The 72089-nt window shown below is 33.3% G+C and overlaps 8 protein-coding genes and 1 pseudogene across 10 annotated transcripts in view; 6 read left to right on the top strand and 3 right to left on the bottom strand.

Moving 5' to 3' along the window:
* Positions 1 to 3308, top strand: part of LOC114714441 (fruit protein pKIWI501) — a 5266-nt gene extending 1958 nt beyond the window's left edge. The window contains exons 2-3 of the mRNA XM_028899187.1: positions 1410 to 1526; positions 2501 to 3308. Of these exons, the coding sequence (XP_028755020.1) occupies positions 1512 to 1526; positions 2501 to 2998 (513 nt within the window). The 5' untranslated portion in view covers positions 1410 to 1511 and the 3' untranslated portion in view covers positions 2999 to 3308. The remainder of the gene's footprint in view (positions 1 to 1409; positions 1527 to 2500) is intronic.
* Positions 3309 to 8930: 5622 nt separating this feature from the next.
* LOC114714450 (F-box protein CPR1-like) lies at positions 8931 to 11528 on the bottom strand. Of its 3 annotated transcripts, none has more exons than XR_003737450.1 (3): positions 10291 to 11528; positions 9801 to 9891; positions 8931 to 9659 (listed from the first exon to the last, which is right to left on the bottom strand). XR_003737450.1 is itself a non-coding variant. In XM_028899195.1 (2 exons), the coding sequence occupies exons 1-2, from the start codon at positions 11412 to 11414 to the stop codon at positions 9852 to 9854; spliced, it is 1164 nt and encodes a 387-aa protein (XP_028755028.1). In that variant the 5' UTR covers positions 11415 to 11528; the 3' UTR covers positions 8956 to 9851. The 3 variants fall into 3 exon arrangements, 1 of the variants encoding a protein (XP_028755028.1); XR_003737449.1 differs by having other exon boundaries at positions 8934 to 9659; positions 9729 to 9891; XM_028899195.1 differs by having other exon boundaries at positions 8956 to 9891.
* A 12629-nt stretch (positions 11529 to 24157) lies between these two features.
* On the top strand, positions 24158 to 28085 carry LOC114714442 (tonoplast dicarboxylate transporter-like). Its single transcript, XM_028899188.1, is given in 8 exon segments — positions 24158 to 24671; positions 25199 to 25676; positions 26136 to 26179; positions 26320 to 26415; positions 27125 to 27140; positions 27143 to 27322; positions 27325 to 27636; positions 27733 to 28085. Coding segments are annotated over 8 exon segments (1641 nt in total). The 5' UTR covers positions 24158 to 24233; the 3' UTR covers positions 27810 to 28085.
* A 5698-nt stretch (positions 28086 to 33783) lies between these two features.
* On the top strand, positions 33784 to 34468 carry LOC114714445 (cysteine proteinase inhibitor 1-like). The gene has a single exon (XM_028899189.1). The coding sequence runs from the start codon at positions 33827 to 33829 to the stop codon at positions 34187 to 34189; it is 363 nt and encodes a 120-aa protein (XP_028755022.1). The 5' UTR covers positions 33784 to 33826; the 3' UTR covers positions 34190 to 34468.
* Positions 34469 to 37656: 3188 nt separating this feature from the next.
* LOC114714446 (cysteine proteinase inhibitor 5-like) lies at positions 37657 to 38104 on the top strand (the record flags this gene model as incomplete). The annotated part of the gene is made up of 1 exon (XM_028899190.1): positions 37657 to 38104. A coding segment is annotated over one exon (342 nt), but the record flags the coding sequence as incomplete, so codon positions are not given.
* Positions 38105 to 43477: 5373 nt separating this feature from the next.
* On the top strand, positions 43478 to 47527 carry LOC114714443 (putative MO25-like protein At5g47540; annotated as a pseudogene).
* Positions 47528 to 49222: 1695 nt separating this feature from the next.
* Positions 49223 to 54748, top strand: LOC114714451 (inositol-phosphate phosphatase). The gene is made up of 12 exons (XM_028899196.1): positions 49223 to 49361; positions 49473 to 49528; positions 49628 to 49678; positions 50572 to 50652; positions 50759 to 50862; positions 50939 to 51023; positions 51462 to 51516; positions 51599 to 51642; positions 53406 to 53474; positions 53561 to 53661; positions 53926 to 53982; positions 54267 to 54748. Exons 1-12 carry the CDS (start codon positions 49349 to 49351, stop codon positions 54361 to 54363), a joined length of 813 nt encoding a protein of 270 aa, XP_028755029.1. The 5' UTR covers positions 49223 to 49348; the 3' UTR covers positions 54364 to 54748.
* Positions 54749 to 55534: 786 nt separating this feature from the next.
* On the bottom strand, positions 55535 to 57721 carry LOC114714448 (cytochrome b561 and DOMON domain-containing protein At4g17280). Its single transcript, XM_028899193.1, has 3 exons — positions 56845 to 57721; positions 56326 to 56580; positions 55535 to 56219 (listed from the first exon to the last, which is right to left on the bottom strand). The coding sequence occupies exons 1-3, from the start codon at positions 57484 to 57486 to the stop codon at positions 55893 to 55895; spliced, it is 1224 nt and encodes a 407-aa protein (XP_028755026.1). The 5' UTR covers positions 57487 to 57721; the 3' UTR covers positions 55535 to 55892.
* An 8230-nt stretch (positions 57722 to 65951) lies between these two features.
* Positions 65952 to 66786, bottom strand: LOC114714449 (cytochrome b561 and DOMON domain-containing protein At4g17280-like). The gene has a single exon (XM_028899194.1). The coding sequence runs from the start codon at positions 66751 to 66753 to the stop codon at positions 66184 to 66186; it is 570 nt and encodes a 189-aa protein (XP_028755027.1). The 5' UTR covers positions 66754 to 66786; the 3' UTR covers positions 65952 to 66183.
* Between the last annotated feature and the right edge of the window lie 5303 nt (positions 66787 to 72089).

Raw genomic sequence — 72089 nt, 5'->3', positions numbered from 1 at the left:
ACTATCATTATTACCAGAACTACTCTAAAAAAAAGAATAAATATGAGAGAAAGAGAGAATTAGGGTCTTATAACTATAACCAAAATAAAAATCAAATGAGCTCTATATTAAGAATCGGAGGTAGTATTTAACTAATTTGATTGGATTAAAAAATTCAGGTAAGTTAATTAGTTATAAAAAATATGATTTTTTTTAAGAAATCATAATCATCTTCTTTAATAACTTACCTCTTTTTCTTACTTGATTATGGTTAAGAAAATATCAAGAGAGGTAATTTAAAAAAAATTAATAAATATGATAACTAAATTTTATATTTATGATCAAAATTAACTTAATAATTAAATCCTTATAGTAGTATTAGCTAGATACACGAAAGAGTACACCATATAGCCACTTACATTATTACTAGCTAGATTAGAGGGCTTGTGTGTGTAAGCAAAGAAAAGTGGTTACAGATTTTACTTCAAAGTAAGTATAATTACATAAAGAAGGATCCAATTGACATTTTCAGGTGCCCAGCTGGCTAACTCTGTTGGTCGGTTCAAGCAGAGCAAGTATGGTAACCAAAATCCAAAGAACATGAACCCATCATCATCAATCACATTACGTTCCATGTTGCCCTCTCTAAAAGTTGGATTAGTATGAGAAAAAATTTTAATAAGCTCGATTTAAAAAATTTTAAAAAATTAGGGTAAAAACTTTTAACTAATTTTTATTACTCTTTTATATTACTTATTCTCTTTATTAAAATTTAAAACCCCACTTTTCTAATTTTTTAAATATAACTCATTAAAATTTTTCTTCTTCTTCTTTTCTTTCCATTTCCCTCGTACCAAACAATACCTAAAACTGTGATCCCCACTGATTCTCCTTGAAACATCCTACTCATTTCATCATCTGCCCCTCCATTGATTGCCTCTCTTTTCTTCCCAACTTTTATCAAAGATTTCAACTTTTTTATATACCGAACCAAGCTTAAACAATAGCTTGATGATCTGGTTACTGTACATAGTGCGATTTAGAGTGTGTTTTATATTAATAGAATGATGGTTATTTATGTTGTTTTGTGTTTTAATCTAAAGTGTATCGTGAATTAGTCCTAGGGTTAAAAGAACAGTTGCCTTATATCAGTCGTACGATTTCAAGTGATAATTAGCGTCAGCCCATTTTTCGATCTCGTAGATTACAATGGACATTTACAACTGGACAAGGCAGCCAATGTCTTTTAATTTGTGTCAGTGATGTGAGGTGTCTGCTTGAAAAAGATTCGTCCAAGTGGCGACTCTCTCTCTCTCTTCTCTCTCTCTCTCTCTCTCTCTCTCTCTCTCTTGTGTAGTCGTTATTCAATTATAATTCTACATTCCTAAGCCCTCTATATATACCGCTCTCACTTTGATCATCTCACTCACAACTCACAAACCCATTTCCTCTCTGCCGCCTTCACGCACACACCGCTCACAAACTTTCTTCCTTTCTGCTCTCAGTTGTCACTCTCTCCTTTTGCTTTCAAAATGGCCAGTGTTGAGGTAATAATATAACTCAAACACACTGTTCATTTCGATCTTTAATTTTTTTCTGGTTTTTGTTTTGTACATTGCGTTACAGTTTAATCCTCCATGCAGATCATGGTGGAAATATATGAAAACCTACTTATATACTGCACAAAATCTGTGTTTCCGCTTATCCCCTTGGTTTTTTACTTTGGTTCACTAAAATTTCCATAGATCAACAAGATCGCGACGCGTAAATTTGATGTTTTCTCATGATCCATCTGCAAATTACTACTCACTGCGTCCTGAGATGACCGATCACGATATAAATAAATCTCTAAACTACATATCGCTACGTGTATTCACTTATCAACTTTATATATCTTCTTGATCTCTCTCTGTTTGTCATCAAGAACTATAAGCAGTTTATATATGTGTGTGTACTGTATGGATCGACGATTCCTCTTTCTATAGCTCGATCTCCAGGCTTATGCGATTCAGAGAGATCACCTTGATCACTAAGTCTAATTGCTTTCTTGATCATAAACAGGATGCTTCAACAGGTAACTTCTTTTTTTCCATTTAACGTTCTTATGAGTATGGATCGAACTTCAAAAATCAAATCGATCACCTGAAATATATTTGGTGCCAGAGTGAACTATTATCAACGATCTCATTCGATCTTCCTTCTGCTCTTCTAGATTCATAATCACACGTAGCATCCAATGGACAGATCGTCGATCAATCTCTTACTTCAACCCTTGTTTCCTTTTTCTGTTCTTGATATGTGAACAACGATCATATATTTGTATATTTAGCCTCAACACACAAGTTCTCTGTCAAAAATATGCCAATCTAACAAGGATCGGCTCAATGATCAACAAGATCTGGTGCTCTTAGTTCACTGTTTTTTGTAGTTAGAACAACCTTTTTGCGTGCTAAAGTTTTATCGGACTCATCAAAAAGAATATATGCTAGAATACTCTGTGAAATGAAGATGGATCTTGCAGGTAGCCCAGGCTCCAGCAGTGACAGAGAATGAAGCAACCGAGGTAACCAAGGTGGAGGAGACAACCCCAGAAAAAGCTCCAGCAGCCACCGAAGCTGCTGTCCCGGCAGAACCAGAGAAGACAGAACAACCAAAGGACGAGGAAATCACAGAAGCACCAAAAGAAGCAGAAGCAAAAACAGAAGAGTCTGCAGAAACCAAGGTGCCAGTTGAAGCTGAGACCAAGGAAGTTACACAAGAAGAAGTAAAGGAGGAAGCCAAGCCCACAGAAGCTGCACAAGAGGAAGCCAAGCCAGCTGAGAAAACAGAGGAAGTGAAGAAGGAAGAGACCGAAAAAGCCGAGGAAGTTAAGGAAACTCCTAAAACAGAGGAATCAGCAGCAGCAGCAGAACCAGAAGCACCAAAGGAAGAAGTGAAGGCCGAAGCTACTGTGGAGAAGAAAGAAGAAGAAAAGGAGGAAGCAGCCAAAGAAGTCACTGTTGAGAAGACTGAAGCTTGAAGAGCCAAACAAGTCACTTTCTTTTTGTTTTTGCATGTCAATGTTGAAAAGCCTTTCTGCTTAATTTGCTAGTTTATTATTTTACTACTATTTTGCTATTCAGGTGGCTGGTGGTGAAGGTTAAGTATTCTAGATGGGGCTTAAATTTTATTATATTTTTAAAAAAATGGAGGAACAGTATGCCTACGTGTAAGCACATGGCTCCACGTCAGCAGATATATACGGTTGCCATGTGTTAGGGTATGACTACGTGATTCTAAGGGTTTTGTATTGAAGTGAGGTGGCTATTACTACTACTAGAGTTTGTGGATGATGGTGTGTTTATCTGGCATTTGAATAAATCAGAATTTTATTATTTTTATTTTTGCACATTATGAATCTTTCTTTAATTACCCCGCTTGATTTGCTTGCTCCAGCTGCTCTCCAAAGAAACTTTTTTTTAGGTTGGAAAGTCATTACATATCAACTTTAGTCCTGAAAAGGCTACAAATAGTGTTCGTAACCAACAATTTAAGGTGGACATTGATGGAAATGGAAGAATTTTCAATGACATGGACCGTCTTGGTTCCCATAAATTCTAAGGCTCAACAACCATAGTTCATAATAAAAGTCTACTAATTAGTGGGTGTTTGGGTAATTAATATTGCATTTTTAAAGGGTTGATGCCATCTTTGAAACCGTGTTTAAAGGGCCAAAACACCATTTTAAGGATAAGTAGATCAATGAAGTCAAATTTTATAAACAAAAATCAATGATTTCAAATTTCAGAGATTAAAATTAAAATAAAATCAAATTTCAGATACTAAAGATATTATTAGTTCTTTTTTAGAATAATTATTTAAAAATGTTCATTTTTTCTTCAAGTAGATTTGATATACAAGTGAAGAGGAAGAAAAAAAAACAGAGAATAGAACTAACAAGCTGATGGTTGAGTTAATAAGCAGTCTTATCCTTATAAGGAAGAAAATATAAATTCAAACCCCCGAAAAGCATACTTGGTGAGAGAACTTTGACTTTAAACGCTCTCAATCTGATTGGGATTAATCTCAAATTTAAAACAACTTTAAAATATTTTGAATTATAATAGGAAAAAGAGAATAGAACGGTGGACAAATGAGACCCACCAAAACCTTTAATCTCTTTCTCTTATACATTGCAATGCACCTGAAAAGAATCATCTGCTACAACATTTTGCTCATTTAGATAAACATACATTTAGGCTTTTGTAAGCGGTTGTACAAACATATTAGAGTGTGGGCATAATGAGTCGAAGTGGTCCATTAATTCAAATTGCCTTGAGATTTGCTTTTTGAACATGCGTGTACTATATATCCAAACTCCCATAACAAGGTATAATATTTATATTATGTACTTGGTACGCATTTTATGTAATTTTTAATTGAAATTATTATTTTAATTTCAATTATTTTAAAATGTAAAAGAAATTAATCTATTGAAATCAAATGCGAACAATCCCTCCTTACCAAAAAAATACGAACAATTCATAATTTTATTTTTTGATCTGAAACGAACAATTCATAATTCATTGTCTATAAACACTGAAAATTGCACATGCATGTTGCTGGGTTATATTCGAGTGCGGTATGTGTTGATGATGTTGACATAAGACTTTGTTTCATTTTGACTCCCGTATTTTTGTTTCCCTAGGTTATTTTATCTAATTTATAATTAAATTAATATATAATTTAATTTTATATAAATATATTTTAGAGGGATTATATCATACTACTTCCGGTCCTAATTATAAGAGTTAGTTGACTAATTTAAAAAGATTAAGAAAATAAGTTAAGTTAGTTATTTGTAATAAATAGGTGTTGTCTTTCCTAAAATATCCTACTAATCAAGTGTGTTGGCTAAAACTACAATTATTATAAGGATTATTTTAGAAAAAATTGAATAAATATAAGAAACAAAATGGATTGGGGTCTTATATTTAGGATCAAAATAAAAATCAGACGAGGTCTTATATTAAAGAGCGAAGGTAGTATTTGTTATGATTGACTAACTTAATTATTTAACTTTCTTACCCAACTTAGATTAATTAAGTACTCCTCAGATCATGAATGTAAGACCCTGTGTGGATCTTACATTTAATACCAGAGGGAGTAACAGTTATATTTAGGATAAGAAAAAATTTTCTTTGTTTTTTTTTATAAGAGACAATTACCTAAATTATATTGTTCAAAATGTTAGTTAAAATTAGCCCAGAAAAATAAGTGTGTAAAAAATGCAACTTTTTGGCTAAAAAAAAAGCTCATTTATGTGAAAGAGAGATAATGTGTGGGAATTAAATACAATGATAAAAGTAATATGAGTAATTAAATAGGAGTAAAATGAAAAATCAACAACTAAAATTTGAGACAACCTCTAAGCCTATTTTATAAAACATGATATACTTCACAATTGTTTGTTATGTAATAAGAAACGGAAGCAGTAACTTATTAATAATCAAAAAGTTGGCAAGGCTTGGTTCAGTGGGTAGATTAGTTATAGTTAGTGAGTGAGCTTTAAAGTATAATACGGTAACATAAAATAATTATATCATTTTTGCTTATAAATGGCAAAAAATTTAAATCAAAACGTAATAAACTAAATCGATCAGTTTTGCTATTGAAAACCAAACTCACCCTAATCGATCTTGTTTGATTCAGATTGGCGTTCGGTATAATTGATTTAATTCGGTTTTGAACAATTTACTGTTATGGTAGTAAAGGTAATCTATGATAAAAACAAGCAACTAAAAATAAATAAATAAGTAAGTAAACGAAAGCAACTTATTCAGAAGAACTCGACTCCATCTCCATCTAATAATGTAGGATCACTATCCTCTTCCTTGTCATTATTGAATTATGGACTGAGAAACTGTCAGATGATAAAGATATACTCTCTGTGAACTTGTCTTTTTTTCATTTTTTATTAAAGATATAAGGTTATAAGTAGTAATAAAATTATGAAAAAAAATTTCATGTCACTAGCTTACAGGATTATTAATAAATTTTTTACACTCTTCCTCCGTGGATTCATAATTAAAAGCACTAGGCTTATTACATATTTCTCACCAACTTCTTTTAATATGCTCTCGGTGGATTCACAATTAAAGGCACTAGTATAATTTATATTATAAAATAAATCTTATATTAAGGATCTAATGAGTAATTTTATTTGACGTAACACGAATTCTTACCTTTTTGCTCATTTGTCTTAAAATTATGTTGTCATTTGCTTTCCGGGTGTAGTAATTTTTTTTAAGAATATAGTAATCAATACTAATTTAAAATTTTGAAATTTAACAGTTATTTTTTTTAGGGATTTTCCTTTTAATATACTCTTAGTAGATTCATAATTAAAGACACTTATATAATTTATATTATAAAATAAGTTTTATATTAAGAATAGAATAAGTAATTTCATTCTATGCAACACGTATTCTTACGTTTTTTTTTTTTTTTGCTCACTTGCCTTAAAATTATGTTGGTTGTTTAATTTTGTGCCGAGACATGCTCGGGCCTGCATGAACCCCACAGTTGGAATTGACACATAATTAATGGCCAATTCTTCTCCTGCTTGAATGAAAGTGCAAGCCATCTTGTCTTCTTTTTTCCGTTCCAAGATTTCTTTCTCTTTGTTGAACGCAGAATCAAGCCTTGGAATTCGCTCCTTCTTTCGATCTGTGAACCCTCTGGTGGGAGTAAATTAGGACGATAATTTTAAGCTGTTTTTTTTTTTCAATGTATTTTTATTGGCAAAAACAAAAGAGAGATCTTTCACGTCTTTTAAAGCGAAACGAGCTGATGATGACCATCCTTTCAACGACATATATAACAAATTTACTGTGTTTATTATAAAATCTATTTAATTAATTTGATTAGATTAAAAAAATTAAGTAAGTTAATTAATTATAAGAAATATAATTTATTTATTTTTAAATATCATAATCATTTTTTTTAATATTCTCTCTCCGTCTTCTACTTGATTATAGTTGACAAAATATTCATAGGGTAATTTTAAAAAATTGATAAATATGAAAAATAAGTTTTATATTTAGAACTAAAATCAACTCAATAATTAAGTCTCATATTAAGACTAAGAAGAGTAGATGATCTCAGACTACTAGTTAATCGGAATTGGCAAATCAAGTTTTAATAGAGAACTTAATTCCTGAGCTCCTTAGTTGATCATTTAGTGAAATTTTCTTATAAGCCTGATGTTAACTTTTATATTTTTGATCTCCCTCTACTTTCTACGCAAGAGGCGGATGGTGATGAAAGATGGTAGAATTTAACGTGTTTGATTTGTATTTTTGACTTGTTTTTTGCCTTTATCAGCTCTTCATTCGAAAAGAAAAAAACGAAACGAGCATTCCTAGTCCTAATTAATTGTCATTTCAACTTTTTCTTCGATAAGACTGAGGAAGGGACTCGTGTATATATAGTTACTTTATTTTCTTCCGTCCTGATATATGATTCAAGAAACACAAAGTGACTCTGGTCAAAAAAAAAGAAACACAAAGTGACAAATGAAAGATACTGGTAAAGTAAAGTGTAAAAAAAAAAAAAAAAAGAGGGTATTAATTAGCGGCGCTTCTTGGTTGGGTGAGAAGAAAGCCGTGGCCTAATAATCTTATATACTCCGTGATTCAAAGAAACTTTAATGATTTGATTTTCGACCGAAACAATTCATTAACACTTTTATCCTATCAACGCTATTTCTGCCTCCCTTCTCCGATACATGTCACTTTGTGAAGGGGTTCGATGTTTTGAAAAAATTGTAGACCTAATAGTCTGGGACACCTTCATTATAGAAAATAAGTAAATTTAGCAACCTTCCTTGACATACATGTACGTAGTCATGACTTATATTTAAAATAAAAAAAATTAATATTACCCCTTCTGTGCTTAAAATTATAAGAGCTATATAATTAATATGCAGGAATTAAGAAAAAAACCGTTTAGTTATTTATAATAAATATATATATATTTCTAAAATAATCTTTTTAATCATTTGCATTAACAACACTCATTCATGAAAATCCCTTGATATGTACAATAAATAGGATAGTTTGGGGGAAAGTCATAAATTTAAAAAATAAAGTGAAGAGTTAATATAATCTTTACTCCTTTAAATTTATCTTCATTTTAGTTTTGATCTTTCAAATTTCAAACCGTAAATTTTGGTCCCTTAAGAAGCAAAATAGTCCAGATTTTCACATTTAATTTTTAAACTAAATATGAAACTATTATTTTTTTTTAAAAAGGACAATACTTACATCAAGCTCATTATATCTATTATGTCAAATTCTCCTACCACACATGATTATTTGCCCTATTTTTCAAATATTAATATTTAATATGATTTAATTATAGATTCACATGAAATAAAAAGGGACAAATGGCTATAATTATTAAAAAAACTTAACATAACGGATATAAAATTCAAGTGTTTTTCTTTTTAAGAAAATTATTTTAGTTTCATTCGAGCTTCCCCATGATTCCATGGAACTACAGTAAACACCAACATGATTCACAAGACTTCAGATGATTAATGTGTCCTTAAATAAATTTCTTGTTAATCATTTTAAGTAAAACGGCTTCCGACACACACACACATATTCATTAAAAGAGCTAGTTAGACAATGTCAATCAAGCAAATATTTAAGGCAGGCTTGGATTAACATTTGCAATGCATGCACCACATCCATAGACTTTATAAACATATTTGTCTTGGCTTGGGCAATCAATTTATCTTAAACTCCCACCTTTTGCTGCCATCATCTTCAAATGTTTGCGCATTGTCTCGGTCAAGAGTCATATTTTCTTTAAATTCCCCCTCGTACACGTTAAAATATTTATTCCAAAACGACCTCCAAAATGATCATCACACATCCAACGCTCTACAAGAATTACAACAAACAACATTGCCAGAGTAATAAATAAGTATAATAGCCAAAGACCCTTAAATTTATACCAGCCCTTGGAGGCTTGCGTATTAATTTGTGTTGATCCCTATCAAACAAATAGTAAATAATAACTGAATTCATTTTGAATTCCGTGCAAACATTGCATAAAATCCAACCCTGTTGTAGTGTTTAGCGTATCGGGCAGATGAAAGACATGTTGTGCTGCCACATCATGCATGCTTCAATAGACAAAATTCAAAATGAGATCAAGCTGCTTGAATAAACTTGAACTTCGACTTGGCCTGCTTAAGATGAAAACTTGGAACTCAGTAGATAGGCCAGGCTCAGCACCCAGAATGCAGGCTCATACAACCTGTTATGAAGCATATAAAATAAATCACTCTTTTCTCGGGTTGTTCATTAGTATCTCCTCTCGCATGTCGAATCATCTCACGATCGTCATTTCACACGAAAGCAAGGAGTGATTATTACATATGGAGCTTTGTCAAAGTTTATCCATAACTCAGCCGGTTGTTTGCAAGAAAACAAACAAATTTACATGGTCAGCAACAGAATCTTAACTGTATTACAATAGAAATATACGTCTTATATTTCTGTCGAGGTCAGCAGTTTTTGTTTTTGAGGGTCATTAAGCAAAGCATCCCCTGGCTGCTATATGGACTCCAGCAGAGTCAGTAAAACACCATATCATCTGGTATCTTGTCCCCTCTTCAGCCTTCATTCCTGTGAAGACAGGAACGGATAAAATGTAGGCAATGCAAGCAAAAAAGGAATCCTAAGAAGAGTACTCACCAGTCTGTTGCTAATCGGTTTCACTCTTTCCCGGTTAGCAACCAAGTCTAATTTCAAAACAGAAGAAGCTACCTATTGAAAGGGCAAAGAGATATCGGAGCTACCGTTCGTTCCGCTGTTGACCTACAGTACCAATTTAAATCCCTCGGACAGGAAGGCATCCCTATAAAATACAAGCCACGATTAAGCAAAAGCAAGTCAGTATTACAGATGGATGAGAAAGTTGAAAGATCAAACTGGCCCCACTAATATAAACTGGAAGCAGATTTCTATTTAGATGGGGGATTATAATACATTGACTCCAAGTCAACGCAAGTCATCCAAAGACCAAGACAAAATGCAAGATCTGACAGCCCCACTTTTTTTTTCTTTTTCTATTCTGTGTAGGATTCAGTGTACACTGCACAGCATGACTTGCTCGAGTCTAGGTCAAGGTCAATTCGCAATTACTCACGCTAAATACATGTACATATAAGTTTATGAGTGGAGTCAATAGTTAGGGGTCAATAACAAAGAGTTATACACCAGGTGGATTTTAAATTACAAAAATTTCACTAGATACCTTTCTTTCTTTGCCTCCAACTCTTGCTGCTGTTTATCAATTCTACTTTCTAGAGCTGGTGGGACAAGGCTTCCGAGACAAATTGTTCCGTCAATTAACGGGGGCATTCTAGGGATTTGAATAGAACTGATTCCATTATTTTTCAAGTCAAACCAGCAGAGCCTCTTATGGTCCAGTTCCAAGAAAACCTTGTTTCCATCTCTCGAGTAGGCTAAGGGCCTCACAAATTTTAGAGATCCTAACTCATGTGATTCATTCAATGTGAACAAGTTACACCAGGTCTCTTTGTGTCCATATTCTTTCATAACCCAAATATCCACTCGCGTGTTTTGGTAATTTGCAAGCATGCATAGGGATCGCCCCAGCAGAGCCACTTCCATCTGAAAATTCTGATTTCCCAGGTCAGGCAGAGGCACCTCCCTAAAATTTTCGTATTTCAGATCAAACGCAATGATCAGATCGGGCGCATCGGGCTCAAGCTTCCGAGTGACGACCCAGTGTAAAGCCCCGCCAACAAAAACACCCATCGTGCGTGCACAACATAGGGCGTAAGGCATATGCTGAATGGTTTTCCAACTATTGGTTCTCAGGCTATAAAGCTTGACTTGAGAATCGAAAGTACGACTGTGTAAGTCAATATAATACGAAATCCTGAGCAATTTATAATCATCGGAGAAGGAATCATACCCAAACCCATAAACTCTGGCAGCGAATAAGCTAGTATCGGATTCAGGTCGTCGCTCCACAGGCAGCAAAGCAAGAATTTTATGTTTACGAATAGAAGGGTTCCATAAAGCTATATCCTCAGCGACGTTGCAGATGCAGAGCAATCCATTGCAAGAACCTAAGACCTTAAGGCGATTACCATAGCACATGAGAGGATGGACGACCTCGACGGCTGCATCGAGAGTATCGAAATCAACTATCTGAAGATCAGAATTCTGCCTGAAAATGACGAGATTGTTGCGGTTGGTTTCGAGTGATTTGTGGAGATGGAAGGAGATGAAGTGGGAGCCGTCAATCAGGGAACGCCACGACTTGCAGGTACAGCGGAAGCGGAGGACGGACTTGACGGGCAAACGAGAGAGAATATCGATGATGACTTCCAGCGGAAGATCCGCCATGGATGGGTTGAGGAGGAGGAACGCGGCTGCGCCAGTGCATCTAAGGGAGGCTACACTTTCGAGGACATTCGAAATTTAGGGTTTCCAAGCTTTCAGCCTGAGCAGAGGAGGCAAAGGGAAGTGGACGAAATGAATTGTGAGTAAAGTCAGTGAATTTTTTATTGGAAGATAAAGCGCGAAGTGGAGTGGTTGCGACGCTACCGCGTTTGGTACATGTGTGGTTCACAGTTACGGCTCTGTAAGGGTGTGTTTGGTTGGAGGGGAGGGGAGGGGAGGGGAAATGAGCCCCTCCCCTCATTTGGTTAAAAATTTTGGAGGGGAGAGGGGAAATGTCCCCTCCCCTCCCCTCCCTTCTCCCATTTTGGCTCCCCTCCAAATTGGGAGTTTTTGGAGGGGAGCCAAAATTTTGGACCATTATGCCCTTATGACTTTTTTAATATTCTACTTCTACCCATAAAATATATTATTATAATATTTATTTCAAATAAAAAAATATATTATCCTAAGTAAAAAAAAAAAAAAATATATACATTATTATAATTAAAAATATTATAAAAATTATTTAAAAATAAAAAATATTTAAATAAAAAATTATAATATTATAAAATTAATTGTTTTTTATAAATATATTATTTATTAAATATATTTTAAAGCTGGAAAAAAAGATAGCCTAAAGAAATAAAATTTCATTTTTCTTATAGCATATAAAATTTGTTAATTTAATTATTTTAAATATATTATTATATTAATTAGAATAAAAAATTACTATACCAATTTTTTAATACACATATTAACATGATAAGACTGAATTTTATTAAATTATATAATTTAAATTAAGATGTAAATTAATTTATATAATATATCAATAAAAAACATAAACTAATATGTAAGGGTAAAATGGTAAATTGATTATTACTATCCCTCCCTTCCCTCCTTGAACCAAACAATGGATCATTAAATGCCCTCCCCTCCCCTCCTTTTTAATCAAATCAAACAAGGGGAGGATGAAACCTCCCCTACCCCTCCCTCCCTTCCCCTCCCCTCAAACCAAACAGGCCCTAAAGCGCGTGCGCCGCGAGCCGTAGGACTCGGATTCGGCCGGCTTTTTTCTACCGTGCTGAAGAAACAAAACACAAATGCGAAAAAAAATATATGAAATTTTTTATTTTAACAACTGTTATTAAGCATGGTATAAAAGGCGCTACGAGAGATCTAAACCTTGGACTGGAAAGTTGGTCATTGTGTAAGTAATTAAAAGTGATTAAAGTCAACTAATGTCTTTAATCTTGATTTTATAAAAATTATTAAAACATTACAAAAGTGCTATGCGTAAAAGACTTCAATCTTGCCATTAGTTCTAGTAAAAGCCATTTTTGCCACTTAAAGATGAGGCAAGAATATAAGTTTGAGTGAACGTCCAAAAAACACATATGAGAAAATTATTTTCAATTGAGTTTGATAATGCTTGAACTCAACAAACAAATAATCTAATAAAAAAAAGCTTTAATTTTAATCCCAAAATAACATATACATGTTCAATAAAAAGATATAATTATGATAATCAAAGACATGTTTACAAAGATTCGCAAGTCCTATGAAAATTCATGTATTAAAGATTATTACAAAAGCTTTAAAAAAATGTCTTATCAATAATGATAGGGTTGTTAAGATGTAAGACCGTTGCTGACTTCATGATTTAGATGTAATTTAAACAATCTAGATTTTGTTATTTTTGGAACTTTATGGTTAAATACTGAACATCGTATTTCTTGGAAATCAAGAAAACTTGGATTAATGATTCAAATTATATTTAATTGAAATAAGGCTGTGATCTTGTGACCGAGGAAAATGACAGGCTTGGCAGCAACACCATGTGAGTGGCGGTGCACCGACATGGCAATATGGCGGCAAAGAATATCTCGAAGACCTCCAAATTGCCGCTACCAAAATATGTTTATTTTCTCAAGCAGAGCGCTGCTTCGTGTCAAAATAACAATGAGACAATAAAAAATTGCTTCCGCCTTTAATTAAAAAAAAAAAAAAAGTACCTATGCGTAAGGAAACACGAAACAAGGACACAATATGAAATAAAGATGAGAATAAATCAACACATCATCAAAGAGGCTGGGGCTCAGAAAAGGCGCGGTTGGATACCGGATGGTTTGTATCAAAAAATAAATCAACACATCATATAAAAAAATTAAAATAAAAAAGAAATAATGCATAACGTTCCTTCATAGGATGGTCGTCAGGATGATAGGAGCATCATCTCTGGGCGCAAGATCCATGTGAATTGTGAATTCTGTTCTGTGACAAGGAAAGATCCACGTGAAGTTTATTTTTCTCAAAAACAAAAGGCTTATAAGTTCAAAATCCCTGTCTAGCTCCACCAGGCCGAAAGCCATTACATTATATAAGAAATTAGCTTTCTCGCTGATGACTTTGTAACCTATGAACTCTTTTATAAGGGTTCCCAAGTTGATCCCTAAGTATTGAGATTAAGATTAAGATTGAGAAAAATCATCAAAAGAATACGTGGTTTGAAGAATTTGTTGTTACGTGGGATTCAACAAATTTTTTTTTTTTTGGATTACTCCATCCGGTATCCCAGGGAAATAGACGTCTTTCAACCGTGACAACATCCCCAAACTAATCCGGATTCGGGGGCTTGCAATGATCCATACGGACGGCGCCCCCTGACCCCTTGGAGTGCTGCGTTCCCACGTCTCGAACCCGAGATCCGTGGTTAAGCTAGGACGACCCCAGCCAGTCGACCTAACCCCGCGGGGTTGGATTCAGCAAATATTCATAGAAGTGGGATTGGAGAATACCATATCTCCCCGTGCTATTTTTTAATCCCATCTACATCGGTTTGTTCAATCCTATGTAATAAGCTATTTTTCATATTAAAAACGTTTTTTTATATATTTTTTTAATGACAATCGTAGTTGTTACTTTCCATTTTTAGCGTTCGTATCGAATGGTACTCCTCCGGTCCTAATTATAAGACCCAATTGACTTATTTGAGGAGATTAAGGAAGTAAGTTAAGTTGGTTATTTATAATAAATAAGTGTTGTCATTCCTAAAAATCCTTGCTAATTAAGTATATTGACTAAAACTATCATTATTAAAAGGATCATCTTGGAAAAAAATGCATAAATATAAGAGACAAAATGGATTGGGTCTTATAATTAGGACCAAATAAAAAATCAAATTGGGTCTTACAATAAGGACCGGAGGAGTATTTAGAAGTGTTTGTTCCTTGGATTAAAAAACAAAAAATAAAAGAACTAGCATTGCCCAAGTTGATCGATGACGGAAAACATTGCCTCTTAACAACGGAACATGCTGGCCTAGGTGGTCTAAATCTTGCCCGCCAATCAAGGCATAACTTCTGGGAATGTTCAAAAGGCTCTCTTTCACAAATATTCCTAAACCCAAAAGTTTTTATTTTATTCATTTATTTATTCGTCTTTGGGCTTACTTTCTACGTGATCTCCGCATATTCCTCCCGCGCGTAAAATGCGAATAAATATGAACGGAACCCACCATGAGAATAAATGCGAACGGAACCCACAATCAGCCCATGAGCCTTGCCCGTCCCCACACTCATTCTGGGCCTTCTTCGTCTCCCTCATTGACCAATTTTGGGCCTCTAAAAGGCCCAATTCTTCATGCCCATATTGGACTGAACTAACGTCGTCCCCCAAAAAACACAATAGCCAGCCAGGGGTACAGAAAAACTTATTTAATAAAGAGAGAATTGCAATCACAGTCCCACAGAAAAAATACATAATTATTAAAAACTCTCAATAATAATCTAAACAATCTGTAATGACAGGTTTCAGAATAACAAATGACAACTTCTGGCTTGTTATTGGAACTTGTTGCCTTGTTGGTAGTTATTTTTCTTACTTGAAATCTCATTGTTTTTCTTCCTTTGATAAAGATAAGTTGTACCAACTTTAAAACAGAACATTTAACAGGAATTGGGTCTGGCAAAAAGACTAGTTACTCACAACATAACGAACTAATATTCGAATCTCCCCTAGAAAATGTGCCCATATTTAGTGCCCAATAAACCTCAAATAAAATTATCTTCAATAGGAGGATATCTACACATAATAAAAAAAACAAAAAACAAAAAATCAAAACAGAAAACACGACATTTAGATGATGTCTACTAATAAAAAGATACTCCTCCGATCTTTAAAAGACCCATTTAATTATTTGATTATATTATTGAAGTTAGGTAAGTTAGTTAATTATAAGAAATGTGACACGTTTTTCCTAAAACACCATAATCATATTTCTTAAGACCCCCTCTCCCTCTTCTACTTGATTATGGTTGAGGGAGTATCTATAAGGGTAATTTAGAGAAAAATGATAAATATGAAAAATGGATCTTATATTTAAAACCAAAATCAACTCAAGAATTAGGTCATATATTAAGAACCGAAGGAGTAATTTGATATAAGAACTGACTTGGACGCCACTTTTTTTGGAAAAGAAAATATTGAAAACTAAAAGAGGAGAGGAAGACATATATATTTTTAATTGACATATATTAAGCGTTAATTATTTATTATGATGATTGCCGCCGAAAAACACATTATCATGATTAACTTATTTGCATTTGTGACAGCATCAGCACTGATAGGGAAGGATCATTGAAACACTTGAATTAGGCTGCTAGACAATGTTTAGAAAGTTGCTTATGTGATTTCAGTTAACATTAAGGAACAAGTGTCGCCTATTACCAATATTTCAGGACCACCCTCTTAATAAAGAAAAATATACACGAGTGGGCTGCATTTAAGAAATTAAATTCATGTGATAGTGTTTCGTAACGGTGGAATGGTAGATATGTAGTGCTGCTGGGTAATCACGTGCAGTCCTGCACCCATTCAATCTTATCCCAAGTCCCCGAAGCAGGGACCCTTTCCAAGCCCATTCAATTTTGATTTTCCATTATATTTTTTTAATTTTTGATGCGTAAAATATGAAATACTACTTTCAATCCTAAAATATAAGAACTACTCCTTAAATCATAATCAAATAAGAGAAAAAAAGGATATTAAGAAAAAAATTATGATATTTCAGAAAAAACATGTCATATTTCTTATAATTAACTAACTTACTTAATTTTTTAATCTGATCAAATTAGTTATATTGGTTTTATATTAAGATTAAAAGAGTAGTTGAATATTCAAATTAATTTTTTTCTAAATATAAGACCTTAATTCATATTATCTCTATATTTATTTATTTATTTTCAAAATAACCCTATAGTGATTATACACGTTAAAAGATTTTTACTCTAATGCATATTATTAATAAAGATATTTTAAAAAATACAATATATTATTTATTACAAATAGTTAACTCAATTAATTTTTTAAACACTTATAAAATAATTATCTAACTTTTATATTAAGAGCAAAAGTAGTAGTATATGGGGAAGTAAAACTAAAAAACAAACATAAAATAGGTTCGTAATTTATATATATTATTAGTTTTTTTGCCAGCTATATATAAATTATCAAAGATATGTATGGCCTTTTCATTTAGCTCAAATTTATCTCTTCCCTTCCACGAAAAGGAAAACGGAAGATGAGTCGAGTTATTGGTTTGATTTGACCGCCGGTTCCAACTTTTTATCTTTAACGTTGGTGCAAACAATAGCATCAGGTTTAGGATCAGTTATCCTCTGATGTCATTATCCATCTCTATTCTGTATAATTTTTAATAATCATTGACTTAGTTAATACTACAATGATGGATTATTAAATTGATTATTTTCAGCTCAACATGGCATTATGGGGTACCACTAACTTTTTAGATTTAAATACCATGTTATGAAATTATCTGTAATAATTTCTTTAATTTCATGTATAATATTTTAATATAAAAATTACTAATTTAATAACTGCCCGACAATTGCATGAGAATAAATGAAGCTTGTACGTGTCTCTTAACTAATGTAATCCTTTGCTTGCTTTTTAAGGTATAACTAATTGGGGAACTAAATTTTGTCATAAATATAATATTTTAACTTACTTCATTTTTTCATTTTTTTCAAAATAGTTTATCTAATTTATAAACTAATATCTTAATGAACTTGTATATGAATTTTTGAAAAAAAACTCACATCATAATTAATTACACTTAACTAATTTATAAATGAGAAATGCAACTTGATATTGCAAAGTAATAGGAAGATGGATAGCTGGTGATTGCATAATCATCATGTAGATAAAGACACTGTATATAATTATATTTTTGAGACCCCAGCGTGAAACAAATAATTAAACAAATTAACGCAGGGATAGAGACATACACATGGAGCAATTACAAGGTTCTATGAGGAGAAAAGAGCAATTATGCGCACACCACACACACACACACACACACACACACAATAAAGAAAAATATGTCTTAAAGCGTACAAGCAATGAAATGGAGGATAACAATAAAAATTTAGACACTGCACTGACAATTTTTTTTTTAAAAAAATCAACAGAAAATAACAGGTGAGTTATATATAATAAGTGGAGTCCGTTGTAAAAAATAAATAAATACACACATACAGGCTCTATGATATGCACAAGGCATAGGAAACGAGGGAGTAAAAAAACAGACTCAACCTTATCGCATATGACGCCAACTGGGTCCAAATATGTTCTACATTAATCAAACAAAGATCACACACGAAACGGTGACATTTCATCTTAATCCCTTACATGATCATACTCCCTCCTATTCTAGATATAAAAATTAGCTCGTGAGATTTGTTTTACTTTTAAATATATCATCTTAATACATTTTATTTCTAAAATTTATTTTAAAAAAAATTCTAATTATTCATGCTGGCTACGTACATACGAAAGGACAATTCCAATCAATATAGGTAATTTCTAATATAAATAATTAAGCTGGTATTTTAGAGAAATTAACATATATATTTACAAGTAATTAATTTAACTAATTTTTTCAATTTTTATAAAATTATTATTAAAATCATGCATTTAGGATCCGAGAAAATAATACTTTCAGGATAAGTATAAATTATTTTTATGAAAAAAGAAAAGTCTAGGTCTAGAATATGAGTCAAATATATACTAGCTTAGAGAAACGTATTATCAATAACTTTTTCAATTAAGAAAATATTTAATAAGAAAAACCAACTTTGACAAATTAACTTATTGTGTGTGAGATGGGTAATTATAATATATTTTTAAGGTTGGCAAAAAAATTATTTTAAGTTTTGAGAAGGTACTATATTATAGGATAAATGCCTGAAAAACAGATAAGACTCATTGACAAAGTCAGCAGGAATGGAGACCTTTTCTCGACGACGTGCTGCTCTTTCTTCTAACTGAAACTTGTTCAATGCATGTTTAGCAGGTCTGTTTATTTTTTCGCTCCTGATTTTGTCTTCAAGTGTATCAAGTTGTGTGTTGTAGATAAACATTTGTTATTTAAAATTTCTTTCGTGGAAAAGTTATGATAGGTGCTTAAGTGATTTATAATTAAAAAATGCGACGAAAAAAAGAACACGAGTGAACAGATAATCTTCTAAAAAGCCGTCGGGCCATTTTTTTTATTATTATTATACGAATTGTATACTTAATTAGATAATAAAACACATGTTCATGAAAATAGTTTTCCAATTTTATTTTAAGCGACCTTTTAATTAATTCACCCGAAACAAGAGAAATTAAAGCCTTATACTACCTTCTGTGTTTAATATCAAAGTTAATTTGAGATTGAATTTAGTTTTAGATATAAGATTTTAATCCATTTCGTCTCTTATCTTTTCATGAAATATTCTTATTGCCTGTAAGGGGTTCCCATCAAATTATATTTCAATCATCCAATGCACAACTAATCATATGTATTGACTAAAACTATTATTAGATAAAACTTTTGATATACACGACTACTACAGGGATTACTTTGAAAAAAATAAATAAATATAAGAAACAAAATGAATTAAAATTTTATATTTAGAATTTAATTAAAAATAAAACTAAAAATTTTATTAAAGATTGTAGATAGTATCTCATCAACAAAAAAAAAGATTGCAGATAGTAATTAAACAAAGATCTTGTGTTTATTATCCACTCCTATGCCACGGACTGATTCGATTGGCTTGTTTCTATTTATTTATTGACGCCGGCTATATATGAAAAATTTAATACATTTTTTCAAATTGATTCATTTATTTGAACCATATAAATGAATTTATTCTGTGATACTCACTGTGGAACGTAGGGACTACAAAATTTTAAGGAAAAAAGAAATTTAAGCTCATAATGCCGAAAAATTTATATTTATAACTCAGATTTGCATTTTTACAAGCCATATTTAATAATTTAAATTTCCAAGTCAAATTTTATATTTGTAAGTTTTGATTCACAATTCAAACTTGTAAAAAAAAAAAAAAATATTTTTTAGTCCTTCTAGCTAATTAGTTATTTTATTTAGGACATGTGAACATTTTTTTGGAAAAAACTTAATTGAGTGAAAGAGTAAAGGAAGATTCAGAATGTGGCGATGGTCCTGTTTGGTACGAAGCATTGAAAATGAGGGATTGAAATTGTGATTGCAATTAAAAAAATTATAAAATTATTTAGCATGAGTAATTGTTTGTTATATGGGATTAGGCAAACCCATAAAGGTGGGATTGGGGAATTCCACTTCCCCCATGGTATTCTCCAATCCCACATACATGGTTTTAGCTAATCCCATATATCAAACAATCTCTTATACTAAATACTTTCTTAATAGATTTTCTCAATTGTAATCCCAATCCCAATTCATCATTTTCAATACTTCTTACCAAACGCAACCTAAGATCTTGGAGAGGGCTATCCCTACTTCTTTCTCCTCCATTTTTATCAATTTTTCATCTCAATCATTAAAATTAAAATTTAAATGGTTCAAATTTTATAGTTTATAAAATATTTTTTAGTATTGTTTCAAATATCATAGCTAAAAATTAGTAGTTTAATTTTATTTTTTAAAAAAATTAACATTTCACTTATAATTTTATAAACTAGGAAACTTGGACACTTCAAATTTTAACATCATGATTAAAATGAGAAGTGATTAGACATGAAAGCAACATGGAGAGAATCCAAACCTGGGAAATTCTTCTCGTGGCCGTGGGCCGTGCTGGGCCCACCCGGTTCACAATAAATAGCCGGGCCCCACTTCGCCTCCTAGGAGCTTCCTCACCTCACATTTTCTCCGCTCACTTATATTTGTCTCATTCTATAATTTTTAGAGGTGGCAATGCCCTCTACTCCAGTCCACATGATACAGATCATCCCATTTTACTATTATAGCATAGGTTGGCAAACCTGTTTTCACAAAATACGGGTTTGCACTTTTTCCGACTCACTCAAATTATGTGAATTATGAATTAATTTGGAACCGTTTATAAACAGCTTTTCAATAGTGATTTTTAAAATATAAAACAAATAAGTGAAATAAATATTATCTCGGTTTACTCGACACACGGTTATAAAGAATTTTTTAAGTCCTTCTAAACAGGCCCTATATCAATATAGGCCATTCTATCAACTCACACTATTTTATCATAAATTTTAATAATTCACACAATATTTTGAAAAAAAGAGAGAAGAAGGTGAAGAGGTCCTGATCACGAATTTATTGGTTAAGAAAACCTAAATTTGACCACCGATATTTTCTGTTAAAAACATATAGTGTTTAAAAAGTTCAAATACTGATTAGGGTGGGTCTTTAGATGCTTCCATAAATTATAACAATTCATATTACTCGTAAGGTGTAACTAACTGTTCTGGTCAAAAAAAGGCGTAACTAACTGAATAATCCGATTTTATACGCTTTTTATATTTTAGGTGTGATGCTGCTTTTTTTTTTTTTTTTTTACTAAAGAGAGTTATTTTGATACTTTTCTTTTATCTTTAATATAAGAGCATGATAAGTAACATACCACTATTAAAAAATTAAGTTAATTATTTATAATAAACTAAAATATTCTTTCGGATAATATAAATTATAACAATTCGTTGATGGACCCTTACATGTCTATCTAATAACAGTGTTTTTAAGAAAAAAAATTATATTTGAGAAATAAAAAATATCTTGTATTTGAAATCAAAATGAATGCTTAATCTAGCTTCATATCTGGAGCAGGATGTATTATCATATTCTATAAACAATAAAAAATGAAGAGCTGCAGAATTTACATGGTAAATAATCAGACTGGAGATTTTAAATATTTAAAGATTTGAAGAAAATCTGAAATTAAATTAAAAAAATACAAAGTTTAAACCACGTGGGTGTCAATGTGAGAGACCCACGTTAATCATGAGCAGCAATATATATATATATATATATTTTAATATTTTACCCGTGTGGGGTTAATTATTTAGATTTTAGTCTGTAAAACAGATCATGCTCAACATTTTTTAAAAAGTTGAATCTTTCTCATGAAAAAAAAAAGAAAGAGTTGAATCTTTCAACGCAGAGTTATATTCACGCACACACGTATATGGGAGGCAAGTGTCAAAATTTAAAGTTCAGAAGGCAACCAATTATTATTAGATCACGTGCTGACTGCAAACATCCACGGTAATTAAAATATTGCCCACACATAAAATAATTCCGTGCTGAGCAAGACTTCTCTAATTTTTTTATGCTTATTAAAATTTTTCTCCTCCTTTCTTCTATTTTTCCATACCAAATGATTAAAAATAAATTGTCCAACCCCGCTCTAAAACCACTCAACTAAGCTGGGGTTCAAAAATAAGTTTCTTTTATTTTGTTTCATTTTCATTTTCCTTGATATTGTTTCCTATATATATAAGCATTTTTTATTATAACTGACACGTTCATTATACTCCCCACAAACATTCAAATTCACAGCTTTATTCTTGAAAAAAATAACAATAAATATTTAATTTCAGTTAAACTATGAAACCCCGACAATATATATATATATATATATATATATTTATTGGCATTTGAACTCACAAGGCCAAAACACTTGAGTTTCGAATATTAAAAGAGTTTGTGGGGGAAGGCGGCTTTGCCCCGCACACCACCTTCGAGTCGATCCAGATATTAATATACTCATATTGGTCACTGTCCTTGTTACAATTTCCTCTTTTTTTTTCTCTTAGAATTGCCAAAATCAAATTAATCCTAAATTCCGAACAATGATCTTACGGTTTTGGGCTTTGGCTACATATTGAAGGTTAAATTATCCAGTTAAGATAGGCACATGCATATTTTATAAGCGTCTGGTTGGTTGGTTTTATGTGTTTATCTGGTTGAGAAAATTTGTTTTGAAAAATACTACCTTCGGTCCTTAATTTAATATAAGACCTTATTTGATTTTTGTTTTGGTCATAAATATAAGACTCCAATCAATTTTGTTTCTCATATTTTTATATTTTTTCCAACATAATCCTTCTAATAATAATAGTTTTAGCTAATACACTTGATTAGTAAGGATATTTTAGAAAATATAATACTTATTTATTACAAATAACTAACTTAATTTTTTTAATCTTCTCAAATTAGTCAACTAGTTTTTATAAATAAGAGGGGAGGTAGTACAATAATTGAGAAAGTAATATATTTACTTGCGTGCATATCTTCATCATCCTCACTTTTGGGATTCAGTGAGAAATGGCGGCCAATGGATGGGGAGATGTTGATTGAAAGTTTAATTTGTTCACGACATTAATTTCTTTCCCAAATTAAATGCAAAACTTTGAAGAGCTGACAAAACCAAAAATTTTAATCATAATCATGTGGCATGCTTTTTCATAACTGGAATAGAAATAAACCAAAATTTTAATTGACAATACATAATCATTATTGAATAAATTAGGAGCAAATAAACCTAATGTTAATTACAGCCAAGTGGCTTGATGATGGCCATGAAACGGGAAAGGATGAAAAAAACAGAAACGGAGTTGGAAACTAATTGTCCGGTCAATATTATGTGGTGAGCGATTGTTCCTCGATTGGCCCAGTCAAAATGATTGTCTGAAAATCCACGTGTCTCTCCTTTATTTCTTGTCTGCACATGTACAATTAATTAAGGTTTTTTAGTTATGTCCAACGAAATAAAACAATAACATTCCAGTGTTACTCCTTAAACTTAATCTAACAGAAAAAACTCGTCTCTCACAAAATACAAACTAATTAGGATAAATATTTATATTTAGTACTTGATAAGATCTTGTATACGGTTATTCTAATAAGAAAATATCTGTAAACATCTGAATTCTGAACACTTGTGGAAGAAAGTTTAAATTCTTATAAATAACTAATAATATGAACAATGAAAAATAATAATTATAAAAGAAGAGGAGAGTGAAAGTTATATGAAGAAAATGAGAAAACAAGGACGTTTTTTCCTCTAAATATTTTGTATTTATTTATATGTATGAATTTACAATTTTAATCTAATCAAAATCGATAAATTTAATGATAATAAGAGATATTATGAAATAATACAAATACAAAAATATACAATGGGATAATAACACAGTATTTATGTTCATGACATAAATAATGTTTATCTTTTCAATATAATGTAACTAACGCAGACGGGTGCAAGCGTAATTCATTAAAAAAAAAAAATTGTAGAGAAATCGTGACTGTACAATATTTAAAAAATGGCCCCAACTGACAATCGTGATGATATATAAAAAGCAAATTTGCTCACCCCTTCTTCCCCCTTGTCAGAAAATTTCTGAAACAAATAAACCAAACTCAACCTCCGCCATTTTCCCCTCCAGCTTTCCAATATGACCGGAGAACACAGTCCGCCGCCGCCGCCGCCAGGTCCCGATGATCTGAAATCCCCGCTTCTCCCACTTCACGAACCGATCCGACGAACACAGTGCAGGGTGAATTCCATATTCACGCCGCAAAATTTCTATGTTGTACTGGGTCCCCTACTGGCTCTGCTCGTCAGCTTGTTCGTGAAGTTTGACGGAGCTAAGGCTAACAGCGGGAAGATGCTGGGCGTGATCGCGTGGGTGTTCGCGTGGTGGTTGACGGAGGCGGTGCCGCTTCCGGTGACCTCCATGTGCCCACTCTTTCTCTTCCCTCTCTTCGGGATAGCTTCGGCCGATAGTGTGGCCCACTCGTACATGGGCGACGTGATTACTCTCGTTCTCGGAAGCTTCATTCTTGCTCTCGCCGTCGAACGCTACAACGTACACAGAAGACTGGCCTTGAAGGTGACCTATCTTTCTCCAGTTTCCGTCTTTGTTTCAGCTTTAATTCATCAACTTCTCTGGAATTTACTCATAAAAAAATGAGAATTTCGTATCCTCAACTTCAAATTTCTTCAGAGACCGATAACTTTCCGGCGAGTTTAATCGTTAGGGGATCATGATTTTTTTCTCTATTGTCAAACTGGAATAATCTTTTTGAAAAATATTTGAATTCGGATATGACCGGAACAGAACATTTTCCCCTGAATGTAAATTAAAACGTGCTCAATGATGGAGAATGTTGGGGGGTTGGGTTGTGGACTGATTGGTTTTGCCTCATTCTTATCCTGGGATTTCATTGGACACTAAATTACTAGCTTGTGCCTTGTATAGCAAATTAACTAATGGAAGAGGAAAGTTAAAATATATTTAATGAAAAGGAGGCTAGAGATAAATTTTGCCATGGTGGAACATGATGATGAGTGGGGTGATTGGGCTAGTGATAGAGATGGCAATAATAATTGGATTGGGCTAATGACGTGGCGGTGCAGGTGACGATGGTGTTCTGCGGCGAACCTCTGAATCCGCCACTACTGTTATTTGGACTGTGCGCGACGACATTCTTTGTCAGCATGTGGATGCACAACGTGGCGTCGGCGGTGATGATGATGCCGGTGGCCACGGGGATCCTGCAGAGGATGCCGCCGAAGGAGGAGCAGTCGGCCGCCGTCAACAAGTTCTGCAGGGCGGTGGTGCTGGCGGTGGTGTACGCGACGCCGATCGGAGGGACCAGCACGCTGACGGGGACAGGTGTCAACCTCATACTGGTGGGTATGTGGAAGAGCCTCGCCCCGGGGGCTAAGCCAATCAGCTTCAACAACTGGTTCTTCTTCGGATTCCCTGTAGCCATTCTCATCCTGTTCTGCTTCTGGTCAATCCTATGCCTGCTCTATGTCCAAAGGGGCTCGGGTCGGGCGTTGGCTCCGTACTTGGATAGAACCCAGCTGAAGAGGGACCTAGAAGCCCTGGGTAAGTTCCTTGTATGAAGTATGAACATCCATTCTCTCTCTCTATTCCTGTTCCTTTTCTGGTGGCCACGGAAAGAAGGAAAATATGCTTTTAAAAAAGGTGTAGAAAGCTTGGCCCCTTTCTTTCACCCAAAAAAAAAAAAAAGAAGGGGAGAAAGTCTTGTCTGGACAAGCAAGTATTGTTGGTATGCATTTTTTTTGGTCTTTAAAGTATTAATCAACTCCAAATCCCTATCTGCTTTGAATCTCAATCTGATGGCCGCGTAGAATCTTGGCTTCATTGATGAAGAACTCTGCCACGGCGGTGTTGACCCGACCGAATCAGTGTTATAATCCCTTAAGTTTTAATTATTTTTTTAAAAATAAGAAATTTTGTGGATTGCATTATTTTTGGGTGAAGTGTTAAGAAATGGCCATAAGTTAAAAGCTTACGTGGAATATATGTGTTTGCAAATTGCAGGGCCGATGAATTTTGCTGAGAAGATGGTGCTGAGCATCTTTGGGGTGGGTTTTGAAATTAGAATTTATTGTTTTGCTTTAATTTAATAAACTTGTGGTATGGAATAATAAGAATAAAAAATTATATTACTGTGGAGGAGTTAATTTTAGTGATGGGTAAATAATGAAGAGAATAATAAATGCAGTTGCTGATAGTCCTGTGGATGACGAGGAGGATCACAGATGACATTCCTGGATGGGGAGCTCTCTTCGATGGTCTCGTCGGAGATGGCAGCGTCAGTGTGAGTATTCTTTCTATATATGTTTTTGTCTCATTTTTGAAGTACTTAGGTAATTTGATTAGATTTATTTAACTAATTTAATTAGATTAAGAAAGTTAAGTAAATTAGTTAATTATAAGAAAAGTGAAACATTTTTTTCTAAAATATCATAATTATCTTTCTTAATAACCTTTTTCTTTTTTCTACTTGATTATGGCGGAGAGAATATCCATAAAAATAATTTAGAGAAAATTAATAAATATAAAAAATTGGTCTTATATTTAGGATCAAAACCAACTTAAAAATTGGATCTTATATTAAGAATCGGAAGAGTATTAATTTTGTTCTAAATTCTCCTTTGATGAGTTCCTGAGCCTTTAAAACTACGTCACACAATATTTCCAGATCCAATATTCCATTTTGAGGCGTAACGTAACTATACTCTCTCAACCATGAAATTATATAAAATTTCTCCAATTATCAAATTTTTTTATTAAAAATCGCCATCAATCTTTTTCGCCCTCAAAAATAATACCTTCGTCTCGGTTTCTCTTTCAGCCTTATCACTCTTTTGAGACCATGATAAAGCTCATAATTAATTTGTCCTACGCAGTGTAGTTTCTATCTGGTTCAGGTTGTTCCCAGATCCAATTGGAGAAATCAAAATAAAATTAAACCCCTTTCGTTTTTTTTTTTTCCTTTTTTTTTTTGGGGGGGTGGTCCGATGCAGGTTTTGGTGGCAGTGTTATGTTCATAATACCAAACAAGAAGGGAGAAGGAGAGAAGCTGATGGACTGGAACGAATGCAAGAAGCTGCCATGGAAGCTGATCTTACTTCTGGGAGCCGGCTTCGCCTTAGCCGACGGCGTACAATCCAGCGGCTTAGCCGACGTGCTGTCCGGCGCTCTGAGTTTCTTGGAAGACGCGCCGTATGGGCCATAGCTCCGCTGGTGAGCCTGATGAGCAGCATCATAACGGAGTTCATAACGTCCAACGACGCCACGGCGACGTTGCTGGTCCCATTGCTTTACCACATCGCACGCACCATGCACGTGCACCCGCTCCTGATGATGGTTCCCGGCGCCATGGCCACCGAGTTCGCCTACTGGCTCCCGACATCCACCCCCTCCAACGTCGTAGGTTTCGCCACCGGTTACATTGACATCCAAGACATGCTCAAGATCGGTGTCCCTCTTAAGGTTGCCGGCATCGCTGTCCTCTCCTTGCTCATGCCCACTTTAGGTACTTCTGTCTTCCGTCCTTCTCTGTCCCCCACCCCCCTTCGCGATCTTTTTGAGAATCTCAACAACCTGATTCCTCTGTTTTTGGGTTTTGCAGGAGCACTTGTTTTCGGAACATCTGATGGCAGTCAGTGGAACGACGTCATAGAATCTCGTTGGTTGTCGCGAACTTGATTACGCCTCTTTTTCCTTCCTGATGCTCCCAGAATGGTCTTCGGTGAATAAATTTTGAGGGCGTTGATCATTTCCACCGAAGATTCTTTATCCAAGAGATGAAGAGAAGCTCAGAGTGTGGAGTGGCATTATAGTGCCAGATTATATTCAGGCAAGTACAAATACCATCTTGTAATATATGCCATATCAGCCGGAGATGTTCATCCGTTATCTGTTGTGTTGTATTTTCCTCCACAAATATTAATGAATGAGAAGTGTTTTATAGTTTAAGAGTTATTCAATGGATTTTGTTCTGTTGATTCAAACATAGCTTCCACTTTTTTGTTATTGGAACGCTGTACATAATTGAATTTACGTTTGATCGACATAGGATGACCATATTTATTACGAGAATAGCTCCAATACTTATCATCTTGATGACGATTCTAAACTCATGAGGTCTAAACTATCCATATCTAATTTCAACAATCAAAGTGTTTTCGAAAATCACTTTTCCACAAAACGAAACTCCTTCACATATTTATTTTATATATCATAAAAGCATTTATAAAACTATGGTTTGGTTTTTATCTAAATACCTCCTAGTTCAGATATGGATGGTCCAGATTTTAACAGGTGATTACTCATTACAAATTATATGTTGTTGAGATAAATGAGACAAAGACACGAGCTTATCCGGCTCACATGGCATGGCCAGAAGTGAAAATGTCTCTCTCTGTACATCTCTAACTTGTGAGCCGCTTCATCCAAAGTATCTAAAACACTACTAGTACACACGGGGAGGTTGTTGTAGATGTATAAACCCTAAATGAGCTTTATTGATGTGAAGTCAATTATTGGTTGGAGCTTGGGGGATGGATGAAGACCACCAATAATGGAAGTGGTTGGGGGATTAAAAAGCAGGGAGAGCAGGGACCATATGGGGTTCCATCACCAAACTGTGAAGAATATATATATGCCCATTTATCTCCTCAAATACTTGAGTCTGATCCGCCGTTATCATCCTTAAGCTAGCGTTTCGCTCAACAGATACAAAATAAAATCTTCAGTCCCTCAAGTGGCATATCTTAATTGTTGTGTTGGTATTTAAAACTTAGTTTTTTTTAATCAAGTTCTTAGAAGTTCCATAACCACCTGCGGTTAGTTCTTGTGGTTAAAAGAGAGAGAACACTGCGAGGATTATGCTGACACGGGTAACGAGATGATGAGTTGGGAGACACAAGAATCTAGAGTCAAAACTTTTCCGCGAGGGCATCATAATTGCCTCCAGTCCTCACTGGTTGCTCCATCATCATCACGCATTCTCTCTTTCGTTGTTTCTTTGTCTCGGAAGTTAAAAGACGAATTTGAGGGGGCCAAAGTCGAATTTAGGGAGTAAAAATTAAACTTTAATCTAATTTAAAATATAAGTTAAATTTTATTCATTATATTTATCAAGAAACTAATTAAAATCAATTTAAAATAATAAATGTGTAGGGTATATATTTGTTTTTCCTAATATACTCTTATTAATGAAGAGAATAAATAAAAGATATAATAAATGAATTAAAGAAGAAAAAAATATATGTAGGTAAAATTAGAAAAAAAACCTATTAAATGCTCAGATAAAAATTAATGTTATCTTATAAAAAAATAGCCTTTTTAAAAAAGTTTAGCTTATATTTTGAACCAAACGAAGTAAAAACTAAATCGCTGACTAAAACGAACTTGAAGAAGGACTAAAGAGGTATTTAGATGGAAATCAGACCATGGCTTTAAAAGTATTTTTACGATTTATAAAGTAAATATATAGAGGAATTTAATTTGTTTAGTAGAAACATGTTTTTCAAGAATTGTCAAACACCCCTTCTTTATCTCGTTGTACAAGTCTCGCCGTGATTCCACACTCGTGGTATCCCTACGTACTCCGTTTGATTTGCTCATTATTAGGCTGATCCAGATTTATTTAAAAAAAAATTAATTATATTCCGGTTGGATAAAATTTCAATTATTATCTCATATTTTTAATATAAGAACTAGTTTGCATTCAATCTGATTCTAAATATAATGTTTTAATTTATTTTATCTTTCATATTTATCTATTTTTTTTCAAAGAAATCATTGTAGTAATTGTACGTGTTAAGTTTTAGTTAATACACATAATTAGTAAGTATTACTCTATTTCCTATTATAAGTCATTTGTATCCTAAACCCGTAAATCAAGAAATACATTAAATTAACCAGTTTTTTTTTTCCACATTTACTTTTATTAAAAGCTGAGAGAGAGGAGGGGGAGGGAGGAGATGGACTGCATAAGAAATGAAAAGTTGAAAGAGAGAGATGGAGAGGAAGAGGAAGAGGAACGTGTTTCAAGGAGCCATTATTTCACACTTAAATTAATTAATTTTTATTAAATTAATAGGGGTAAAATTGAAAAAATATCATTAATTATATTACAAGTGATTTATATTTTTAAACAAACTTTTGGAGTATAAGTGGCCTGTAATAAGGAATAGAGTGGTATATTTTAGGAAAGACAATACATATTTATTATAAATAACTAACCTAATAATTTTTTTAATTCACTCAAATTAATCAACTAATTCTTATATTCTCTCTTTGCCGTATAGATAAGACTAAAGGAGTAGTGCACAAAATAAAAAAAATTAAAAAAAAAAAGAAGAAATCATTCATAGGTCCCAAATAAAAAATTAAATACAAATCGCTTTTGTGAAATTTAATTTAATAAAACTATCCATGTTTAATTTTCCCACTTGACGAGTTTTTCAAAGAAAAGGAAACGCCTCCATAGCCAAAAGCTTTTTATTCTAAAAATTTTATTGGCTTGGATCATTCTTCTGGTAACGCTTCCGTCTTTTCAAAAGCCCATGGACTATTAACCAGGCTCATTCTCTTTTTTTATTTTCTTTTTCTTTATTTGGGGTGTGGGCTGTCAGTATTGCAAAATATTGGACTAATTATGAACTTGGATCAGTCTTGAGAATCTTAAGGTCCCTTGATCCATTAACTTGGTCCATTATCCTTTTAAATTTTGTTTTTCATTGTTTCCTTATGAATGGAGTGGGGTTGTGGGCCACCACCACGGCATATGGGGAGCTGCATGGCAATAAAATTTTAAAGTGAAATATGTATCAACTTCTATAAATACATTTTTAAAATGAAAATATTAAATGTGAGAAAAATAAAAAATAAATTGAATAAGACTGGTGAAAACCAATACTCCTCCGGTCCTTATTATAAGACCTAATTTGACTTTTTATTTGGTCCTAATTATAAGACCCAATCCATTTTCTCTTTTATATTTATACATTTTTTTCCAAGATAATCCTTTTAATAATGATAGTTTTAGCCAATATACTTAATTAGCAAGGATATTTTAGGAATAACAACATTTATTTATTATAAATAACCAACTTAACTTACTTCCTTAATCTCCTCAAATAAGTCAATTGGGTCTTATAATTAGAACCGGAGGAGTATTTAGCATTTATGATAAAAAAATCATATCTACTACTTATTGGGTCCTGTTTATAGAGCATCTGTAAGATGGATTAAAAAAATCTTAAATTTTATTAATTTTATATTAAGATATAAAATTTTTCAATTTTAGCTTTGTTTAATATATATTTTTTAAAGAAGAGCACAAGAATTGTTAAAAATTTGATGATGTGAGTTAAGGGGGAAAAAAAAGCTTTTTCTCATTACCTTATAAACATGATTGGAAGAATAATATTTCATCTGATTCATTTTATAAGAGCTTAAAATTTCAATTATTTTGATTTTTTTATAAGATCTTGAGTGTGATTATCTGAAATTTAATATGTTTTGTCGTTTTTTACATTTAATTAATTTTATATATTACGTTAATTAAAAAGCTGATAACTTGATTTTTTAAAAATACTTTCTCTTTCTCTCTCTTTCCTCTTATAAATGAGGATATATTTAGAAAAAGAATTCATTAATGGCGTAATTTGATTATTAGGTGAAGGAGGACCATGGGAGTAAAAGCAGAATTCGAGAGGTATTCATCAAATAATAAATGACAATGACAGACAAGTCAGCAAGCAAACCGCGGATGGCATGATTACAACGCAGTCTTAGCTGGCACGGAAAGAGAATAATGTATTTACAAGAATCTAAATTCAGAGACACGTATTTTCTCACAAGTAAAGCAACGAGGTGACAATGCGACGCGTATTGTGTCATTGGATTGGAATTTGGAGGGGTTATCCTCCCCACCAAATTTCCCATTTATTGTGTCTGCCTTGGTGGGTGGTTTCCCATGTCTTTTTGTGCTCTCCCTTGCTTCCTTCCACATTTCCTCCATGCCTCCCTCTCTCACTCTTATTTCCTTTTTTTTAATTTTATATATAAACTCCAAATAATTAAAGGGAAAATCTCAAAAAAGTCATTGGAATATGAGAAATACCAGATTGGGTCTTTAAATTTCGAAAATGACAGAATGGGTCATTGACCTAATCTGTCATTTGTGAAATTCAGGCGAATTGACAATTTTACCCTCATTTATTCATTCACTAGAATGATTCAAGGAATCATTAGAAGAGTTTAGGTGTTACCTAGATTCGTGTAGCGAATAACTACTCACTTTTTCATAGTCAGGTGTCTTGTTATTAACTACAATTAATTCTGTAATCACTAGAACAATGTAAGCATTTCCTAGATTTGTGTAGAAAATAACTACTCATTTTTCCATAGTCAGGTATCTTATTATTGTCAGGTACCTTATTATTAACTACAACGAATCTTGTAACCACTAGAACAGTGTAAGCAATACCTAGATTTGTTTAGAGAATAACTACTCACTTTTGCTCAGGGGCAAAAATGTCAATTCGCCTGAATTTTATAAATGACAGATTGGGTTAATGACCCATTCTGTCATTTTCAAAATTTAAGGACCCAATCTGGGATTTAGTATATTCCATGGGCTTTTTCTGGGATTTTCCCATAATTAAATCAATTAAAAATAATAAATATATCATAAATATATCTTTTTTAAAATTATATTTATTAAGAGAGTAAATGAGAAAAATGATAAATAAAAAAATAAAAGAGAATATATAGAAGTAATACCAATAAGAGAGAGAGTATTAAATATAGACAACTAATACAAAAAATAATAAGTGTTCGGATAAACTTAAAAATAAAACTTATACATAAGATCGGAAGGAATATTAGTTATTTCTCCTCTCTTTTTCTTTTCCTCTTTTTTTAATTTGCAACTCTATATGTCGGTGGCCAAGGCAGCTGCCTTTATCTTCTTTTTTTTTTAATTATTAAAAACAATAATCCAGTACATCTCGTCTCTAAATGTAAGAAACAAATTCTTTTTATTTAACAATTTGAATTATTTTTCTATTTTTATTCCCATTAAATATATATACTCCTTATGATTCCCGTGCAGTAAGCTTTTATTCATTATTTTTCATGTACTTTTTTACAAATAAGGGTAACTGCATAATTTTGATAAATTGATAACTTAATTGATTATTATTTGAATTTCGCATATTGTATTATTATTATGTTGACAATTAAACTTATTATGAATTTATTTTATATACATATATTATAGTGCATATAGTAATTTTTATTTCATTATTTTATCACCGACCTGACAAGTTTAATCAGTTAAACCATGAGAAAAGTGGACTATTATTGTCCTTTCCAATTCAGTAAAAGCATTTATTTTAGTTTGTAATTCTCCCATTTTTAAAACGATTTTTATTTATTGTTTTGGATCATTCCTTAGCCCATGGTTTTGGGCCCATCTTTTCAGTAGCCCATGCCCCACGCTACCTTGTCTATTCTCCCAACTAGTTTAGAAGCAATCGCGATCTCGATCAGATCCAACGGCTACTATTTGACGTTAGGGTGACGCGCTTTCACCCCCGTGGTGTGAGATCTGTCAATCTTCTGCTATAAATTGAACATTAGCGTTTTCTTCAACTCTCAAATACAGAACCTTCAAGAAGCAGAATCGCGTCGAATAGACGGTTGCCATGAGACTTCTTCACGGCCTTATTCTCTTGCCTCTGTTCTTGCTCCCGCTCGTCGACGTCGCCGACGGCAGAGGGGGAGTGATTGTGGGCGGGTGGACGCCGATAAAGGACCTGAACGACCCTCACGTGACGGACATCGCGAAATTCGCGGTGTCGGAGTACGACAAGAGAAGCGGAGCGGCGCTGAAGTTGGATAAGGTGGTCAAGGGAGAGACGCAGGTGGTGGCCGGCACGAACTACCGGCTTGTGCTGACGGCGAAGGCAGGATCGTCGGCGGCTTCGCAGAAGTACGAGGCCGTTGTGTGGGAGAAGCCGTGGGAGCATTTCATGAACCTGACGTCGTTTAAGCCTGTTCATGGATAAGACAATGCGGATTTCGCGCCTTCATCTTGCAGGGCGGGTTTGATCTGTGTATTATAATTATATGTATTCTCCAATCTGTATTATTTAAATGCTTATGGGAATAAACAGGTTTGAGAAGTGGGAATATGCAGAGTGTTTGGTGATATTTCATAGCAATAAAGATGTTTTTGTGTTCTTTGGAGATCCTCGACTGGTTTAGACTCCAGAACAATCTGGATTTTCACTGTTGTTTCTGTGAATCCCAGTATTGGGCCCTTTTTGCTTCAGTAGATCAAATAATTTTGCAAGCACTGATCAGATTCAGTTCTAAAACAAGCAGCTAGTTTTAAATAGCTCTTGAAAATAGAATTATATGCAATATAATAAAAGAAATAAAAAATAATTTCTCAAGCACGACTCACTTTATTAATTGAAGATTCGTGTTTATAGATCGATATTCTTATTCACGCCTTCTTTTCTCATACACCTCACGAAAACCATGTATTACTTTTAAGTAGTTTTTTTTTTAGTCTGATAATATCTGCTTCCTTTTGTGTGTGTGTGTGTAAGTAGTCTTTGGCTAAAGCATGTACGGAAAAGGAGCAAGAATCACAACCTTAAAATCCATCCATTTTAATACATTATGCATGGCTCAGAAACTTTGAAAAGAATTAATTGCCTTTCTAAGTGACTGAAGGTGTGGGGTGGAATATAAAGCATTACTCGCTAACTCATTTTAGTAAGCGGAGAATTAGTTGCTTAAAAGGATGATATAACAGCAGAACTAATTTCTCTTTATCTTCATACAATTAAGATTAGAGGAAATTTGACATGTTTCCTTCTTTTTCTTAGTGGTTAAGATTAAGGTTTAACAGTTTAATATCTTATAATTGAGTGCTTTAGAATTTAAGATACTATCTCTGGTTCTAATTATAAGAGCCAAAAAGTAAGTTGAGTTAGTTATTTGTCTTAAATAGGTGTTGTCTTTTCTAAAATATTCTTACTAATCAAGTGTATTGATTAAAATTATCATTGTTAGAAGGGCTAATTTGAAAAAAAATATATAAATATGAGAGATAAAATATATTGGGGTCTTATATTTAGAATCAAAATAAAAGTCAAACAGGGTTTTATATTAATGATCGGAGGTAGTATTAGAATTTAGGATTTAATATTGAAGGGTTGGGCAAATGGTAGAATTCAATTATTGAAGTGTCAAGATGAGAGAGTTTAGGAATTATTAGTGGTCTGCGTTTATGTTTCAAGCAAATTAGGCTTTCATAATTCACTATTTACAGTCAAGAAATCAGGACGGCGACTTTTTAATACTTGAAAAATTGGTGTTTATGATTTGGTTTCTGAGATTTCTTTTACCTGCAATTTAGGTTTATTAGTCGAATATTTAACTTTTAAGGCTTTGAGCTGGGCTTGAAGATTTTTTTGTCATGTTAGTAGACAAGGTGGGACTAATTATGCTGGGTTTTAAATTTTTAATAATTGAAATTACAGTTAAAAGAATTAATATTTGTCAATTTTATTTGCTTGTTGGACCCTGGTCAAGGACACCAATGGATTTCCAGGTCGACTTGCGCAAGTCACGGTACCTGATTGAATGACGGTCTTGATTTCGGTATGCCTCAAAAGTCAAACTCAATAGTGACCCCTTTCTTTTCATGGCCAAGAAAAGTTGTTTTCCCCTGTTATTTCATTTTTTTTGATAGGGCTAGGCCTGTGGAGATGATTTTGTTAGTACATTTATTTTAATTTTTAACAATTTTTGATCTAATACTTTTATATTTTCCTTGATTGAATTTTTATTTTTATTCAAGGACTAACAATATTAACTGGAATAAAATTAAAAAAAATTAATTATAAGGAAAAAACTTAGATGCATCAAATCTACAATTAAAAAAATAAAAATACCTGTAAAATGGTTTTCTTTTTTGCTATGAATGATTTGCTTGTGGATAGGGAAGGCAAAGTGACAGCAGGTTATTAGTTGTATGACACACTTGTTAAATAAATAGATAATTTTAATTTAGTACTCGTAATTGCAAAAATGACGTGAAAAAAAAATAAAAATTGTAATATTATAATTTAGATATTTAAGAGGTTAAAATTTCAAGAAAAAAATTATGACTTATATTGTATTTTACAAGTATAGTTGAATGACAAAAATGTCATTCTATCAAAAAATTTATTAACAAATTGTGAACTAACAATAAGAAATATCAAATAGCAAATGACAAGAAATGTATTAAAATAATAAGATATTTATTTATAAATTATAAACTGACAATAACAAGTATCGAATAACTAATAACAAAAAATATATTAATAATGACAAATTTGATAATTTTTTTAAAAAACTTATGCAAAGACATTTGACTCATTTGACTACTTTTATAGAATACCAAATCGAGCATCACTTCTTCTAAAATTTTAATCTTTTATGTGTATAAATTGGAATACTGCAATTTTCGTGTCATTTTCTCCTCATAGTTTTGAAACAGTCAACTTTGTGTCAGCCATCATGAATTAACCTCTCATTATTTCCCAAAATTTTCTGCCACCCACAATCATAGTTGTCTTGTCTATCATGCCCGTCTAATGCATGGAATGGACTAAATACATCATCTCACATCCTTATAGTGCTTTGATCGTTTTATTTATTGTTCAAAACAATCAAAATTATGCATTTTTACCCAAATTAATTTTTCCCCCAAAAATGTACAACCTCATGTGATTTTATTGACTAACTTAAAAAGATTAAAAAAATTAATTAAATTAGTTATTTATAATGAATAAGTATTGTCTTTATTAAAATATCATTACTAATAATGTAAATTAGCTAAAATTACTACTTGATGAAAATTTTAACTTGATAAAATCTTTAATATATGCAACTATTGTAAGTACTATTTAAAAAAAAAGATAATATGAAATATAAAGTGAATTAAAGTCTTATATTTTAAACTAACTCTTATATTAAAAATGAAATGAAGTATAATTTGTCAATGCTTGAATAAGATTCTATCAATGTGTAATTGCCTTCTTTCACTAGGCTGATTGTATAAGCACAGTGTCATACTAAAATTTTTTAACTTTAACGATTAAGGTGTATATATCATTCTGAAATATATTCATAGGTGCATATGACACTATAAAGTATTTTATGGTTTATTCAATAATTTAATCTTTTTTCGCTTTACACCAAAAAATATTTTTTAGCGTTGGACGCATTCAAAAAAAAAAAGAAATGCAAGATACACTAAAAAATACTTTAGCAATAAAAAATACACTAAAAAAGACGCGCCCTGCCTTTAATGAGTGTTTATATTTAATCTCATTTTTTCTTCGGTTTGATTCATAATATCGGCAATAACAAGGGCAAATGTTTTCCTCCCTAAATACTCTACTGTAAACGGAATCTTCTTCTGCTCGTTTCCTAAAGCCGGGGAAGTAATTAGAAATTTGAATCAAATTGACGGTTGCCATGGGACTTCTCCGCAACTCACTCCTCCTCCTTTCCCTGCTCTTCGTTCCTCTCTGCGCCGTCGCCGGAGGCCGTGGTCCCTGGTGGATGGACACCGATAGCTAATATCGAAGAGCCGCACGTGACGGAGATCGCGAATTTCGCGGTGGAGGAGTACGACAAGAGAAATGGGGTGAAGCTGAAGTTGGAGAAGGTAGTGAAGGGAGAGACGCAGGTGGTGGCGACGACGAAGGATGGATCGTCGTCGGCGACGAAGAATTACGAAGCCGTTGTGCGGGAAAAACCGTGGGAGCATTTCCGGAACCTTACTTCGTTTGAGGCCGTTGAAGGGTAGATCACAGATAGGACAATGTAGATTTCGCTTTATTTCTCCCTTCTAACTCATTTCATCTGTTGTTTCTATGATCGCGTTTAATCTGTAAAATTATAATTTGCCGTCATCACGCCGCCACACGATTTCGCATATTAATAACTGGTAAAAGCCCGGCACATTGCACAAGTTACGTAAATCTATAACAGTCATTATAAGTTGAACAGTTATAAAATACGTTTTATTAGGAAAATTATTATGAAATTCTAGTAAAAATATAACTACTAAAAAATTATTATGAAAATTTATAATTTTTTATTCTGAAAGTTGTCATTAAATAATGTTTGTTATTATTAATCATGTTTCTTATTTTATAGAATCAGTAATTACTGAAAGCTTTCGAGTTTCGATATGGACATGATGATTTTAGTAGAAATGACGGCGCGATTTGCTAACAACATTTATAAAAGGAAAATTGGTTAAAAAGAAAAAAAAGTAGAAAAGACCGGTGGATGGGGAAAAGCATGGGAAGAAAAATAGTGGACGACCATGAGGGACAAAGTCGGTTCACGAGGAGCAAGTCAAGGGGTCCTACAGTGTAATTATGGATAAGATCAATTTAATCTGTACCCCAAATTTTATATTAATTAATAATAAAATCATTAAGATTTTTTAATATATATATATAGGATCCGTTTTTTTAATTAAAGTACTTAATACTCCTCCGGTCCTTATTATAAGACCCAATTTGACTTTTTATTTGGTCATAATTATAAGACCCAATTCATTTTCTCTCTTATATTTATGCATTTTTTTCCAAGATAATCCTTCTAATAATGATAGTTTTAGCCAATATACTTAATTAACAAGGATATTTTAGGAATAACAACGCTTATTTATTATAAATAACCAACTTAACTTACTTCCTTAATCTCCTCAAATAAGTTAATTGGGTCTTATAATTAGGATCGGAAGAGTAGTTTTCACATTGTTCTGTCTCTTCAGTCTTTACGCGTGGCGTGGGGGGCACCGTGTGCGTTGCATGGGGAATAATTTGGAGAAAATCATTACACAGTTCAACATAAGCAACCTAGTTACTTAAAAATCACATGACAAGTAAATAAATTCATGTCATTTCATATTCCAGAATTTGTCATTACACGACATTTATGTGTTGTGAAATTTTTAATGATTAAAGTACTAATATAGAAAATTTTCAAATAAGTTTTTTTCGTTACCGTGCCTGTAGGAAATTAAATTAGACGGACCTCTCATATACAGAATTTGATTAACAAGTCATATTTTTATAATTCATGAACAAATGTGTTCCATTATAGATTTTACATTGAAGATGATATATCGATTTATTTTGATGTGAATATTGATTTCTTTTTTTAAAGCACAGGTACCATACTATTAGATTGGACATTAAATATTAATACTTTTTTAAGTGATGATTCCAGCCTTGACTACTTATGTTTCAAAAAACTAGTTTTTTCTACGGGATTTAATTTCCATTAGTTGTGAATAGTGATACTTTTTTTTTTTGTCTAGAATATCCTTCCACTCAAATGGTAGGAAACTAGTTTTTCAGGGTACTGTCAGGCACCCTAGAGAGGATCCCTCCTAATAGTATTTTTTTTATGCACACCATTCTAAAAATCAAACCTATAACATAATATTTAAGGTGTCGAAGTCCTCCCTTCCACACCAACACTTATTGGTTTGAACAGTGGTATTTGATGACACTGAAAGATGAACGGGCGTCAATATCTGAGTGGGCGTGTTGGTTTGGAAGCTGAAGGTCCACCCACTTGCCACGAGCTCGAATCTGACTCAGGGAGAAGCGAAGAGATGGAAGGTAAAGGGGTCAAAATGGCCAATCGATGTTTTTTGCAATAAAAGCAGCCGACGTTGGTTGGGCCAATACAAGTATTGGGCCTAACCGTCTTGTCGGGCCTTTAATACCGCAGAGGAAAATCAAGAAATCTTAGGTTCCCATCCAAACTTTTGTTGCCGAACAAAACTGCAATACAAATCATGCGAGAGACGTAATGTGCAGTATTTAGTAAAAGAGCTATGAATAATGGATAAGGACGTTAGAGTGTGTGTGTGTGTGATGGGGATAGAATAGAAGCATGTGAGTGTGAAGCTGGAAAGAAGCTTCTCACTTGGGAAAGGGATTAGTCTCTTTAGCGTTCAAGTTGATGTCCTTTTCCCTCCTCATCCTGTCTTCATTTAATTTCATCAAACCTCAATACTCCCAACATTTCTCACTCACACATATTTCCCCACTTTCATTAATTGTCAGTTTGTCACTCATGCCCATACCATAAAACCAGCAGAAACTAGTAATACCACCGATGATATTCACGGCTTTAAATATAAGATTTTAATTCATTTTGTCTTTTAAATTTGTAATATAATCTTAAAAATATCCTTATTGATTGTAAGGTATTTCCACCCAAGTATAGCTTTAATGTACATGATTGAATAAGGCTAATTTAATAAAATCAGCACATATTTATTACGAATAACTAATTCAATTATTTTTTTTAATCTTTCCAAATTCATTATTTAGCACTTATATTAAAAATCGGAGGTGATATACTGCTTTCAATCCTCATTACAGGGTAAAGTTAACTTACTTCACAGTTCTTAAGAAATATTAGTTGATATCTTTAAATTTATAGAAAACGTTTATTTTTTGGTTATTAAAAATTAATAACCATAATAAAATGTTGTCTGGGGATTAAAAATATACCAACAACTAGTTGTGATCGGGAAGGAATAAGATTGGAGGACAATTTAATCTAATTATCACATTAGGACTAGTTGGGATTTTAAAATTTTTCCCTAAAATGAGAACCACAAGGAGTATTCTACATCTTTTTTTTTTTTTGCCCACGAGTATTCTACATCTTTTGAGTTTTTATCTTTAGGATAAATAATAAGTACATAGCCGTTGCTAATTCTATTTTTTTTTCCATAATTTATTCCAACTCCTGTCTTTGAGTTTTTTCTAATACGTAACTCAATGCTGAGAAAATAAGGAGATGTGACAATAAGTATCTTATGGCTTAGGCCTTAGGGCGAATTGTCAATGTCAGCCCAACCCAACCCAACCCCACAAACATGTGCGCATGCGTGTTCCTTTTAAATTTTTCCTAAATATTATTTGTTTTATAATAGTGGTAATACTCCTCATATTCTAAATATAAAACTCATTAATAATATAAATTATATTATAAAATAGGTTTTATATTTAGAACCAGAAGAATATTTTCCAATATTTCTCCTGTGATAGATTGATTTTATGATTACGATGAAGATTACTATGATTTAAATTTTTAATTCCATTTAATATTTCAGGTTAGTTTTAACTTAATATTCCATCATGTAAAAAGATAAGGAATGACTGTTACATATATATAATTTAAAAACAATTATTTTTTTAACTCTATCATTTTCTTAAAATAATGCATCCTTAGTAACCAAAATGATTTTTTTTTAAAACTAAAATATAAGTATCTTCCTATTGGAGACAATCATATTCGAGACACTGTGGGGTATTAAATTCCTACGTTGTGAGGGACTAGCTTTTTCCACTAGATCTAACCCCTGTTGTTAGTTACCAAAATGATTTTTTATTGATAAGTTCATTTTTCGTATTTTTGATAAGGTTGGCCCAATGAATGCTCTGGGCGGGCATTACGTGGGGATTAAGCCTAACTCGCGCGGATCATATTCATAATCGTAAGTCCAACATCCAAATTGAAATTGAAATTGAAATTATACTAATATAACAAAAAAAAAATCATCATTATTGTCAATTTTAATTTGTAATTTTTTTTTACAATTAAAAAACTACACGCCTCAAATTTTTACCAGCTTGGCAAATGGCATAGGGTCCGTTTCTTAGGGTACATGTCTCTCCGGGCACCTTCTTCTTCAGTGCCGTTTATATTTTATTTTATTGGACGAAGATATTTTCCAACAGTACACTTGCTCTGTACAAACAAGTAACTTCATTCCAATGCCAAATATCAACATCATGATCTATGAGCTGTCAGTTTTTTGTATTTTTTTTTTCACAACCTGAATTGTTCTGCATTTTATTTTATTTCTTGACTATATTTAGAACTTAGAATTTCATTGTGATCTCAGTTTAATTTTCATTATAAAATTCCCTTGTTTCTCTCTCTTACACCACCAAAGGCGTGTCAAAGATAGGGGAATTTGGTTCCATCCAAGAAGAAATAGACAATAAGAGAGAAACATAGGAAAGCAACTCAAGGATGTTAGAAAATGAAAAGAGGGAGTGGATTTCAACCTCCAAAAATTGTTGGAAAAAAAATCCTATTACAAAATTTATTATCCAAATACATTTAAGGACTCAACTCTTTGTGTGAACCAATCTTATATTTACAAAGTGCAATTCTTCTTCAACTTAAGATAGGTTATTCATAATATAAAAAGAATTATACTACCTTCCGTCTTAAATATAAAAACTAGTTGACTAATTTGAGTAAATTAAGAAAACATATTAAGTTAGTTATTTGTAATAAATATGTGTTGTCTTTCTCAAAATATTCTTACTAATCAAGTTTATTGGTTAAAATTACTATTATTAGAAGGACTATCTTAAAAAAATGAATAATATAAAAATAAATGAATTGGGGTCTTATATTTAGGATCAAAACAAAAGTCAAATAGTGTCTTATATTAAAAACCAGAGATAGTACCAGATAAAAATAGATTATTACACTTGGCTTCGTAAACAAGTTTTAGAAACCTTTGAACAGTAAATTTTGGAATGGGAATATTTTTAGCAAATTTTCTTTTAATAAGCATTATGTAGGATGGCAAAAAAAAGAAGAAGTAATTTTGCAAAATAATATAAGTGCGGCTAGGAAAAAAAGTTCAATCATAATAAAAATATATTTATGGGATATTAGAAGTTTTAATATTTGATATTTAAAAAAATAAATAGTGTCATTTTAATATTCGCAGTTATCCAATAAACCAGAAACTAACTGCAATTGTTTTCTAAATGAAATAATAATTATTTTTGACCAAATTATATAAATATTTCATCTTGAACAATAATTCAAACAGTTTCTAAGGATAAGGATACTAATCTGATCTATTTTTTAACATTGAAATATATAAATATGAATAACTGACTGAATCTGGCTTTAAAAAAAAAAAAGGGGCTTTGCCAGGAAGGACCCATCGACAGAGACAACACACACAACACACGACCAGTGATATCTATTATATCTATCATCGATTTGATCTTGCCTATAAATTGTATAAAACTATGAAATTGGAGGAAAATTAAAAAACACCCTTCATCTGTACACAAGCAAAATCGATCTCCGAAACCCTAATCGATTTGCAAGTGTTAGTAAGTAGAGGAAGAGGAAGCTTAAGTTCAAGTGACTTGGGAGGAGTTGCTATTTGGTCTGCCGGAGGCATTCATATCTTCAGGATATTGAGAATGAAGAGTTTATTTAAATCTAAGCCTCGCACTCCAGCTGATATTGTGCGACATACGAGAGATCTTCTCTTATTTGTTGAAAAGAATAATGAACCTCGAGAAAGCAAGCGGGAAGAGAAGGTGCTGAATCAAAAATTTTCTCTTTTCCTTTATGTTTTAGTTTTTTTTTTTTTTTGGTTTGGAATTGCTACCATTGCGATTAGTCAGGTTTTATTGAGCTTATCTCATTCCTTAGCTGCTGTTTGATCGTTCCCTTTTCTATTTTGCAATAGCAATCTAATTCAGGAGTGATCATCTAGAGCAATTTTTCAATGAACTGTTCGAGTTGTTCCCCACTCCTCTCCCTATTTGGTCGAAGAAAATTACTTGCCTTTCTTTGGGGAAAAAAGAGAGACTTTTATTGATTTCTTTATCTTCGTATGATTTAGCTACAAAACGGAGTGTAATTTGGCTGGTTTGGGGATCCTTGTTCATTTGTTTCTTTTTCACCAAATTCACCCATAAGCGTTAACACTTACCAGAACAGTACTTTTTATGATTTTAGGCGCTCAAAACTTAGTTATATAGTAATCCCTCAGAGGTTGGGGTTGAAAGCAAAAGCATGAACGGGCGATGACTTCGTTATGTTAATTCTTAGTTTCATATGACAGGAATGCCGCTCATTATGGTGGATTTTATTGTTTGCTTATTTTATTTGATGCATCTAATAGCAGATGTCCGAGCTAAGTAAAAATATCAGAGAGCTGAAGTCAATTCTCTATGGAAATAGTGAATCTGAGCCGGCGGTTGCAGAAGCTTGCGTGCGCAATTGACCAAGAATTTTTCAAGGAGAACACATTGCGACTAGTTATCAAATGTCTGCCTAGATTGAACTTGGAGGTAATGAGGAATTATGGAAGAGATTTCCATATTTTTGCAGTGAAAGAAATAAAATACTTTTATATTATTATTATTGAGATGATACCATTATTGCATTGTCCTGGTTACTGATAAAAATTAAAACTTTAATCTTATGCCATATTGTTCATGCTTGGTGGTTGCTTGTCTTAATTATGTGCTTTTGCAGACTAGAAAAGATGCCACACAAGTCGTTGCAAATTTACAGAGGCAGCAAGTTCATTCTAAATTGATTGCATCTGATTATTTGGAGAAAAATTTGGATCTTATGAATATCCTGATATTAGGGTAAGAAATTTTTGGATGAATAAATTAGTTACATGATATTTTAGTGGACTTTACTTAGTGTGATGACTTCTCATCTCCAAATGAATAGAATTGAAGTACTTAAGGCTTCACTAAGGCTTTCGAAGATAACATATATCTCATGATTTTGTCAAATCAAAGAGCACTTCCTTCAGGGGGAAATTAAGGAGGAAACTGTGATATTAGAATTCTCAAATAGGGGGATTTATTGTGTTAATACTGGAAATAAAATAGCTCTTTTGTCAATCCTTGACATGGAGGTGGTATTTTAAACTTTTAATTGCTCTGGTGATGGTTGTGTTTTATTTCTCTCCCATATTTTCAATTACGTTTGAACCTAATGTCTTTGTGAATCAGACACTGTGGTAATACTTGGTCTAGATCACCAAAGTCTGTGTCTCAGTGGAAAAGAGTGTTTTTACTTTATTAATATTTCATATTTATTTACCTTTTGTTGTTGTTGTTGTGAGCTACATTTTATCTATTTTGATTCAGCTATGGAAGTCACTGACTATTGTTTCTTTCTAGATATGAAAACGCGGATATGGCCTTACACTATGGCGCTATGCTGAGAGAGTGCATAAGACACCAGATTGTTGCTAGGTGAGGAGAAAGTATCAGATAAAAATCATATCTTTTTTTTTTTTTTCCAGAACACAATCTAAAACTATTATTGACAGATGGGAACACAATCTTGTTGGTCGTTGTTGTCATTTGTGTTGGAATCATTGTTACTATGCTTCCATACAATTTTCACGCTTGAGAGAATTATGTCAAATGAGAATGTTGGGTGCTTAAATAAAGAACTAAGCCGAAGTGGCTGAAAAGGAAATTGTTCTGGGTCAGTTAATATCTCATGTAATGTGTGATGCTCTAAGCCATTTTGATTTTTCTGTCAGTTATGTACTGCAATCACCGAATATGAGGAAGTTTTTTGATTACATACAACTTCCAAATTTTGACATTGCCGCAGATGCTGCTGCAACATTCAAGGTAGGTATCATCTGAGTGAACTTGTGAAGATAGATAGCTTTTTTCTTTTTTCCGGCCACAGAGTGAAGATAGATGGCAGGGTTAAAATTGTGTGTATTATGCGATTCATCTTTAACCGGGTTAAAATTTTGTGTTATGTCAACTTGTTACAGGAACTCATGACAAGACATAAATCTACTGTAGCTGATTTCCTCTCTAAAAATTATGAATGGGTAGGTTCTCCTCTTCCAACTTGTGGAAAGTCGGAGTTCATTTGTATTCGTACATTGACAGTGACTTTCTTTCTATCCTTCCTTTCTACCTTAAAAGGTCGTTGGGCAATGTGCTTGATTGTTGTAGCATGTCATAGAAATTGTCATTAGTTAGCAATAATATGGGTAAATTCTTGGGAAGATAAAACTTTTAATCTTGTGGTGTTTCTTGGATCAATATTGGTCCTGTTACTGGATTTCAATACCCAAGAGGCTTTCCACTTCCTTACATTAACCCCTACATTCTTATCATTTGGCATGATTCATGCACACATGTCCGTGCACTTCTTTCACTTGCATAAGTTTGTACTTATCTGTATATCAGTTCCTGCTTTACTTTGTACATGATTTCTTTTAACTGCTCTTATATCTTGGCTACTATCTTTACTCCCATCTATGTTGTTATTGCCGTTGTCAGTTTTTCAAGGAGTATAACTCTAAGCTGTTGGAATCTCCCAATTATATCACGAAGCGTCAAGCTGTCAAGGTACTATGCAAATTTGATATTTATTTTATTTGCAAAAACTTCGAATGAAGAAAGCATGTCCAAGCAACAGAATTTCTTGTCATAAAAATATGACATAGATTCCAAGAAAATTGATCTTTTGCTGTGTAGTATGCCCAACATTTGGACAGTGAATATGATTGAAGAAGCGAAAAGGATATTATCATTGATCATGTAGTCTTAGTCTTCAACTCAAATGATAATATGCATCAATTTACTGTAATAGTTGGCTGCATTCAATTGAATCTTGCTGCATTGATCCGTGTATGTTCACAATGTTTCTTTCTTACAGCTCTTGGGAGACATGTTACTTGATCGTTCAAATTCAGCTGTAATGACACGATATGTGAGCTCAAGAGACAATTTAAGGATTCTGATGAATCTATTAAGAGTATGTTCGCTTTTCATAAAACTTAATGACATGTCTTTTCGAATATGTTTTCTTCCAGCCTTTCATTCAATCATTTGTACTACCAACCCATTCTTCGCCTTTCCTGTTTTGCTCTCAGTGGTACAATGTGAGCTTGATTGATCAAAGTAATTAACATTTCACCCCATTGTTCTGGTGCCCATATGCTTAACTGGGAGAAAAGAGTTGGATGTAGATCTTGTTTAAGCAGACATTTAATAGTTGTTGCTGGTTCCCTTCTGCAGGAGGAAAGCAAGAGCATTCAGATAGAAGCATTTCATGTTTTCAAGGTAACATTGTTATATGATTGTGCAATATATCTGAGAGTTATTCTTGATTCACCTCCTTCCAAGTTTTTAATTTTTGTATTCATGTGTACTGGTGATAACAGCTATTTGTTGCCAACCAACATAAGCCAGCTGAAATTGTTGGCATACTCGTTGCTAATAGAAGCAAACTTCTAAGATTGTTGGGTGACTTCAAGATGGATAAACGTAAGTATTGATATTTCATTAGTTTGTAATTAATGGTGGTATCAATATCACGTTCTAAGAATCACATGTTCTTGGATTATGCAGCTGATGAACAGTTTGATGCTGACAAAGCTCAAGTTATGAGGGAAATTGCTGCTCTGGAACCTAAAAGCAGCCCTTGAGTAGCAGACTGTGTTAAGCAGAGCTGCTCTTTTTATGGAACTGTGCATTGCCAGAGTTTTATAGCCTTCATCAAGACTATGTTTTCAAGGCAAATTTCAAAATGCTTCGGATCTGTAATTTTATCACATAGGTAAAAGGTAGATAAATAAATATGCTATCATGAGCTACGTGCCTATTTGGCTTTTCCAGGTGTTAGAACAACCTTCCTCGCATCCTTGTAATTATATGCTGCTAGAGGACAGGCAATAATTTGACATCTCAAATTTGTTGGGTAACAACGGGCTTCTGTGACTTTAAGGAGGCCCAAAAAACAAAAACTTAAAAAACTACCTGTTTCCTGGAAGAGGTATTAAAGTCTGTTTTCTCTTCATCAGTTTTCCCGAACACAGATGGAATTCAAATTGGAAAACACTTCCTAAGAATTGACAGACAACAACCTGAGCTCGCCCAATAATGTACAATAATAGCAAACAAAACGACGGGTTGGAATGTGGCCCCAAATAGCCGGACTATACTCCCTTAGTATAATGCTTATACACTGAAGCATGATACTCATCCAAATCCTGAGGATTCCGGCATCTGCAATGCTAAAGAGCCTACAGTAAACATAGCACCAATCTCAAGTTTCACAGTTTAGGTGAATATAATCTTTAAAAAATTCGTTTCACGATGGGAATGAGATAAAGAATGAAATTCCACAAGACAGCACAAACATATTGTATTGGCCACTTGGCATATTCCTGACACCACACGATCAAAGCATTATTTTTATGTCGTCTCTTTCCATTCACGTCACCTTTTCTCCTTTTCTTATTTTTAATACGGAAGATTTCTGGATATTGAGCCTTCTCATTGTTTCAGGTAGGGCTCATTCTAAAAACCTAAGAAAATAATTAATAAATCATCCCAATATGACACGTGTACGAATGAGTCACGTGTGTATTGATAGAATATTCTTCCAACAAATTGAATGCCAAAGCTGAAGTCCTTTTTCTCAAGGAATTATACCGGGTATATTACTAATAGTATAATATATAGCTTATAATTTTTTAAAATATATTGATTTTTTTTATATAAGTTACACTTTGTATGTGTATAAAAATTTATTTTTTTTATTCTCATTTATTATGCATCTTTATATTAACTATCGCACATTGACCAAAAATTATATTTTATTTTCTTTTTTAATAGATTCTCTCATATATTTTTTACACATTTTTGCATTATTTTTTCACTTATTCTCTCTTACTAGCCCTCTTCATAAATAAGAATATATTCAGCAAAAATACATTTCTTACACATTATTACCTCCAATTCTAAATATAATTTGATATTAAATATAAAAAAAAACCAATTCATTTAGTTTTCTAATTTTGTCAAAAGATCCCTGTTAATTAAAGATAATAAAGGGTCTTCATCAAGTAGTAGACACCATAGGCATGATTAAAAATATTATTTTAGATAAATCAACCCACATATATTATAAATAAATAATTTAATTTTTTTAATATTCATAAATTAGTTATTCGGTTGTTATATTAACTTACAGGTTGAAGTATTTTCTAATTAATTTTAAACCATTTTTAATGTAAGTAATTTGCTAACTCAGAAGGGAGTACTACTATTTTCGTGCCAACAAAAAATTACTACTTAAGTCTCATAAAATTTCTCTCGTGTTTGCTTTGTAGTCTATAAAACCACTTTAAAACCGGAGGAGGGTTAGCGCCCAAGCACCACTGAATCATTATCCGTTAGTGAGTCCGAACGTGAAAGCTGAAGAAGTAATCATTGCCTCTCTCTCGCTCCCAGCATCACGTTTCAGAAACTCTACTCATCTCCAGATCAACCGCAAATATGGCTGACGTTGGTACGGTACCATCAATCAACCTCTTCATCATTCTTTCTTGTTTCGTCTGGCAGGGTTCTTACGCCTTTTCTGTTTTTGTTTGGATTTCACTGCAACTTAATTGAACGATAGATTCGCTCCCGGAATTCCTCGCGTCTGCAATCGATGCTGCTCGGAAAGCTGGCGAGGTCAGTTATTACTGGACTTCACTTTCTTCCCAAATCCAATATTTTTTTTTTCCCACTCCTGTTTCACTTACTCATCTCGTTTGTGCAAATGATTACCAGGTCATTCGAAAAGCGTTCTACGAGACCAAACATGTGGAGCATAAAGGACAGGTTTGCACTGCAAATGCGCTTCTACCAAACTTCGTTTTTTCCCCTAGTGATTGATTATGGGTCCCATTTGTCACCTGCCTACACAAAAGTAGATTTTTATTATTTTAAATTTTAATGCTTCTTTATCATCAAGTTCATACCAATTCGTGCATTGTTATCACCAAGGGGTATATAGATTTTTAATCTCTATAGATTGAAAGGACGGGAAAATCATTTCTGCCATGGCCGGTGCCTCACCGGCCAGCATTATGGGGCTACCGTTGATTGTTCTGAGGATTTATTGTAATTTACTCTAAAATCTTGAATTTATTTAGAAAATTTGCTAAGTGCAAACCACCTTCGCAGCAGCCGACCGTCTATTTTAGATGGTCAGTTGAACTAACAGTCACAAAAACAGCAGTGAAGTAATTTCTAGCGGAAGTGAAGAAGAACACCTGCATAACTATGAAATGTTCCCGCAAGATAAAGCGTCGAGGGCTTCCGCATGGCGGGGCTCGCGTCTCATGATCTATAGATACTTAATAAATCAGTTACTATCCCATTTGCTTTTATATGGAAAACGCAGTAGAAAACTTGAAACTGACTCCAAACGACGAGAACTTGTTTTATGAAAGTGAAGAAGAATAACAGTATACCTAAGAGAAATTCTTGAAAGATAAATGTAGAGCTTCCATATGACAGAGCTCATCTCTTGATTAAGTTGAAATATAGAAGTTTAAGAAGATACCTAGAAGGTATCTGTAAGCTATTATGGAGAGAGAAGTTGTGGGTACTCTAATTTTTCTCTGTTCTTTGAAAAATAATTCAGATGGATGGTGAGTCATAGTAATACGCATACATCGACACATGTAATGTGTTTGGTCTTCATATTTTCAGTTTTGTTACGCGTGTAGGTTGATTTGGTCACGGAAACTGACAAAGCATGCGAAGAACTCATATTTAATCATCTGAAGCAGATTTATCCCAATCATAAGGTTACTTCTGCTCTCTTTCAACCCTATGTGTTTCTTAAAAAGTTAATGATCTTGCAATTCTACATCTTTAAAGTATTCTGTTTTAAAACAATGATGATTTTATTAGTTCATTGGGGAGGAAGCTACCGCAATTCAAGGTGCTACAGAACTCACAGATGAACACACATGGATAGTTGATCCTGTGGATGGAACTACTAACTTTGTGCATGGGTAAATATCCACTCTGATTTTCAAGCTGATGCATTTGCAGTTCCATATAGAATAACCATCATTCTGCTATTTGTAGCTTCCCTTTCGTTTGTGTCTCCATAGGCCTTACAATTCAAAAAGTTCCCACTGTTGGCGTTGTTTACAATCCAATATTGAATGAGGTGAGGAATCTTCCACCCTGTAGATACTTTACTAGTGGCTTACCGAAGGATCCTGTAAAAATCCTGACGTTAGTAATGCGCAAAACATTTTTATTCAATGCTGAAAATTTGTGTGATATCTTTATTTGGTTTTGAGCTGTCCAAAGTCGGACAACTTATTTAAAACAGGACAACACTCAATTTTTTTAATGACTATTCGTCTTTATTTATTTTCTTAGTTTTCATTCTTCAAAAATGTAACCAAAATGACTCCTCGGAGGCTGTAAACTTCATGTAATTGAATCAGGAATCTGATGTTTCAATTACTTTTTTAAATATGAATTTTTTTTTTATTTATCATTTGATCAGGAATCTGATGTTTCAATTACTTTTTTAAATATGAAAATTTTGTTTATTTATCATTTGACTTAAATTGAAATTTGGAATGGCCACATGCAGCTTTTCACTGCCATTTCTGGGAAAGGTGCTCTTTTGAACGGGAACCCTATAAAAGGTGTGCATTCTTTTCTTTGTCTTTTGAATGTTAATATTTATCTGGAATTAACTGTACATGCCTATGTCTTGAATTTGTGCAGTATCTTCACAAACTGAACTGATAAGCTCTCTTCTTGTCACTGAGGTATGTCATGTTTGTTAGAATTGATTCACCTGAAAGCGACGTATCATTCTTATTCGCGTCAATATTTGTTAGTCTTCCCTTTCTCCGCTAATTTATTTCCTGCCTATGTTAACACTATAGTTGTTTCTAGGGATCGCTCAAATGTCGTTCTTGTTGTTAGTGTTAATGACTATCCTATAACTGAAACCTGTGTTAGCTGTAGAATATGTGTTTGTGTGGAATAACCATATAAGTGCGACATACTGCTCTCAGCTAATCAAATATCTGTATTGCCAATTGCATGGACAATATAAAGCATAATTATTTTCGCTGTTCTTTGGCGCTTTCAGCTAACCAATATCTGTAAGCCCCAGCCCGACCACATGGACAATACGAAGCACAACTATGTGCTTAGTTCTTTGACAGGAACCCAATTCGGCTTTATCCATGCCATGGCTAGCTCATTGTAATAAGTAGCTGATCCCTATATAACTTGACGTTCTTGTTTAACACATTGGGATCAGATATATTACCTTCGGTCCTAATTATAAGAACCAGTTGACTAATTTGAAGAGATTAAGGAAGTAAGTTGAGTTAGTTATTTGTCCTAAATATGTGTTGTTTTTCCTAAAATATTCTTACTAATCAAGTGTATTGACTAGAAATATTATTATTAGAAGGGCTACTTTGTAAAAAAATGTATAAATATGAGAGACAAAGTGGATTGGGGTCTTAAATTTAGGACTAAAATAAAAGTCAAACGGGGTCTTATATTAAGGATCGGAGGTAGTATTATTTTGGAAGTCTGTTATTGTGAGAAGTCTTATGACCCAGGGGACCCCAGGATTTAGGTAAATGAAAGTCCAGGACGTTCTTGCTGAATATATTGGCATCAGATTAAATGTCTATATCTAGATTACCTTGGAAGTCTCTGACCTTGGGAAAGGAATGGGAAACTAGAAAGGGATTAGGTATTGAAATCAAGACATCAAGGTCATTGGCGGCATCACATCTCAATTCTTACGCGCTGCCGTATGTCATCTTTGTCAAGTATCATAAATGTTCATACACTGATATAAACCAACTCATCTTTGTCGTCTTTCATTTTACAAGTGTCGAAAATGTTTTTGCCTAGACAATTAACAATGAATCCATTGGTTTTCTAATTACTAAACTATTGCAGTGGTGGTGAAGTAACCCTTCAAGGGTCTGTTTCCGTAGTGCTTTAGGCAAAACTCCCGCCAAAATTATGCAGCAGAGTTCCTTGTAGGATAAGCTAGTGCTTCTCAATATCTTGGATACTTTTTGGATTCTTTAAAACCGTGTTAGAGCAGGGAATTCAAAGACATGTTTTCACTGCTACGCATAACTTCAATGTTGGAAGTAGTTGGCTTATTGCCTGCATATGTTGATCATAGCCTACGTAATCATGACCGTTGACGGCATACTTGGAAACTACAAGTGGAATGCAGCAATAACTGTGAGTTAGTCGAGAAAGTCTTGAAATTTTATTAGCGCGGAATAAAAGTTTGTATTAATAGGGAGAAACATAATAATCTAATGAGAAAACTTCAAGCATGTATTTTGGCCAATCATTATGCTACAAAGCCAGCAAAGCAGGGGCAGAGAAGGTGGCTGCTAAGATTACAGATACCTGGAATACGAAATTAACGTGGGAATTGGGATATAACCCAAAGATTCATTGACATTCATATCTGAATGTTATGCCTGTAAATCAAAGTTAACTCTGAAATCTCAGACAATTTCCCTTTCCGAATGAGCAGTGTGGAACAAATCGTAACAAGTCAACAGTCGATGCCTATACAAAGAGGGTCAATAGCTTGCTTCCCCAGGTAAAACCAGGACTTGCCATGGAATCTTCTGCACTACAATGAAATAATTAACGTAACTGTCATAACTACGTCTTTCCAATTATTAGGTGCGATCTCTTCGAGCCTGTGGTTCCTTGGCTTTGAACCTTTGTGGAGTTGCATGTGGAAGGCTTGATATATGCTTTCAGCTTGGCTTTGGTGGTTCTTGGTATAGTTTTTTCCCAAGTCATCCTTTCATATATATGCTTTCAGCTTGGCTTTGGTGGTCCTTAGTTGCATGTGGAAGGCTTGACATAAGCTTTCAGCCTTTTACAGCATTTAGTTATTCTGAATAATATAATGTATCAAAAGCTTAATACTTAATACAGCACATAATTGACTCGTTTTTTATATTTATCTCAATTACTTTGAATAACATACAGTACTGGATACAGAGTATTTTTAGGCCCTGCATAATTGGTGGACTTTTCAGGGATGTAGCGGCCGGTGCTGTCATTGTTAGAGAAGCTGGAGGTGTTATGTATGATCCGTAAGTGGCTTTCCTTAGACATCCTTCTACTTAACGGATGGGATTTGTATGAAATGAAAGGTTCTAGAAAGTCTGTCTTTGCATCAGTTAGGTAAAAAGTCCATTTCGCTGTTGATATGGCTCTTAATGACTTCTTTCTATGCACTTTAACCAAGCCATGCTTTTAATACAAAACTTAAGAGCCAAATCCGCACTAGATTGGATGGTGATAGGTACATACGGTAGAGGGGGAAAAAAAGAAACTTTTTTTATTACGCCAAAATCTGATGGGTTTGTTGCTTCAGTTCTGGTGCAGAATTTGACCTTACAGCTCAGAGGGTGGCAGCCTCAAACCCTTCCCTGAAGGATAAACTGGTGGAGGCTCTGCGCCAAGTAGAGTGAGAAGAAACTTTCATTCCATGATGAAGAAAATGATAATTCACCTTATGCTTCCTGCCTCTGCTACTCCATTTCCCGTTTCATTCAATGCTTCCACGTGGGCTGATTTCAATTATTTTTCCCCATCTTTATAGACGAAGCTAATGGCTTGCATGCCGTGGCACCGATTATCGTCTTTTTAATATTAAGATGAACTTAAGTCTTCTCGCTTTAGATATTCTCCACTGGGTTTCCCATGTAACGGTACAATGAATATTTCAGACGCGTTGGATATGAGAGTATCTCACATCACATGATATAATCAAACCTCACAATATTTTATATATATTTATGTTTGGTATGGTAATTAAAAATTCTGATTGAATATAGAATATATAAAGCGTTTTATAGAAGCTAAAATGTGACGTGAGATTCGTCAGATTTTCATTGGCTCTCTATTTCACGTGGGTGATGACGCAAATTGGATTGTAATTTGGCAAGTTAACATGGCCAATGAAAGAGTTCCAAGCACCTCTATTCCTTGATTAAAGTCTTCTTAATTCTTTAATCGCTCGTGGCCACTTATCTCTCTCTAGTCTCTATCTCTCTCTTGTTGACTTCGTTGGCCGAAATATGAGAAAAATTGCACGTAGTGACAGGAAAGCGGTGAGAGATGAACGTATTGGTATTTGAGTTGGTTTCAGATTTTCGGAACACGTTCTGGCTTTGAACAAGAGACACATAACATCAAACAATTTCAACATTTCCATTTTTTCCCCTTTTGGTGTGACCAGCAGACCCCAGTGAATATATTCTATTGCATACTGTCAATGTTCGCCCAAGTGCACTACACTTCAAAGATCTCCGCTGTTCACTCAAAAGCCCAAAACTTAATGTAATCACATATTTCAAACATGTTTAGGTATTATGTTTGACATTTTAAAATGTTCCCCCTTTGTATAATCTTATTCACCAATTTCAAAGAAACGAAACGCCTTATATTCTTTTGCATTAGCTACAAGCCCACGTGTTCGCCAGCTTTTATTCAAACTCCATTCTTTTGCTGCCATAAAAATTTCACATTTGTGTAACAATCTCACATTGTCAAACCCATCTCCCATATGTAACGGATACCTTCAATTTTGCTCCAACGGTGGGCAATGGAAGACATTTAAATTTTAAAGCTCAAGAAATGTAGGAAGTGTAGAAAAAAATATGTATATAAATACAAATATAAAAGTGACAGATACAATGTATCCTTCCTCTCCAGTGGCAAGGAGAAAACCACGCCACAAGAAATTCCTCACACTCCTCTTCTGTCAAAGAATAACTAAAAACTGAGAAGCTAAACATCTGGGGGCATCCTAAATCCCCTCAGTTCATGTGAGCTAAATATACAAAGTGATCCCTACAACAAAATCCACATAGATAGATGCAAAAATATAACAAAAACCAAAAACAAAGGTGAGTAACTCGCACAAAATAACCATACCTAAGGCCTCGGAGCCGAACCAGACTTATCAAAGGCAAGTCCAGTTTCTAGGCAAATTAGTCTAAACCTGTGTTGGCCTAGAACCATACCCATTCACTCCATTAACGCCATGTGAAGTCTTTCCCTCTGATTTCCTCCTCTTCAACACTACGATCCATGTGTAAGCTTCCAACAACACAGCAATGCCTCCCAAAGCTGCAATAATGCCTATGTAAGCATGCTTCCAGTCATTGTAACGATCTTGAACTGAAGCCTCCAATGCTTCAAACCCTTTGAAAATGTTAATAATGCTGATAATAATGGTGGCGTATCCAATCGTGTGGTGGTAGATATTCCAGTAAAACCTGTACTTGTGGTCTTTGTTTGGCCTCAGAAGCAGAGCAAACACCTGATTACACCAACAACAAGGTCACAACAAGAACAACAGAACAGACAAGAGCATGTTGAGGTAGTTGTTCCTCAGAAACACAAGATTTTGGAACATGTGTTTTCACCTGAAGGGTTCCGAGGCAGAAGAGGACGATGCCAAGTCTTCTGTGGGTGGTATATTGTATACCAACAGAGTCACTGCCTAGTTTGAGACCAGTGCCCCAACCAGCAACACCAATTATGTAGGCAGATGTTTGGCATGTCACATGAAGGTAAAACCAAGCAGGGTCTGCAGATTTGAACACCTTCAAGTACCTTGCGATTATGGCTCCCACAGGCATCAGGATTCCCCAGCTCACTGCATTAAGCACTCCGTGTGTCTGAAAAAATTCATCATACCGTTACAGTTCTGTTCAGATTATCAGGTTTATTTAATCTTAAGCTTTAAAGTCTTCAAGTATGAATTTTGGGGAAGATGACAAAATTTAGGCTGTTCATGAAAATTGCAGAATTTGGTAGCATACTTATAAAAGATGATGAGAGATGACAAAACCCAGCGGAATAATTTAGCCCAAATTAGATCTTTCAAACAAGAAGTTCAAAATACTTAAATTTTAACAGTAAATAAAGAAAAAATAACTCACGTTTCTTCTTCTTCTGATTGAGTTTGCCGATCCGCCCGCTCCTTGACTCTCCCCGGAAACGAGGTTCAAGGTCTCCTTGGCGTTGGTATTATCGGAGATCATAGCATGACCCTGAGGAGTCGAACCAGAGACGGCCCCTTCCTGCCAAGTATGAATCATAGAACTGGCACGTCCGTTAAGAGTGAGAGTAGCGAATATGATAACCTCGTTGTTCTCATATGTCGCCGTCAAACCCGACACCGGAAAACTCAGATTCGCCGCCTGTAACGTGGTGCCAAGGCTGGAGATTGGCGAGGTATGAGCCTTTGCGGTCCCATCGGACCCTACTATAGCCACCAGGGCTTGGGCTCCGATCATGGCGGCGGACGCGCTACCAGTGGGGTTGAGGGCCCAGGCGACCCATCTGTTCGACGAGACTCTACTGTGCCGGTAAGCGACCTCGAGCTTTCCGGTGGACTGTTGATAGGTCCAATGGAGGTAAGAGCTCAAGTAGGGGAGATCACGGCACGTACTGAAGACCCTGTTTGAGGCAGAGCTAGGGAAGCTGAGGGTTTTACAGGTTTGAGCAGAGGATGTCAGAAACAAAGAGATTAGGATGGAGAGGGCGAACCCAAATTTCAACACAGCAACCATGGTTTTCATCTCCGATTACTCCCAACAAAAAGGGAAGGATCTTCCCAGAAAGGTTTCAACTTTGAGATGGATTCAAAAATTCCCAGAAGCAGGGAACAATGGGTTCGCGTTAGATTGTGTTGAGTATAGCAATGGCGAGAGAGAAGAGGAGGAAGAAGGGGTAATTATAGAGAGTTGGTGGGTGTGGGTTTAGGTGTGGTTGGGTGAAGTCCTTTCGGCTTTGGGAGAAGGAAGCTTCCATGTGGAAAAATAGGAAAGAGTCTCCGATTTATTCCACAAAGAAACTCCCAGATTTTGGAATTGCCATTTACCCCTTCGCCACTCGCAAGTTTTCTTTATATTTCATCTTTTCATAGCTTTTCTATTCAACAACCATCCCTTTTCACACTTGACGGGCGTGTTGAATAAGGAAGGACGCTTTTTCTTTTCTTTTTTTATAATTATTATTCAATCATCTTCATTCCTTTTTGTTTTTTTGCCAACAATCATCTTCGTTTTTAAATTAATTTCATCAAATAAAAGTATAACTGGAGCTTTTCTTTTTGTTGGAAAAGAAGAGAATAAATGAGTTTGTTTGTGTTTTGTTTTATATTGATTGATGTCGGTGATTAGTTTTTTTTTACTCTGTTTTAAATGTTTATTTAAAAATGATTTTAAAAATTTATATGATTGATGAATTGTTTGGGTGAACAAAATAAATTTTTTTTTCAGCGCAGAAGAGTTTCTTTAAAGCGAGTTGATGAGGGGTTTTATTTTAGATCATCTATTTTGAGTTTTAACTGGACTGGAAAAAAAGAGGATGTGATATCAGCTTTGATTCCAAAAAACACACTTGATTTGGCTGTGTAGGAAGGAATTTCTTTTATATTTAAATTTAAATATTTTGTTTTTTTAAGCTTTTCTCACCATGAAACTCGCCTTTTGAAATTAGAAATTTACATTTGCTAAAAAAACAAACAAACAAAGAAATATATGGTTCCTGTTTTGCTGGGCCACAAATAGTTTTCCACTTTTCCTAGATTGACACTTTCTATTATCTTGTGAAAATGGTGATAAGCACTGCAAAATCGCAAACTTGTCTTTAAAAAATAGGAAGTTGCCAACTTAATTTTGATGATTATATATGGTGATGAATGGGCTATAATAATATTTTTTACATTAAAATTTAGATACAAAGTTAATGTTCAAATATACATTTTTAATATGTGTGTACGTGTGTCAAACTTCTGCTAAAAAAAAAAATGTTTGTCTGTGCAAAGGATTCCATCTAAAATCGAAAAAGATACTTATTATGATGGCGTTATCATCAACCACGACAGATAATAAACCGAAAGATCCTTGTTTATGACCGTACTCAGTATAATTGTGCTTAAGGACTTATAATTTGCAAAATTTAGGTTTGAGTATTCCAAGACCGTACCATTATCAATATTTACATAAATTGTTATCACATCAAATTAAAAAAATGCAAAATTTTCTTAAATTTATCAAAATGAAAGTCTTGTAGCTAGGTGTAATTTTGTTGAAAAAAGATGAAGGCCGAAGTGGTAAGAAATATTAGGAAATATTTGTAGAGATGTATGAGTAAAGGGATGAGAAATTTGGTGGTCAGTTTAACCAAACAGCGTCTGATTTGAGCCAAGTGTCTGGGCTTAGGTAACAAGGCATTGACTCTCCCCCCTTTTCGCCTCATTCACGTCAATCTTCCCATCATTTTGCTTTTCATAACATTATTATTTCTAAGTCAATCTTAAAGATTTCCGTATAACGAAATTTAGCCCCTCGTTGTGGTATCATCTCTTTGAATTCTTGATGTTTCCGATTTGATTTTTGATTCTGTGGAACATATTTATTGCCACTTCATTTTACAGATTTGGACATAATTAACGTAATGATAATTAGATAGCAATTGGAGAAAAAAAATTGCTTTTTGGTTGAAGCAAACACCTTTTAAGTATGAAGAAAGAGAGCACTCTGCCTTTATATGATGTGAATTTTGTACATGTATCACAAATTTGGTAACGCTTTTTGAGCCTGTTTATTTCTTTCGATTATTTTGATTTCATATTCTTCGTTAAATCAAGTCAGATAAAGAAATATAGCTACTAACAAACGCTTGGTTTTAGTAGATAGAAATTTGACAGCCTAAACATGAGGTTTTGAATTTAAATTTATGTGAATACAAAAAACACTCTCAATTAAATCCAATAATATACTTCAGTTTAATTCAGCCAGATAATCATATAAAATTATATATATATATATGTTAGTTGGAATGGTACAAGGGGAATGTAAGAGGGAAAGAGTCAAGTGTGCGTTAGGGATATGAAGATTAATGCAAGTTTAGGGGTTATAGTTTGGTGCGAGGATTTAGTCAATAATGTGGGAGTTGGACACCTTCACATTGCAGGTTGCTTAACTAGTCCAGCCACGCAAAGTCATACTCATTTAGGGTTCAGGCCAACCCCAACCCTATGTGTTATAATATTCATATAGCTCTGTTTTCATCGATTTAAAAACTAAAAAAAGAAAAAGAAAATTATGTAGATATTTCTTCCCAAATAAATGAGATAAGGAAATTGGTTATTATTCAAACTAGCAATTATTAATTCCCAAAATTAATATGTACTCACCCGTATACACATGCGTAATCATCGTATTTATTATTTAATCTCTATTCTACAAGCACATGGAGAAATTAAATGGAAGGTTTGGTGATTTGCTTAATATACTAAAGACGGTAATTTTAGTTTTGACTGAGCAGGCGTTTGTATAGTCTAGGCACAAGCCGGGAGAGGGACGGTGTTGGCGCGTGCGGCGGGGTTGAAGTGAGAACCCATCTTGCGGGTCCCACCGGTTCCATGGTCAAATTGTCCGCGGAGATGTGGGCCCCATCCGCCACGCGCTCCTTTAATGATCTTGGGGCGTCGTTTTGAGGAGTTTCAACGCTCCGACCCTGTCGCCCGCCAATTTTAAACGCATTAAACGCTACGGCAACGCAAGTTGTCCCATCCGTTTTCATCACTTTAAAAGTATTTTTATGATTTATTTTTATAAAATAAATATTCAGAAGAATTTGTTTTGTTTTATAAAAAAATATTTTTGATGGCCGCCAAATACCTCTTATTTCTTTCACAAATGTGTTTATTGTGTTTGTAATTTTAAAAATATAAAGACTAATCATGTAAGATAATGAAATTTTATTAATAAAAAATACGTTTCAAGAACTAAATTAATAACCAAGACAGATTAGAACCTTATGCCTATAATTTTATTCAGCTTCACGCCCATGTGCATGAATTATTTTAAATTTTTTTAAATATTTTATTTATATAATAGTAATACGTAACGTAAGTGAAAGAAATGTACGTTGTTGTATTCTCTCCCCGGAATGTTTCATTCTGGTAACGTACGGTTTTGTTGACCGAAACCAACGTCACGTTCATGAGCATATTTCTCATGAAAATGAAATGAAGTCGCAAAAATTTAATTTAAAAACCAAAATTTTCTCCTATGTGATGTAAGGAAAATTACATGGGTCGTCCCCTTGTACAATTTTTTGGTTTTATGAGATATCATGCACGTGTGAACACAATCCTCTTAACTTGTAATTTGTCGAAATTAAGTTGGAACCAATTACGGCAGTTAATTAAACATTACGAAATAATCACGTACGAATTAATAACTCGTTCCCTCTAGGAGTTAGTGTTTATTAGTGGTATTTTACTACAAAAGAAAGTTTGGGATTTGGTCGTTAAAGCTTGCGTTTACTTTGTCAACGTAAACGCTTAGCAGTGTAATTAACTTATTATTAAGCTTTTACTTAAAGATCTCACGGACTTGCGGTGTCCCTTTTCCGTGTTCACAAGTCTTTAGCCTTTTGGATTTTGCATGGGGTCACGCCCCACGCCATTCCTTCCCCAAGCCTTTCACTATGGAGGTTGGTAAGAAAAAATAATTATTATGCTTTTAATAAATATTTTTCTAAATGATTTTTTCCAATGATTTTCCAAACAATATTTCCTTTCATCCCTATATTATAGGATACAGAAAATCTTCTCGTCAAAATTAATAAAGCGAGGTGGTTATGAGATGGGGAAACAAAAAAGAGGGATGCTTAAATCATTAAATTTATTTAAAAATAAATAAACTTAATGATAATTAAAGTTGACCTTGTTTTAGTTTTGATTCTTAAAATTTGAAACTAATGTTTTTTCTTGCCAACCAAAACTAGTGTTTTAAGTTCTTGAAATTTGAAAACCACATTTAGCTTCCAAAGACTAAAACTTATAGATAGAGTAAATTTCAGAACTAAAGTAACCTTTGTCAATTCATGATGTATGTGTGTGTATATAACCTTGGAAGTTTATTTCTCTGGTTCGTGCATTCATTATACATCAATGGACGTTTATTATCTAATAATTATAATTCTTTCACGCGAAAAAAGGGGATGATGAGATAAGATTGAATTTATTGATATTCCAGCATATATAATCCTGATCACTACTAGCTACAACAATTATAGAAATATCCATTATTAGTAATATTTTTAATTAATTTCCTGCTCTTCATCATTTATCAAATAAAAACGAGTAGAGATATATCACATGTAGCAATTGTCAGGACGTACGTTGCATGTGACTCACAGCTTAGCTGTGGTTACTGAATCACAAGATTAAAAATAATAAATGTCAACACGCTTCTTTTCCAAAAATAAAAAAGCTTTAATTTGGCATCTCCCTGACAGGAAGAGACAGTGAGTTTTGATTTTGTATTTAAAAAATTTAAAAGCAAGCGATCATATTAATTTGAAAATGCAGGAGGAGGGCCAATATTGCAATACGTATGAATTGATGTTGATATAAAAAAAATTCCAAAACACAGAAAACGGCAGGATTAGAATATTATAAAATTATTAAAGACGAAGAAGAAGACGTCATGGCAGAAGTAAGCCAAAAAAGGCGACTAGCTTGGAAGCGTGGGGCACCATGGGGTAGGGCGCGTGGCATTAATGTGCTATAAACTATTCATGAAAAGCTAAGAAACCCACGGCAACTTTGGAATGATATAATTTAAAAAAGGGTTAATTAATCCGCAAGTCCTTATAGTTTTAACGAATTTTAAATCAGGTCTCTATAGTTTTTTTTCTTTTTATTAGATCCTTATACTTTTACCTTTTTTTAATTAGATCCTTGTATTTATTTTTCTTTTAATTAAGTCCTTATAATTTCATTAAATTTTTAATCAGGTCCATGTAGTTTTAATTTTTATTTATTAATTAAATATAAGCTTAATTAAATAGATTAATAATGAAATATAAAATATTAATAAGTAAATTAAATTAATAATTATGTAATAAAAAATAATAGAATTAATTAATTCAGGAAAATTTTTTAGAACAATTAATTTTTTTGGTGAAAAAATTAAAATCATTATAATAATTCAATATCTTTAGAATATTATTGTTTATAAACTAATATTAAATAATATATATTATTTTATGTTTATATAATAGTACTATTAGAATTCATAAAATAAAGAATAAAAAATTCAGGGACTTAATTAAAAATAAAATGAACTTATAAGGACTTGATAAAAAGAAAAATAAATACAAGGACCTAATTAAAAACAAGTGAAAGTATAAGGATCTGATAAAAAGAAAAAAAACTATAAGGACCTAATTTAAAATTCGTTGAAACTATAAGGACTTGCGGATTAATTATCTCTTTAAAAAAATAACAAAGATATTGTCACTTTTTTTTAATAATTGAGTCATACTGCTCATGCTTACCAATCGTGTTTTATAATTTATACTTCGCAATATTTTTATAGTATATAATATTTGGTGAAAAAATGACGACTGTATAAGTTAAATAGGCATTAGCGGCGTGTTTATGGTTTAATTAAGAGAAATAGTAAATGAAAGTGGGAATGAAACCAACAATTAGAGAGGATGTGAGGGCACGAACAAGTTTTGATCATATATGGTGAAAGGCATTATGACCATTTAATAATCAGATTTTAAGTTTAAATTCGTGTGAATGCAAATAAATTCTTAAGACAATTGTTATGATTAAGCATATATTCCTCTGGTTATTAATATAAGATCTAAATGGGTATACGACCTATTTTACATATTTATTAATTTTTTCTAAATTAATCATATTGATATTCCCCAATAATCAAGTAGAGGAGAGCGGGAGGGAATTAAAGAATATGCTTATGGTATTTTAAAAAAACACATATCACATTAACTAATTTAACTAATATATTTAATCTATTCAAACTAATTAATTAGGTTTTATATTAAATACTGAAAGAGTATTATATAACTATATATGTACTACCTTCGGTCCTAATTATATGAGCCAATTGACTAATTTGAGAAGATCAGGAGAGTAAGTTAAGTTAGTCATTTGTTTTAAATATGTATGTCTTTCCTAAAATATCCTTACTAATCAAGTGTATTGACTAAAACTATAATTATTAGAATGACTATCTTGAAAAAAATTGAGTAAATATGAGAGACAAAATGAATTGATGTCTTATATTTAAGACTAAAATAAAAATCAAACAGGATTTTATATTAATAACTGGAGCTAGTATATATAAAGAATGAAAAGGAGGTTAAGGGGGGGATGAGGAGGAATGTAAGTTGAGTAAATGGTAGGTGAGCCGATACTCTAACACAAATGCTGCCTCCATTGACCATTCCCATTTCGTTGGTTCGTTCGTTCAGTCTTGGCTCGATTTCATTGGTTTTACCTTTTAAGTTTCATCCAGCATCCTCCTCCACTCGTCCCCTCCTTTAAATATTCCTTCTAGAAGCTTTCAGCTTCAAGACTCATTAGTCGCTCAACGCTTTTTTTTTTTTTTGGGCCTCGAGGTCCTTGTACTTAAAAATGCAAGCATCATGTTAATTCTCACCTTATCACGCGCATTGACACTAATGTGTCCTCCTAAGCGTATTTTGATTATTGTTAGCACCCATATCAACATCGACCGTCAAACACGCCCTTAAATTTTGTGGAGAGCAGCACAGTGCATAAGGAGCCGACCCCAACAACCCCAGGTTGCTTGACCTTTTATACATATACACACACTACTATCAATATTTAATATAAGAACACGTTTGATTTTTATTTTGATGTTAAATATAAGACTCCAATATATTTTATTTCTCATATTTATTTTTTCCTAGTACAGTCTTTGTAATAATAGTAGTTCTATCTAATACGCTTAATTAGTAAGAATACTTTTAAAAAAATAATATTTATTTATTATAAATAATTAACTTAATTAATTTTTTTAACTTACTCAAATTAGTTATTTTTTTTTTCTAGCAATGGCGCTATCAAGATGCCTTGATTTGGATTGTGTTGGGCCTTGAATGGGCCTGGTGCGGTGGGCTCTTTTAAACTCTCGTGCGGCCTGTGATATTCCCTCACGTGTGCACAACCATACGCAAGGCTTAAGTCACAAGCAGCGTAATCATTTCAATTCATCATGAACTCGCATGTTCCCCCGGCTTCGTCTCCTATTTGCAACTACCTCCCTTGTAAAAGCTAATTAATTAATTTAAGTAAATTAAAAAAATAAATTAAATTAGTTATTTATAATAAATAGATGTTATTTTTAAAAAATATTTTTACTAATCAAGTTTATTAGTTAAAATTACTATTATTAGAAGGATTATCTTAAAATAAAAAATTAATAAATATAAGATACAAAATAGATTGAAATCGTCTTATATCTACAATCAAAATAAAAATCAAACAAGATTTTGTATTAATAACTAAAAGTAGTATTTCATCTTCATATCTGTCGTTTTTTAATACTTTTTGTTTGATTTAAAAATATTTATTTGTTGTTTTGGACTTAACAACCTTTTTTTTTTTTGGGTCAAACTTCACTCTTATTCAACGAGTGATCGTATTTTTAAAAACCCGTTATAATTTTATGACTTCTAAGATTCATATATAAAGCTACTTTCACATTATTTTGATCAAGATTAATGAGTCTTCCAATGCACAACACATCTCTTTTTTTGTTGGTTGTCAGATCTTCCTTTTCACTTATTGTCGTTTTTTATTATATGAGAATTAAATGATGGTATTTTAGTCCATATAATAGTATTTTAAACAGATTAAAAACTTCTTAGCTGCGTTACCTTAAAACAACAATAGATATAAAAACATGAGGTGTTCTCGTGTAAACTCATTAAACATTCCGGAAAAAAGAGCTTAGAGCGTTGGACGGGCAACTCAAACATTGATTTACGCAGGTGCATCAAAATTTCGCCGACTGGTTTATTGAGGCGATTAACATTTAACCCCATTCCTAAAAGTACTTTAACTGAATTATTGGGGTGTATTCTCAAATGCTACCAAGTAATAACACTAAACCAAGAAAAACATTGACCTGGATAATCAAGCACAACAAACGATTTCTTAAACAAACTAAACGGTGGACCATTAATATAAAACTCTCAACTTTATTCTATACCCATGTCATTTATCACATTACTGAGTAACTAAGTCCAGTCTTTAATATAAGATGTCAAAACTAGCTAGATTTTATATTCAACAGCGGATTTATTAAAATGAAATTACATCCATGAAGACCTGACCACGGCGGTTTCTTAATCAAATGACATGTGGACAAAGATACTGTATATGTGTGTGGCATGCATAAGTAATAACTGAATCAAACAAGATTCAAGGTCTCCTTGGCGTTGGTATTATCAGAACTCATGGAATGAGCCTGAGGAGTAGAGCCAGAGACCACTCCTTCCTGCCAAGTATGAATCATCGAACTGGCACCTCCATTGAGAGTGAGAGTAGCGAATATGATAATCTCCCTGTTCTGATACGTCGCCGCCAATCCCGACACCGGAAAACTCAGATTCCCCGCCTGTAACGAGGTGGCATAGCTGGAGATTGGCGAGGTATACGCCCTGGTGGTCCCATTTTGTAGTATGGCTACCAGAGCTTGAGCTCCGGGCATGGCGGCGGACACACTGCCGGTGGGGTTAAGGGCCCAGGCGACCCATTTGTTGGTCGAGTTGATTCCGCCGTGCCGGTAGGCAATATCGAGCTGGCCGGTGGACTGGTTGAAGGTCCAGTGGAGGTGAGAGCTCAGGTGGGGGAGATCACGACACCTGGAGAAGACTCTGCTGCTGTTGAAGGTGTAGTTGGTGCAGTTTTGAGCAGAGGACGTGAGAAACAGAGTGGTGAGAACAGAGAAGCCTAGCGCAAGCTTCAACATGGCTTCCATGATTTTGACCTTCCGAATTAGAAGGAAAGATTCCAACTTTGAAAGAGAACTCAGAGGAAGTAATAACGGGTGCGTGTGTTTGTATGCTTTGATTCTGAATAGGAATGGCGAGAGAGAGAGAGGTGAAGAGACGGGGATTTTATAGGGAGTTTAACGTGAGAGTCAAGTAGTTAAGTTGAAGAAATTTATATGATAAAATATTTTAAAAATTAATTAAATTCAGTTTTAAAATAAAAATTGATAATCAAAATGTGGTTAGTGAAGCATTGTAAACAAATAGGCTATGGCGGCAAAGTCATGGAAGAATCATTCCGCCGGTATAGCTCTGCGTGTCATTGGACCACATCACCACCGGAACTTGAACTCTATCACAGAATCAAGGAATCAGTTTTTTTTCCAAAAGTTAATAAATACTCCCACAATTCTTAATATAACACCCATTTAATCTAATTTGATTAGATTAAAAAAGTTAGGTAAGTTAGTTAATTATAAGAAATGTAACACGTTTTTTTCTAAAATATCATAATCATCTTTCTTAATACCACCCTCTCCTCTTCTACTTGATTATGATTGAGGAAGTATCTATAGAGGTAATTTAGAAAAAATTGATAAATATGAGAAATGGGTCTTATATTTAAAACCAAAACCAACTCAACAATTTAGTCCTATATTAAGGATTGGAGAAGTATAAAAAAATAAAATTGATAAACATTTTATAGTTAAGACTAAATCTAATTTCTCAACTAAATCTTATATTAAAAATAATACAAAAAAATTTAGAGTTTATGCAACGCGTTATCTACTGATAAGACTTTACAAAGTTTTTAAAATGTACTCCTCCGGTCCTTAATATAAACCCAATTCTTGAGTTAGTTTTAGTCCTAAATATAAGACTCATTTCTCATATTTATCAATTTTCTCTAAATTACCCTTATAGATACTCCCTCAACTATAATTAAGTAAAAGAGAGAGGAGGTATTAAGAAAGATGATTATGGTGTTTTAGGAAAAATGTGTCAATTTTCTTATAATTATCTAACTTACCTAACTTTCTTAATCTAATCAAATTAGTTAAATGAGTCTTATATTAAGGAGCGGAGGAATAATTTAGATTTTACAAAAAATGGACGTGGAAGAGAAATTGTTTGGCATGGTTAAGAATATTTTGCATAGGACGGAGTCTGAGTTGAAGACTCGTAGTAACGTGTGGAAGAGGAGCCACACTCCTTCAGACATTTTGACCTTTAAACGCCACAATTGGAGAAAATGACAATCATGTTCTCAAGATTGATGCTAAATAAATTTCTAACGTTTGTAAAATAACTTCATTATTAAATTCTTAACTGTCAAAAACTCAAAATAGGAAAGTCTCGTGATAAAAATACGTAGTTTAGTTAATTTTTTTTAAAAAATAAATTGCAGATACCGAATAATTAAGTTATAAATATGATCTCGACTCTCCAGCCACCATCTCATGCTCACAATCCTATATACTGAATTTTAAAAAGAAATAAAAAATTATAATGGTGCATTTTATTTGAAGCTTTTTTTTAATTAATATCTACATTTTATATTGATCACGGTACGGTTTCTTTTCCAAAATATTGTGAACAGAAACGTAGCTATTTATCATGAATGTTATAATAATTACTACTCTTCTCTATCGTAAATATAAAACCTATTTTTTAGTATAAATTTTATATTTTATACTAAAAATAGGTTTTATATTTAAGACTAAAAGAATATTATTTAATATTAACATACTAGATAATTACTGGTGGAACAAATTTATGAAATGATGCCATCTTTCGAGATAGTTTTTATTTTTCAGAATGAGATTACCGTATTAGTACGATTCCTCTCACTTTGGGCGGCGATTAGTTTTAGTTGTCTAGGGACAACAAAGAAATACTATCTCCGGCTTTAATTATAAGAGTCAATTGACTAATTTGAAAAAATTAAAAAAATAAGTTGAGTTAGTTATTTGTCCTAAATAGGTGTTATTTTTCCTAACGTATCATTGCTAATCAAGTGTATTAACTATAACTATCATTGTTAGAAGGGCTACTTTGAAAAAAAAAAATACAAATGTGAAAGATAAAGTGGATTTAGGTTTTATATTGAGGATCAAAATAAAAGTCAATAGGGTCTTATATTAAGGACAGGAGATAGTATTAAACTAAATGAGTTAGGAGAAAAATTCACGTAAATTACATATTCAAATTTTTTATGCACGGAAAAAAGGTACAAAGAATGATATTGGCATTATTATTTTGTTTTTGCTAAGCACGTGTATCTTCAGAAGCAATTTTATTCAAAATAATATCTGATACTAAAATGAGCACTTTTTCTAATGAATATTCAAATTTTGATTTCCAACATTATAATAAACTAGTATTTTTTGTTAGACCCAGTCATTATTGAAGGGTGGAAAAAGGAAGGAGGGAGAGAGACAAATATTGTTCCATGATGTCAAATCGGAAAATGAGTTCAAAAAAAAAATCGGAAAACTTGCGTGGACCGCGGCCCAAAGATCCATAGGAAGACAGAAACAAGGCTTCATGGGCTGTGACCTTTGGGGCTAGGCGCCACCTCATTTTTCTGGCCTCGATTATTTGAAGACAAAAGAGAAGAAGCATGACAGATCCACTAAAAGAGATGAGCCATGAAGACCTTGTTATTAGACTATGTCCTGACCCTGTCCTTCCATCTGTTCCTCCCAAGGTTCAATAACCTCCAATGCAAACCTTTTAAAGATTTCTTGAAACTCGTTGCTGACTTTGGAACCTGCAATGATCTTCAAGCCTGGGTTCAGCGTAGTGTGCGTAACTTTTATTTTGAAGAAAATTTGTTCGAATTCCACAGATACATAACAAATAATGAATAACGTGTTTTATTTCTCTCGTAACGTCTGGAAAGTGCATTCCTCGTCTCAAAGTGTTGTCTCTCTCTTTATACATGTACACGGGTGGTGGCTCTCTCTTTCACCTTTATAGATATCTTGCTACTTATTTTTTATGAACTTTAAAATGAAGCATATCATTCGCAATAAGTTTAGCAGCAGGATCTCCCACAACTTGCTAGTGTGTTTTCAGGGGCATCATTTTTCCTCCACTTGTGTGTTTTGAAGACATTGGTGATGATGGCGAATATTAAAAAGCAGAATAAAAGGGAAAAGCAGCTACATGATGTGTGAGTTTGGAGAATTCCACGCCCAATGATTCATTTCGTTAGGTATTGTGATATCTATACTCAAACCCCAAAATACTAGAACTGAACCAATATTCAAATTTTCACTAAAAAAATATTCAGTTTCAAACAAGATTTTGATCAACATTAATTCTCTTTATCATAGGCCCATTGCTTCATGTCATTAGGTATTCTGATGTTCTTACTCACAAATCAAATGTTAATTCCTGATAACATGATGAATTAATATTCGAATCTTTGTTTAAAAAATAATTATGTTTAATACCCAACTGTAGCTTGAATAAACAGGTGGCTGGCACAAAACACGCACATATTCGCCCTCTGGCCATCAGAAATTAATTCTACTAAAAATTATTGTACAAATTAATAAATGTTAAGTGAATATTGTTTTAGATAAGGAAAATAATTTTATGAAGGATGTTGTGAGATACAGATAAGGCGTGGTGGGGGCGTGGAGCCGGGCCGGTCATTGTAGACAACAATCATTGTTTGCGATTGAAATAACGTTTGATGGGATCAGGGCATTCAATTAAAGCCACATTATTCTCATATGGAGGGAACACGTATTTATTCATCTCTCATTATTACTTATTAAAATAATTATCTAAATTAATAACTTTATATTGATTCTTTGAATATATTGGGAGTTATCTTAATTTTTCTAAACTTCATATGCAATATATAATGATATTTATAAATAAAGTATCAACTCATCGTCCAAATTGGAAATGAATTTAGGTAGTAAATATTTATTATGTCTTTACACATTTCATAACTTGCCCTGTAAGGGATTTTTCTTATAAAAGGGACAGCTCTGTATTTATTTGGAAGGCACGACACATGTCACAGCCTTTTTCTTTTCAAAGAATAAAATTAAATTTTGGATTCAGTCCAGAGGACCAAAAAGAATATAGCCTATATGAATTATATATAAAAAGTAGCAAAGTCATCAAACTTGTTAAATGCCACAAAATTAAATATGGGAAGCAGCAAAGTCTTAATATTATGCAATATATTAAATTCATTCAAATCCTCTATTATTACTGTACAAATCTTGCTCATTTTATCTAGCTGTTCTTCATAATAATTTTAAAAATAATAATCTTAATTGCATGGCTCCCCCTTCAACCATCAGTGTCAAAGCATGAGCATTTTATCAATATACTTGTAATTAAATACACCCCCTGATTTTTATTTATAGGTTACTGTTTTTTTTTTTAATTTTACTCTTATTCAATATATGTTGCTCCATTTATGCCCTCTTTCCCTTATTAAACTCTCTCATCTCCCCCCCCCCCAACAAAAAAAATTCTCCCTCACAGTTATCCTCTCCGCAGTAAGGGTATGTTAGGAAAAAAACATATTACTTTTAAGTAATATTTTATTTAAGATAATTTAATTATGCGGGAGGGAGTAGCTGGGTTTAAATTGAGAATATTATGATAAGAGATGTTGATATAAAAGAAAGTGGTAGGCACAGGCTCGTGAGGAGGGCAAGATACGTATTGGAGTAGGAAGCAGCAGAGGAGACCACCAACCCAGTTGTGGCCCAAATGATCTGTCTCATGTGGTTACCTATTTTACAGGGCATGGTTACAGCCCAAGGTAGATATATTATTATTATTATATACTAATTAAAATAATTATTTATACTCTTATTAATACAACATATCAATTCAAACCAAGTACGGGTCACCGCCAATCTAACCCCTTCTCTAATCTCTATTATTCCCACCTAATCACCTCACCAGGTTTGCTTTAGTTTGATTGGTTTGCTGGCACACACATTCAACCAAAGAGTTCCCTACCCAATTTGTTTGTATATCTACTTAAGCGTGCTTAAATGGATGTTTCCCAAAAGTGTAAGACTTTAATTTACTTGTGTCCCAAAGTGATAATTTTTTCTTGAGGTCTCACCGTTGATCACACATGTTTAAGGGTTTTTTGTTAGCAAGTAATTTTTAATGAAAGTGATTAAAATACGTATTTCAAAAAAATCAACACACATATTTTATTATTTTTTAAATTAGTTATTTAATTTTTATATTAATATTGTAAAAAATATTTTGTTGGGTCACCTGTTATGAACTTTAGTAAGCGCCAGAACATCTCGGGCGTTGCTTCGTG

The sequence above is a fragment of the Neltuma alba genome, unplaced genomic scaffold (assembly GCF_004799145.2).
Source record: "Neltuma alba isolate B1F8T4 unplaced genomic scaffold, ASM479914v2 tig00011503_pilon, whole genome shotgun sequence".
Classification (NCBI taxonomy): Eukaryota; Viridiplantae; Streptophyta; class Magnoliopsida; order Fabales; family Fabaceae; genus Neltuma; species Neltuma alba.
The sequence above is the reverse complement of the archived record's forward strand: the minus strand, read 5'-3'. Positions and strand labels throughout refer to the sequence as shown.

Bases quoted from the DNA above. Each gene is read 5' to 3' on its own strand.
- LOC114714450 (XM_028899195.1), bottom strand. From the start codon at position 11,414: ATGGCGGATCTTCCGCTGGAAGTCATCATCGATATTCTCTCTCGTTTG. The intron at 9,892-10,290 runs GTATCTAGTGAA...TGTATTTTATAG, and splicing joins TTGGAGGCAAAGAAAGAAAG to GGATGCCTTCCTGTCCGAGG.
- LOC114714445 (XM_028899189.1), top strand. From the start codon at position 33,827: ATGAGACTTCTTCACGGCCTTATTCTCTTGCCTCTGTTCTTGCTCCCG.
- LOC114714451 (XM_028899196.1), top strand. The intron at 49,529-49,627 runs GTCAGTTATTAC...AATGATTACCAG, and splicing joins CTGCTCGGAAAGCTGGCGAG to GTCATTCGAAAAGCGTTCTA. The intron at 53,983-54,266 runs GTAAGTGGCTTT...TTGTTGCTTCAG, and splicing joins GGAGGTGTTATGTATGATCC to TTCTGGTGCAGAATTTGACC.
- LOC114714448 (XM_028899193.1), bottom strand. From the start codon at position 57,486: ATGAAAACCATGGTTGCTGTGTTGAAATTTGGGTTCGCCCTCTCCATC. The intron at 56,581-56,844 runs GTGAGTTATTTT...GAATTTTTTCAG, and splicing joins CAATCAGAAGAAGAAGAAAC to ACACACGGAGTGCTTAATGC. The intron at 56,220-56,325 runs GTGAAAACACAT...TGGTGTAATCAG, and splicing joins TCTGCCTCGGAACCCTTCAG to GTGTTTGCTCTGCTTCTGAG.
- LOC114714449 (XM_028899194.1), bottom strand. From the start codon at position 66,753: ATGGAAGCCATGTTGAAGCTTGCGCTAGGCTTCTCTGTTCTCACCACT.